This window comes from Lutra lutra, chromosome 16, assembly GCF_902655055.1.
Source record: "Lutra lutra chromosome 16, mLutLut1.2, whole genome shotgun sequence".
Taxonomy (NCBI): Eukaryota; Metazoa; Chordata; class Mammalia; order Carnivora; family Mustelidae; genus Lutra; species Lutra lutra.
The window spans coordinates 11,336,185-11,391,293 of record NC_062293.1 but is presented as its reverse complement, the minus strand read 5'-3'; the positions used below and the strand labels follow the sequence as shown (position 1 = coordinate 11,391,293).

General features: G+C 45.7%; 1 protein-coding gene across 2 annotated transcripts; it reads right to left on the bottom strand.

Annotated features, from left to right (window-relative positions):
• Positions 1–19,001: 19,001 nt before the first annotated feature.
• Positions 19,002–41,138, bottom strand: LOC125087621 (uncharacterized). 2 transcript variants are annotated; one of them, XM_047708106.1, is made up of 5 exons: positions 40,925–41,138; positions 32,322–32,518; positions 22,419–22,546; positions 20,264–20,437; positions 19,002–19,248 (listed from the first exon to the last, which is right to left on the bottom strand). In XM_047708106.1, the coding sequence occupies exons 1-5, from the start codon at positions 40,990–40,992 to the stop codon at positions 19,018–19,020; spliced, it is 798 nt and encodes a 265-aa protein (XP_047564062.1). In that variant the 5' UTR covers positions 40,993–41,138; the 3' UTR covers positions 19,002–19,017. The 2 variants fall into 2 exon arrangements, with proteins under 2 accessions (XP_047564062.1, XP_047564063.1); XM_047708107.1 differs by having other exon boundaries at positions 20,264–20,410.
• Positions 41,139–55,109: the final 13,971 nt, after the last annotated feature.

Below are 55,109 nucleotides of genomic sequence, written 5' to 3'. Positions count from 1 at the left end.
AATTTCCAGCAGGTCACCAGAGGCTAAGAGGGAGGCATAGAATGGATTCTCCTTCTCAGCCCTCAGAAGAAACCAACCCTTCCAACCTTGATCTTAGTCTTCTGTCTTCCAGAACTGTGAAAGAATACATTTTCTTTATTTTAAGCCCCCCAGTGTTTGGTGCTTTCTCATGGCAACCCCAGGAAACTAATACAGGCTTACATTTACTTTCTTGGAAAGTAGTTGATTTTTCAGGTATGGATGGTTGAACCAGAGGAATCAGCTTTGAGTCCTGGTCATTGGAGACAAGTGATAAAGACTGATTTACAAACTGATTTAATTAAAAGCAAACTTTTATTCAACACTTCCTCTGGAAGCATCCATACTGGATGCTCAAGGGGGCTTTAAAGGTAAGACACAGATCACCTCCTTAAGAAACAGTCTAAGAGGGGCACCTGGGTGGCTCAGTGGGTTGAGCCTCTGCCTTTGGCTCAGGTCATGGTCTCAGGATCCTGGGATCAAGCCCCACATCGGGCTCTCTGCTCAGCGGGGGGCCTGCTTCCCCCTCTCTCTCTGCCTGCCTCTCTGCCTACTTGTGATCTCTCTCTCTGTCAAATAAACAAATAAAAAAATCTTAAAAATATATTAAAAAAAAAAAAAGAAACAGTCTAAGAAGGGATAGGAAAGCATAAGAAAAGCAGACATAGCTCCATAAAATAGTCCTGTAAGATAGGTCCAAACGCTCCTGGACTTAAGCATAACAAATTATGTTGGGACAATTAAGACAAGTTTTTCTTTTCTTTTCTTTTCTTTTTTTTTTTTTTTAGAAGAGACCATATTTGAACTAGTCCTTAAACACTGGTAAAATTTTGACGGGTAGAAATTGTTGTGAGAAGAAGGAGAGAAAGTAGAGGGAGAAAATTTCAAAGTTGTTTTATTCTGTTGTGAACCCGAATTGTGGGGATTTGAAAATATGATGTTTATAAAGTCCCATTTATGGCACAAAATTTGGAATTATTCTTATTCCTCAAGTTACAAACACAGCTTGTTGTATAATTTCTAAATGGGTAGGACTGAATGGATAGTAAACTGTGTTCAAATTGTTACTAAATGTAGATGCCTCTTTTACCGGTAAAGCCAATTATTCACTCTTCCATGTCATTACTGTAATTATTCCAGAAACCAATCTGTTGTTTGTACAGTTTGGAAATTCTATGATTGTAGCAATTATTATGCTATTATTTTAACACTTACAATTATTAATAATGTACGATCTTTTTGTGTTATGTAACAATATTATCTAAACTTTTATTATGTACTGGTGCTAAGCCCAATACGGAAAAATGTGCCTAAAAAAAGATCGATAACTTTGCAGCTATGTCAGATGTGGGAAAATGCTCCAAAGGCAACGGCACAGGGGTTATCATACACAATAAGGGTAATTTAGAAGAATTCTTTCTGCAAAACATGAGAGCTAATGTTGAAAAAAAAAAAAAAACAAAACAAGTGGGTACACCTTAGGTTCACAAAAACTTTGTAATTGGACAAAATAATGAGGGAACATGGAACAATGGATAGCTACCCATCTGAAAGAACAGTTTTGCTTGTAGCTTTATGTGCTCAGAGAATATATACTACAAACTTTGTAGATGTTCCCACAGGATAATTGCTCCTGAGATATACAAATTGAAGAAACACACTCCTTGTGCAAAATAGGACTGCCTCTAGCCGAGAAGGTCCACCAGGGTGGGAGGCAGTAAGGGTGGAAAAGCTCAACGAGCTAGAGAAAAGATGAGTGGTTTAGCTTGGTGGGAGCATGGAGGAGCAGGAATTGGACTGGAAAAGGGTCTGAGGAGTACCCACGGACTGTCTCCATCTCCCAGGTAAAGCAGGAAGTAGGGCAACGACTGAAGGTTTTGAACAGGGCAGTTGTGTTGTATCCGAGAAGGTAGATGCTCACCAAAGCTGAACATTAAGTTAATGATTCCTCAGAGCCATCCTGTAGATCATTATCACTACCTACACAGGGCAGACAGCATGTGAGATGTACCCAGGTCCAGAGATCCAACACAGGTGTGCTCATCACATTCCTCTCCCGCCAAGATAGAGTATGTCATATCCCCCACCCCTGCCTTTGGCAGAAGGAGACATGATAGGTACTTGCTCCTCATTCCTGGAGTCTCCGAATTCTAGGGAATCAGGGAAAGCAGCTCTGTAATGCTTTGGTTTCATATAAATGGCAGCTCTTTTTCTTTCCTTTTTTTAGGGTACGTTGCTGGCAGAATCACACAGCTGTTCCCTGAATCAAAGATCAACTTGTGAGATTAGTTTTTACTGGTGGTGTAGGGTTAATTGCTTCTGTAAAACATCTGTTCCATAATTAGAAAACAAAGATTCCTTTGCCCCGACTGAGTGTAATTACTTTCGGCTACCAGAGGGAAAGTTTCGGGATCATCATCAAAATGCAATGAGGATTGTTTGCAGGGGGATTTTTCTTCTCTATTTTATTCTTTCTAGAAAAGTAGCGAGGAGACTGTAGGAAGATCTGTGTTTATTACTGCTTTATAGGCTGTAAAAGAATAAAATAAAACTCCCCAATTGGCATGGGCTTGTTAATACAGTTGAAGCAGACCCCAGTGAATTAAATTCAGTCAATTCAAAGGAATTTCATTTTGGAAGGAAGTGAGAGCATATCAGAGTTAGGGGTTGTTCCAGCCAAGTCCATAAATAGTGGCAATTCTAGGGCATCATTCACCCCTTTGAGTTTAAGATCTGTTCTGGCAAAACATGACTATTTTGGGTGCCCTAGGCTTGCTCTCATCTGCAGTTCAGGTCCCTATCCTATGGTTGCAGTCTGGCTATGATTCCATCTCCCTAACAGAGGGCTACTGTCATGTTTGATTGTCTGCTGTCTCTCTCTCCTTCTCCATGTGTCACTTCCGCCATACTCACCACCTCTAGGCCTCTGCCCCCTGAACTCTCCATTCTTCCTACAGTTCTCCCTACATCATAAACAGGCCCTGACCTGACTCTCTTCCTTCAGTCTTGTGAGCTTCTCAGGCTCAACCCTACTCTGCTTTCCCTAGTTTTCTAAATGCATCCCTCTCAGATTTTTCATTTCTGCCTTGCAAGTTTCCCAAACCAGATTCCCCCCTGGAACTAGTGTAATAAGTTGAAGGACATTTGTTCCTCTCTTTTTACTCTTCCAAAGTCCTTGTCCTATGCAGGCCACTCTTCCCCTGACCAGGAATGCTGGTCAATACTTATTCCTTCCCAGGGGACTTCATCCTTTTCCTTCCATTACCTTCTATTTGTGGGAATTTGCAGGGCATATCCTAGTCTTCTGAGGTCCAGATCCATGTAGTTAACCAACTGAATAGCTCCTCTTTGATGCTGTATTTTTTCTTAGGGCTTCTATACAAATTCAAGTCAAATGGCTAAAAAACAATAGAATTTGCTAGATAACATAGTGATGTTAGAATTACTTTTATTGGTAAAAACAATAGCTTTTCAGTTAGCATGAGGATTGCTATGAATGAGCGCTTACTGGAGGAAGGAAATTATTTGGGTTGTGTGTGTTGGCAAACATGATTTGGAGGCACCCCTTATCATGAGCAAGGTATGAGAAGCTTGCAAGGTGGTAGCCTATTCTCCTAGAGTGAGCATCTGAGGCTGGGTCCTTGAATGATCTTGTGTTCAGCCTCTGACTCCTGGATGGTTCTGGGTTCCTGAGTCCAACTGAGAGTAGCCGAGTGGTGCTTCTGGAAGGTTGTGGTGATTGTCTTGGCCAAAACTTTTCTAATTAAGGTGGTGTTCATAGCTCCCAAAAGGCAGAGATCTGGGACTTCATTTAAATCTACAACGCAGATTGCATGACCTGTTTTGTCTCTGCTTGCCAGTAAGTGTTGGATAAATGTCCATGCAGGAGGGAGAATTTGGTCTGACATTTTCTTTCCTTATGACCCAATAGGAATGTTGGAAAAGAATAGCTAAACCTTCCCCACCCTAAATTTTAGCATCTCTCATTACCTACAGAAGGAACTTAGAAGTGTGCAAAACCCTTAGGTCAGCTCACAACATAAGTACATGTAAAAATAATAGACAACTTCAGCCATCAAATTATGAATTGAAATAGACTTCAAACAGAAAGTATGAAGTTCTTTATTTGGACAACTTAGAGTTGTTTCTCTAAAGGAAAATGTCTTTTAAGCTCCAGGAAATATCTAGTGGAAGGTGGAAAAGGAGGAATTCAAAGATTAGCTGATGGCCACATTAAAAGCCAAGAGGGCAAGGATACAGACGTCCACTCTGGGGAGACAGCTGTGGTTGAGCTGGAGTCCTTTTGAATCCAAAGGTCATGATGAGAAGACTGGTTGGGAAAAACTTGTTCCATTGCAATTATCTTTGCCCATAAGGATTTGTGGCTTATTTGCTTCCCTCTCTTTAAAAAATTTTATGTAAATTCAGTTTAGTTAACATGTAGTGTATTATTAGGTTCAAGGTAGAGTTTAGTGATTCATCAGTTGCATATAACAGCCGGTGGTCATTACATCTAGTGCTCTCCTTAATGCCCATCACCCAGTTATCCCATTCCCCACCCACCTCCCCTCCAGCAATTCTTGGTTTGTTTCCTATGATTAAGTCTCTTATGGTTTGCCTCCCTCTCTGTTTTTTTTTTTTTTTTAAAGATTTTCATTTATTTGAGAGAGAAAGAGAGAGCACAAGGTGGTTGGGGGAGAGGTATAGGCAGAGTGAAAGGAAGAAGCAAACTCCTCACTGGGCAGGGAGCCTGACATGGGGCTTGATCCCAGGACCTTGGGATCACGACTTGAGCTGAAGGCAGCCACTTAACCAAATGAGCCACCCGGGTGACCCTCCCTCTCTATTTTTATCTTATTTAGTTTTTCTTTCCCTTTCTATGTTCATCTGTCTTGTTTCTTAAGTTCCACATATAAGTGAAATCATATGATATTTGTCTTTCTCTGATTGACTTATTTCACTTAGTGTATTACCCTCTAGTTCTATCCATGTCATCGCAAATGGCAAGATTTCTTTCTTTTTGATGGCTGTGTAATATTCTACATATATGGAATATAATATATATATAATATTTGCTTCTCTTAAATCAAGACCAGATAAGAGCCAGATACCAGCAAGGCCATGACAGCAGTGACCTACCAAATAGTAGGACAGTGTAGTTAAGGACAGACCCATCTGGTGTGAGGAAACAGCAGTTAGGGTTCAAGCCCTGCCTTGTCATTGTCTTCTTACTCTGTGTTTCCTCTGGTTTGAGATGCAAGGTTGGCATCTTGGGGACCAAAAAGCAAACAGCAAACAACTCCCAAGAAGAGATTTTATTCTAGGGTGAACATTGTCTCAACTAACAAAATATTTCACTGTGTATTTTAATCTCTGGACAGGACAGTGGTAAGAATGAAAAGTGGATCAATGAGGGAAGGATATGCCTTCCACTCCTCCTTCCCTACTTTCATTTTTTAATGTTGTTCAATGGATCCCACATTGACTTCCTTTCACGCCAAGGCAAACTGCTTTATTTCTTATTCAGTCATCACAGCATACTGGTCTGTTCCTTGGATTCTGGATGGATGTTGTTTGCAACCTCAGCAGGGACATGAAGAAAGAGAAAGAAAGAAAGAAAAAAAGACTGATTGGCTACTCCAGAAAGGAAAGGGCTAGGGACAATATGGTTTTGAAAAACTGAAAGGAACAGCTGGTAAACCTTCCTGAAGGCTATGGCTCTTTGTTTTCCAGATGCTAACTTCTCTACCTTAAAAAGAGGCACAGAGAGAATCATCCCAGCTGGGAGGTAAACCAGCTGGCTGATGGAATAGCAATGATGTATGCATTGGTTCATTTCCTTTCCTGCTCTGTGGCAAGGCCTGACATCTTTATACATGGTGTGATGGATCTGGAAACCCACAGCACCTTTCTGTGCAACACTCCCAAGCCATCCCAATATTTCCAGAGTTTGGAGATCCAGGACTACTTTTTAAAAATTAATTAATTCTCCACTTCCTTATTTATTTTATTGAGGTATAGTGGCCATAGAACATGACTTTCAAGTGCACAACATATGTTCAATATTTGTACACATTATGAAGGGATCACCACAATAAGTCTAGCTAACATCGGTCAACATACAGAGTTACAATTTTTTTCTTGTGATGATGACTTTTGAGATCTACTCTCTTAGCAACTTTAAAATATGCAATATGGTATTAACTATGGTCATTATGCTGTATGTTAGATCCCCATGACTTAATTATTTTATAACTGGAAGCTTGTGTGTTTTTACTTCCTTCGTCTATTTCTTCCATCCCTCATCCCTTGCCTCTGGCAACCACCAATCTGTTCTCTATATCTACAGACTTGCGTTTTTTTTGTTGTTGGTTTTTTTAAAATTCCACATGTAAGTGAGATCATACGGTATTTTTCTCTGTGTGACATTTCCCTTAGCCAAGTGTGGTGGATAGGAAGAGAGGGAGAGAATCTCAAGCAGACTCCACGCACAGCACAAAGCCCAATGTGGGGCTCATCTCACAACCCTGAGATCATGACCTGAGCTGAAATCAAGAGTCAGATGCTTAACTCACTGAAGCACCCAGGTGCCCCAAGATTTCATTCATTTTTGTGGCTAAATAGTATTCCATTATGTGTATATCTTTATCCATTTGTCCATCAATGGACACTTAGGTTGTTTCCATAGCTTGGCTATCGTGAATAACTGGAACGAACATAGAGGTACATATGTCTTCTTAAATTAGTGTTTTCATTTTATTAGATAAATACCCAGAAGTGAAATTGATGTCTTATCTGGTAGTTCTAATTTTTTTAAATTAAAGTATAATTAACATAGAGTGTTATATTAGTTTCAGGTGTACAATATAACAATTCATCTCAGTGCTCACCATGGTATGCATGCTCTTAACCCCCTTTGTCTGTTTCACTCATTGTTAGTTCTATTTTTAATTTGTTGAAGAACCCCCTTACTGTTTCCACAGTGGCTGGATCATTGTACATTCCTTCCAAAATGCACGAAATTTCCAGTTTCTTTACATCCTCATCCACACCCCTTGCTATCTTCTGGGTTCTGTTTTTTTTTTTTTCTTTTTTTCTTTCTTTCTTATTTTTTAATAGTAGCTGAACTAATGGGTGTGAAGTGGAGAGAGAATGCGTTTGAAAGTAGTTTTGTTCTCTACTGGACACCCTGATGATGATTTTTTTTTTTTACCCGTGTGAGTATGAATAAGGATACTTCTCCAAACTACCCTTTCGTGTCTGACTCTGGTGCTGGTGTTACATGAAGACTAGGCAGGCAGATCCAAGCAGAAAGACACCGTCAGGTGCCTTTGGTATGAGAATATAGGAAAGAATCAAGCAGAGCACATCCTATGGGAGCAAGGGAAGTTCAGTGCAAGTGTGGACAGGGCCCAGCTGAGCCGGTGAATGCTTCGTGGTAGACTGGCCAAATTATATCCCTTGGACTGAGATCCTCATTAAAGGCCTACACCTCAGAGACATTTTGGCCGACCGAGGTGCATCATTATGAAGACCGGGCATGATAACAGTAATTTAAATGAAGTTAAAAGAGCGGTCTAGATGAGAACGGGTACTCATGTTTCAACCACTCTCAAGAAGTCTCCATGGGATGAAGAAAATTCACTGGAGGAATAATGAGCAAAATCATCTTTTGAAGGTGACCTTTACCAGCCGTGGTGAGCAAGGTTGAGAAACAGGGAGCTCATTCCACATCTTGAAGGGTTCTGTTGTTTTCTTTCATGTCATGCCAGTACAGAACAATTTTTGGCAGCATCTGGGTCTACCCTGTGACTCAGTCATGTTCTGTCAGAGCTTTGCATCCAACGCTTACCTTGTCTTTGCTAGTGTAGCTAAGTGGCCACCTAGTCCCCCATGAGGGGAGCTGCAGAACCACTCTCTCGGGGAATCCTCGATGGAGAATGTGGCATATTTCCCTGCACCTGTCCCTAGCTGTGCCTCGCTGCTATCTTTCATACCCTTTGTACCCAGCAGGGTGACAGTAAGCTTCTTGGGAGAAAGGGAGGGGTCATTTTCTTGCTGCACTTTATGACACCCAACAGAGGAAATGCACAGCATAGGTGTGGGAGTTTGGCTGACTTGTGGTAAAAAATAAACATGGTTTCCTGTTTGCCTCTTATTTTCATTCCTAAGTGATGAGGAGCTGCTGATACTTCCTGCCAGGATGAGCACTTTATGCAAGCAAAGGTGTCATTTGGGGACCAAAAAGTATCCATAGGAGCAACCTTGCAAAAATCTTCACCTCTCACTCACCAGTATCATTGCTTAGAGTAATACTGAGCATCTTAAACTGGGCTAAATCATTGTGTTACTCGGAGGGTTGACACCTGGGAGCATTATAATTTTCTCATGCATAGGATTAGCTTGAAGCTCTTCCAAGCCAAGAAAATAATCAGCTGTCCGTTTGTCCATCTCCATCCATCCATCCACCCAACTTCCATCCATTTTTCAGTTGCCTTTTTACTCCCAACTAATTTTACACAATCTATGATTGATCTCACACAGTCTTGTGACTTTTTAATAATTCCAGGTGGACATACTAGCTTTCACAGTGAGATTGCAAGCTCCTGAGTGAAGGGAGACCATCTAATACTTGAAAATGTTCTCATCAGCATGTAAAGCAAAAGGCCAGGTGCCTAACAGCTGTACAACATATCGTGTTAAAACTGAACGAGACCCGGGAGCTGATTGCCCCCCACCTCCCCTGGCAGGAGAAAGACCTCCAAACCAAGCCCTCCTCCTCTTTCTCCGAAAGACTGCTGCGGCATGGCTGTTTTCAGACTGATTTACAAGATGGGCAAGACGACCTCAATTACTCCAAACACACAATGCTACCTCAGGGAAACGCCTGCCAATTGCAGGAGAGCCTGCTGACATGCACTTTTCGTTTTTGGAGCTTTCAAACCTCCTGTCTGCCTTCTGCCATGAATACATTCGCCTCTGAGTCACCTGGAGGGCTCGCTAGCATCATCAGTGGTCCCTGGTAACAGCTGCCGCATTGGTGCAAAACCCTGCTTGGTGTCCAAAGCCTGGGTGCCATGTTTCATTTTCATTCCTCCAGTTCTTAGCCATTCAGTGAGTAGCCTTTGAGTACCAGGCATTGGACGGGGCATGGGGGAATACAGAGGGACATTAACCCGTAATCACCACTTTTTAGGAGAGTAGAACCTTCAAGATGGACAGCAGATGACCACAATTCATTATGATAAACATCGTAATAGTGGAGCAAAATAGAAAGGAGGTAATTCCACTGGCAAGCCAGGTGGAGGCTTCGCCAAGAAGGTGACCTTCCAGTTGAGTCCTGACGATAAGTGGGAGGCCCCCAGGGGAGAAGGAGAGGCAGGGCAGTGGTGGCTGAGGGAATCTGTGCGCATAGCAGCAGATGAGTGGAAGAGTCCAGGATACCCGGCGGGAAGACGCAGTTGGGCATGAGTCGAGGAGTGTGGGTGTGAGGAGGTGGAGCTCAAAGGAGGTGGAGGCGGGGAGCCATGGGAGGGGAGGCTGGAACAGGTACAGAAGGGCTGTGAGTGGGTGGCATGCTGAGCATCTGGGATCTTGTTGATAGACAATGGGGAGTCATTGATGGAGTGGGGAGACAGAATCACATTTGTGCCCAGAAAAATCTAATGAGAGAATGGCTTGAGAGCTATTGTAAGTGTAGAGGAGTGATGAGCGTAAATTTAAGATAGAAGAGGGAGGCTGGAGATGAGGGACATACTTAGTCTGAAAGATGCTTAGGAGGTTGGAGCCATCGGTGGGACACACACACACACACACACGTTAAGATCGACTCCAAGATCCCAGTTCCAACAGCTTGGCAGCTTTATTAAATGAGATGGGGGGATGTGGGAAGATTGAAGATGTTGGAGGGAGTGTGATGTTTTGGGCTGGACGTGCTGAACTAAACACACCCAGGCAAGACTGGAACTCATAGAGGGAGGGACAAACGTACAAAGGGTGTCCTTTTGGGGCCATAGAGCTCTGCACTTGGCTCACAGATCACAACTTTAAGGCACCATGGGAAGCTTTTTCTTCTTGGGCATTGGATCGGCTTGGGTATGAGTGTGTCACTGAAATGTTCTAACAGCCTGACCTTATGCAAGCTGAATGAACCACAGGTCCCAGGCTGCTCGCACATCCGAAAGATGGAGGATTTTTACACCCATCCGTGGTGTTGATGTATGCATCCACAGTGTTGTGGTGATGTGCTGAGACCCAGGAGACCCTCTGCAAACACTGTAATCAGCATGGGGCAGAGTTCTGAAAAGACTGTACTAAGCACTCAAGTGGGCTCGGTGCAAATCTAGTTATACCCAAATTCTCAATAATTAAAACAAAAAAAAATCCAGAAGATCCTTTTGGCTCCTCAGCTAGGTGCAGGGTTTCATTATGCTTCCCCAAGCCCTATATCCTCACCTTAAATTATTCCTTGAGAAAGGCCGCTGCTTCTGAAGGACACCGGGCCCTGACATTCAGCTCGCGGGTTCCCTTTCCTGGCATTCCAGAAAAACAAGTGTTGGGAAAAAAAAAAAAAAAAAAAACCCAAAGCCTACCGTCCACACAGCAATCCTCAGTGACTTCTGCAACTGCTTGGTTACATGGCTATTCACGACACGCAGATTATAGGGTTATTTAGCTAAAGGCTCTGTGGCTCGACCAGATAAAACTAAATAAAAAAGAAACATGCAAACGTTGGACGTTTTCGGAGCATATGGTAGCAGTTAACTTCTAGTCAGCAAGAAATAGGAACAAAACAAAACAAAACAAAACGTGAGGGTTTCTTTTTTTTTTTTTCCTGTTTTGTTTTGCTTCTCAAGGATGTAGATTATCGGGGACCCAGGAGTGCTTAGAAGGAACAGCCTTGTTTGGAAATACCTTGTATGAATAAGAAGGATGGAAGGGCGGGATTCTTGCAGTGTTTACGTGGGCCTTGTCTGGGTGGCTGTTGTCAGGCCTGTGTTCCGGAACTTATGTCGGGTGGTGGTCTAAATAAAGATCTTGAGGCCAACCTGGGCAAGTAAACCTATTCCAACAAATGGCCACCATGTACTCGGTTGCCAAAGCCAGAAACCTACAGGCTATTTTGGAAACCTTTTTCTCCCTCACCGGTGGCATCTACTCAAACATCAAGTGTTGCGAGGGTACCCCAGACCGGGCTTCTGACCCATGGCTGTCTCTCTACATCTTCTGCCTCCCCCCCTGGGCCGGGACATCATATCCCTAGCCTGGACCATGGCACTGGTCCCCCAGTTAGGGTCTCTTGTCTCTAATTCTCTGGTTCTCTCCATATGGTAACTGGGGTCATCCTTTTAATAGGCAAAAACCACATGGCTCTCTTGTGGTTGAAACCTTCACTGGATTCCCACTGCCCTGGAGGTGTGGTTGAGCCTTTGTGGTGGCTTCTGAGTCCCCTCCCAACACCTGATCCCTCTTCCCCCTCGCCTGGCCCCATGCTTCCCCCTTTGCTGTCTCCCACTCCAGAACATGGATCCTTGTCTCAGTTTCCTGAAAGCATTGTGCTCACTCACCATCAGGACTCCGTAAGAACCGTTCCCATGCCTGGAAGATGCCTCTGTTGTGGCTGACTCATCTTGACCTCAGTTTAAAGGTCACTTCTTCAGAGAAGCCTTCCCTGATTTTCCCAGGAAAGTCTAGTCCCCCTGCCAGTATGCCACAGAGAATCCTGCATTTCCTGGTGGCGATTCCTCATGGAGCATACTAGATTGCCACTCCTTGCTGGTCTGTCCTTCCCACTACCTGTCAGGCCCTTTTGTGTCAGGAAAGGAGACCACATCTGTCTCGTTCCCTGGGGTAGCCCTGGACAGTGCCTGGGACACTGTAGGGACTCACTCAAACATTTGCCAAGTGAATGAATGGGCCAGAGATACAGGTACTTGCCAGCGGATGTGAGGGCATCCCTGGGGAAAAGGCTCTTGGAACTCCCTCCCCACGTGCCCCAGGGAGGGCCCATCCCCACAGCCAGCTTGAGCAGGGGACAGTCAGAGTAGAGACTGCATCAGACCTAGCACAGTGATGACTGCCATGTTCTGGACCTCGTCGGTGGGGTGGGATGTGCAGACAATGGGTGCTGCAGGGGCGATAGGGAGGTAGACTGAGGGCTCCATGCAAACAAGGGATTGTCATGCTCACGGTCAATGCCCAGGGTCCGAGCTCAGAGGGCCCCGTCTCTGCTCTTCCTCACTCCCTATCCCCCTGCCTCCCTCCCCTATCTGTCACCCTTAGGATCCAGAATCCCGTGCAAATGTAAACCCCCAGGGATGGGAAAGGACCTCTCTCCGGATTACCAACTGTGACCACACATTCTCCCCAGCCCAGGCAAGCCCGGTCCTTCCTACGAGCTTCGCAGATTTCCTCTTCTTCCTGCCACCTCGAAGCACGCGGGAGGGTTTTTGAAGGCACCCATCTCTTATTCTATCCAGTGGCATCGTGGAGGTCAGGATGACAAAGCAGATGGAGAAGTTTAATTAACAGACAATAAAAAACGACAGTGGCTGGAGTCTCAAATGAAAGGTGCCCCTGAAACGCAAAACTGGAATGAATCCCATTTATTTGAGATTTCCAGGCTGGCTTCCTGCTTGTAAATTGCCAACTGTAGCAGCTTTCCTCCACCGGGCAGTGCCTCCCAGACAAGGCTCCGGACACCTGATGGTGCTGTGGTGTGGCTTAGGGGCACTGCTCCTCATAGCAGAAGACTTTTTTTTTTTTTCACTTCCAGGGAGAAAAGTAAGGTGTCTGAGAGAAAGGCAGCGTTTCCAGGTGGCTGTGAGGATGCATTTGTTGGCTAAGGGGTTGCTATGGTGGAGTTTGCTGCCCCAGTCCTATCCCTCATCCTTCCTCTCGAATTCACTGCACATGAGCACGTGCACATGTCTGTGCACACGCAGAACCCCCCACCCATGAGCACCTGCACACACACTCACACACACCTGTGGGCACATGAACTCACCCACACACACGGGTACACACACATGCACACGAGCCTGGATTTGAGACTTAGCGTCAAGCTTCGGAGAAGATAAGGAAAAAACAGACGGCTCCCACCTCGTTCTCACTATGTGCCAGACACTTCCACCACCTGGCCTTGGTGAGAGGCTCACCCTTGTCTCCCTTCCTCACCTGAGAAGGGCCGAGGGCACGTCGGGTGGGGAGCTCAGCAAGCTGTGGGGCTCCAGCACCCCATTCTATAACACGGCAAAAAACGAGCGAGTAAGCATTTCCTGGCTTTGATGGTAGAAGCAGGAGTCAGTCCCAAACCAGAGAAAACGCTGACCCCCAATTCTCCTCCCCCCAGGGAACAGAGATGGGCAGGCAGGCTCACTGCGGAGGGAACCCCAACAAAAGGCCCCTCGGTTTTATGGACCCTGAGTCAGAGGGGAGGGGAGGGGGGCTGCAAGTGGGAAAGTACTGGGGACTGAGGCTGGTGGGAAAGTGTCAGTTTTACCCCTCGCTCTGCCCGGCAGAGGCTCTAAGGAAGGGCCCCGTCTCTGCAAGATTCCTGGCAGAGAGACCCAGGAATGAAGGCGGCCGGCTAGGGCCCCAACTGTGAGACAAGCATGGGGCCACAGGGTCCTGAGTCTAACTGCGATTCCCTGTCTGTGGTCAGGCCTGAAAAGTCACAGGTTCCAGACTGCTCAGCGTCCCATGCATCTTGCCCCAGGTCCCACTGGTGAGGGGCTGAGTTTGTCCTTAAACCGACCTTAAGCTTCTCACCATCCCAGGAGCCTGCTCCCCATCCCCCTGCCTTTCTCCTAATTTCCTCACTTCTGGAACCTCCGGCCACCAAAGGTCCAACAGCTCCTTGCGGGGTTTTCCCCGTGGAACCTCCCCCACCCACCCCCCTCACCTGCCGGGAGGTGGGGGCCCTCACTTGTACGTCAGAGCCTCAGAAGGCAGCAGTCAAAATGGAAAGACGTTATCTCCAAGCAGTGGCAGATGAATCCACTGGCGTTTGTCAGAGAGGCCTGGGTGACGTTATCAAGAGAGCTCAGAAAAGAGTAAAGATCCCAGAAACTGCAGGGCAGAATGGATAAGAACGCGTGTGCTGCTCTGAGCAAGTGTGGAATGGAGATGGCTGCTCCTTCTGGCTGTTGGGCAGAGGACAAGCCTGGGAGGGCATGTCCAGGCCCTAGAGGGTGCTGGTCTCTGCCTGTACAGAGAGAAGGCAGGTATGTGATGGCACTGTTAGACTTTCCTGGACCTTAATAATAGGGGTTTATCCGAGTGGAACAATAGTGTGGATTAAATGAGCTAACTCCACAAAAGCTTTGAACACAGGGCCTGGAACAAAGTGATTACACAGCATATGCTGGCCAGTGCGATCATTATTACTTCTCACTTATGAATCTTGCCTTGCTCGAAGCTGAGAGTGGAAGAAAGCTTTGTCTACGTAAATCTTGCTTTGTGTATTAATGGGTTCCTGCAAAGCTGTATGTGAATCGGATATATTGCTGGTTGTGAATTAAGTTGATGGTTCTTCCTTTTAATGCTGGAACACATGGCTCAGAGTTGGATATGCTCTCTCTGGGTCTCAAGCTTTCAGTGGCTTCCACTGTGATTGTATAGAGCTTTTCTCTGCTTCAGTCTGGGTGGAAGGCTACACCTTGTTTAAAAGAAAGCATGCCCAGGTTGGATAGTGCTGATGTTAAGCCCTCACTGGCACCCCTACAGAGCTTGGCCTTCTGGACAGAATCCTCTCCCTGAAAGCAGCAGCAGGTGGGAAGGAGTGGCTCACAGAATAAAAGGAGGGAAAGCCAGAAATTTAGACACAAACTACCAGGTTAGGCACAAGATATGCAGGAGGGTTTCTTTTTCTTTTATAATATTAACTTTTTTTAAAAAAAGAGATTTTATTTATTTATTTGAGAGAGAGAGAGAGACAGTGAGAGAGAGCATGAGAGGGGAGAAGGTCAGAGGGAGAAGCAGACTCCCCATGGAGCTGGGAGCCCGATGTGGGACTCCATCCCTGCACTCCAGGATCATGACCCGAGCTGAAGGCAGTCGCTTAAGCAACTGAAACACCCAGGCACCCCTGCAGGAGGGTTTCTTTTTTTCTTTTTCTTTTTTTTTTAAGATTTTATTTATTTATTTGACAGAGAGAGATCACAAGTAGACAGAGAGGCAGGCAGAGAGAGAGAGGGAAGCAGGCTTCTTGCTGAGCAGAGAGCCCGATGCGGGACTTGATCCCAGGACCCTGAGATCATGACCTGAGCCGAAGGCAGCGGCTTAACCCACTGAGCCACCCAGGCGCCCCTGCAGGAGGGTTTCTTAACACAGATGGCCAATTAGCCTGCAGGCAGGTAGTGATGGGGACAGCCTTAGACAGCCCTCTACCATAGATCCTTCTAGAAAAGGAACTGGATAAGTTCCTGACTCCATGTATAGCCCAAGGACTGTGCTAAGGACTTTGCATTTTCTCATTTCATCCCCCTGATGAGAGCCAGTACTTTCAACATTAAGGCTGTTTTACAGAAGAGGAAGTCAAGGCTCAGGGAAGTTAAGCCCCAGATCCCTTGGCCAATGGATAATGGAACCAGGACTCAAACGCTACAGGATTCCAAAACCCACATCCCTATCACGAGATCCCCAGAACCCTGTCTGTGCGGAGGAGGCAGAACAAGGACCCTGCCCCACCGGACTTCCTTTGCTGGTAATTTCATCTCGAAGAAGGTAGATGAAGCCCACTGAGAGATTTTCCACTTGCGACTTAAACCAGAAGACTGGCTGGGAACACAAGGGTGAGGGCAGCTTTGGGGGACAGTGACCACTGGGTAAGAAGGATACCACAATGGTGAGAGCGTAGGTTCTGGAGCACCATCTCCTGGGTCCAAATTCTGCTTCTGTGACTTAGTAGCTCTGTTCCTTTACCTCGCCTTGGCTCTGTTTTCCTCTTTGGAAGATGGGGATAATAGTACCCACTTCGTAGTGAGCTCTCAGAAAGCTGATGAATCGATACACTTAGTACTGATGTTAAGTATTAGTATGCAAAAAATTTTGACTGTTAGTGTTATTATTACTTGAGTTCCTTTTTGTAATGGAAGATTTAGATGGACATAATCATAGACTCAGGACCTTAGGGAAAAAAATTTAAAAGCCTGAGGTCAGCAAAGCAGGTACCTTTGCCAGAAATTATAAAGGGGAATCTGGATTAAGACAGCTCAGCAAACTTTTCCTGTAAAGGGCCAGATAGTAAATATTTTCAGCTTTGGGTCTCTGTTATAATCAGTCAACTCTGCTATTGTAGCAATAAAGCAGCAGTAGACAATATGTAAACAAATGGGCATGTCTGTTTTCCAATAAAACTTTATTTATAGACACATGAGGAAAGCCAGATTTGGTCAGAGAACCACAATTTGTGGATCCCTGGCTCAAGCAAAATGGGAAACACTAAAATATAAAATTCTGCCTGTGTGATTGTAAATAATGTCAGTAAAATGGAAAGCAAGCAGGCAATTAATCAATATAGCTACAAAGGGAGTTGTTTGCCTCAGATTGAAAGAGGACATGTTCGCAAATGACATATCTGAGGGTTAGTATCCAAAGTATATAAAGAACTTATACAACTCAACACCCCCCAAAAATAATCCAATTAAAAATGGGCAGAAGAAATGAACAGACATTTCTCCAAAGAAGACATCCAGATGGCCAACAGACAAGAAAAGATGCTTAGCATCACTCGTTATCAGGGAAAAAGCAAATCAAAACTACAAGGAGATGTCCTCTCACACCTGTCAGAATGGCTAAAATCAAAAACACAAGAAACAAATGTTGGTGAGGATGTGGGAAAAAGGAACCCTCATGTACTGTTGGTGGGAATGCAAACTGGCACAGCCACTGTGGAAAACAGGGTGGAGGTTCCTCAAAAAATTAAGAATAGAACTATCCTATTATCCAGTAATCACACTACTGGGTATTTACCCCCAAAATACAAAAACATTCATTCAAAGGGATACACGAACCACTACGTTTATAGTATTAGATACAATAGCCAAATTAGGAAAGCAGTCCAAGTGTCCATCCATAGATGAATGGATAAAGAAGAGATAAATGTACATATCCACCTGGATGTTGTCTTTGGAGAAATGGAATATTACACAGCCATCAAAAAGAATGAAATCTTGCCATTTGTAATGGCATGGATGGAGCTAGAGAGTATAACACTAAGCAAAATAAGTTAGAGAAAAACAAGTACCATATGACTTCACTTGTATATGGATTTTAAGTAGCAAAAAAAAAATTGAGCAAAGGTGGGGGAAAAAGAAAGAGAGAGAAAAACTGAGAAGCAGACTGTTAACTATAGCAAAGAAACTGATGGTTACCAGAGGGGAGTGTGGGGGGGGGGAATGGGTGAAACAGGTGATGGGGGTGAAGGAGGGAGGACCCGGTGTTGAACAGAAGTGTTGAATCACTCTATTGTACACCAGAAATGAACATAACCTCATGTATTAACTATACTAGAATTTAAAATGAAATTAAATTTAAAAAGAAACTCCAAGAAAAAAAAAAGGCAAAAGAAAGAGGACCTGTGCCCCAAGGTGGAGGAAATGCAGTGTCTTCTGAAAGGCATACACTCAGAAATATATGAAGGTCTATAGCTATACAGTGGTATCAACAGAAGAATGAAGCCCTCCATGAATTTGTGCAAAATGTTAAAGATTTTTTTTTTAAGAAAGAATAAGTTTTGTTTCTGTTTTGGGAGTCGTTTAGTATGTTTAAGAGATGGAAACAAGGGAAGGATGGGGCACCTTCCTGGGAACAGCACTGTAATGAAGCAGAAGCCGAGGCTTCTATAACTTTGGCTACATGGAAAGGGACCCAGAAGTGGACCAGGGGTCCTATCAAGAGACGTCAGGCAATGATGGCAAAAGACAACCCAGTGAAAACTAGGGAAAGAGATCGAGGCCCAGAGGAAACCCGGCATTACCAAAAATGGCAAGAGAATGAAAAATAATCTAACAGTGCCAGATGCAAACACTAGCTGTCTCTAAACGGTGTGATTTGGGTCATTGTTATTTTCCTGATTATTCAACTTTTGAGTAGTTTTTATTATAAACACCCATTGCTTTTAAAATCAAATGAAAATGAAAGCCGGTTAAGGTGGCAGAGGCTTCTTGGAGGAGCAGCCTTAGGATGGATGCTTAAAAATCATGAGAAGATGATTTTCACCCAGAGAAAATAGAAATTTCTCACTGTAAGTCTGACCTGCCAACTAGTAATATGTCCACAATGTCCACAGACATTGACTGATCCATCAGTCATCTTGTACTTTCTTTTAGTGATGGCAGAACATGCTTCCTGGTAAACACCCGATACATGCCTTACCAGCTTCCCTTGGGGTTATGGCATGGGCAAGCTGCACCAGCTTCCCTTGGGGTTATGGCATGGGCAAGCTGCACCATCCTGGTCAAGAATTGCTGAAAAATCTACTGAGTGGCTCCCAGGAGAGGTTCTCCTTGTGTGTGCACATGTACATGCACATATATGTGTGAGTGTGTGTACACATGTGCATGTATTTGTAGCACGAGGAGAACCTTTGGCCTTCCAGTGTTTGATGTGTTCATGTGAGGATGTGGTGTTTGGTGCAGTGGCAACCACTTGGTCACCACATGGAGTAAATCCCAAGGTTGCCATCCAAAACTCTAGTGATGACAGACCAGGAAATGGAAAGAGTGGGGTTCTCGATTCATTGTACTGTAGCCAACCTTTCCCCCCATCTTTAGACTTCTGAGAAAAACCTATTGGATATCCAGTTCTAGTTAAGTACTGCAGTTCCTAATTGTCTCACTCTCAGAATATTCACACAGAGGCATGTTGGTGGCTCTCAAGCTATCTAAAGGTTAAGCCAGGTTTGAGAACGTCTCAGCATTCCGGAGTCTCTGGGCTCTCACTGTTGTAATGCAAAGCCTTGCAGTAAGGTGCCAGAATGCAGTTTTAAAATTTTTATTATTTCATGTCATTAGATTTTGTTGCTTTAACTATTGGGGGGAATAAAGGGATCTTAATGTGACTTGCTGGCTTCTCTTTCTCATGGTTGCTGTCATCTTTTTTCATACCCAACTCTCTGGAAGACAAGGATAAATCCTGGAGATTCGCTTCAGTGGTGCATGAAATGCCCATTTTCTGTAGGTGTGGACTCATGGGCAGGTCTTGGGGAAATACCAGTCTTCGCATTTCCTACAAGGTAGAGAATAATGGCAATGGCATATAGCTTAGCAGGTTCATATCCTGGCTCTGCCCTGAGCATTGATAATCTTGGGCAAGTTACTTAACATGTCTCAGCTTTTCTTGCTTCATCACTAACATGAGGGTGTTGATGTGGCAGAGGTCATGAAGATTAAGGTTTGGTAAAATCTTTAGCACTATACCTGGTACATGGTACAAACCCAGCACATGGATGCTGTTCCCAATCCATGGGAAAACAAGGGTGAGTTTGTCATCCTGCCAACTGGTGAAGGGAGCAAAGTTGGGAAGAAGTGATGATGAATGAAGGTGGTAGACGGAGAATTTGTTAACAAAGGAGATTCCAAGACCCGACCCAAACTCTCTGAACTGAAATCACTATAAGCCTGGGAATTTACATTTTAATTAGGCTTCCCAAGTGATTCATATGCACACTCAAATGTTAAAAATCATAAGAGTGTATATTTAGAAAGGCATTACAGTAATGGTTTTAAGGAAATGCATTTTGGAATGGTCCCACTTGAACTGACCTGAGTCCAGAAGGTCACAGGTAGGACAGAAGGATAGGAGCGAGAACCATCTTCCCTTATTACAAAAACTTCCCTTTCCCCCAGAGCTCTGTCTTCTCTTGAAATGGTCTTATTTCAGAACACCAAGCTGCAAACATTTGCCTTCAGATCTCCCCCTAAACTTAAGGTAACCATCCATTAGGTACTAGGCTACCTTTAGTCTCTTGTGGTAGATGGGATTATTGTTCTCAGTTCTTCATTCCCTCCTACCTACGAACTTGCAGTCAACAGAAATGGAACGAGTGTATTTCTCTGCAGGCTAGCAAGTGAGAAACATGGGTGGTTGCAATGGTAAGTCAGTAAATTTGGGGCATGTTTGTTACACAGCATTCTTGTGGCCAGAATTGACTAATACCTTTCTTAAAAGGGGAAATAACTGGGGTTTGCTAGTGTTCTCACTGAAAGACTTAACAACTCTTTTCATGGGGAAGCTTGCTCACCGTTGTGGCGAGGGCCTGGAAAGGGGAGAAGATTTGTCCAAACTGATAGCACTTGTGCACGTTGATGTCTCCAAAGCGACTGCGGCGCTCCTTCCGGCCAGCCAATCTCTTCTCTGCCTTCATGTCCATGAAGTGCCGGAAGGGGCCCTGCTGGGGCAGACGGGCCACATGCACCTGTAGCGAGGAGCTGAGGTAGCACGTGGTTCCCAAGTTCCACATGCTCACACTGAGACAAGGCGTGTTTTTGACAACAGCCAGCTCTTGTCCCTGCCTCTTGACTATCAGTTAGATTTCCACTGATCTTTCTAAATTTTCTGTGACCTTGGGAAACTGATCAAAGGGGCATCCTTTCTGTTTGTTGCTGGGAGTCCGGCATGCTAGGTTGGGGGTCAGGGCACTGAGCTCTAGTTATGAGCCTGCCAATCGCTATAGGACCTTGGGTCAACACCCACCCATATGGTAGATTCTTTACAAGGTCTTTTTCCAGCCTGGAAATGGCACGGATTATATGAAACTGGAATGTCAAGAATGCCATGGGTTGAAAGCTATCCTCCTTGGGGGCAAGGAGCAGGAGGCAGGGTGTGATGTGTGTTGAAGGGTCCTAACTTGCGATTCTAATCTCGCTTCTATTAGAAACTGAGAAGCAGAGGAGCCCTGCCGGCATTCCACTAGGAGAAACACCACCATAAGGTGCACAGTGAATTTCCCCAGACAGAGAGTTCCCCTTCACCGCACCCTCTGCCCAGACCCAGCTCTCTACTGGAGGTGGTCCTGCTGGGGGCCCACTGCTGGGCAGGGCCAATCCTGCCTTCTGACTGCCATGATGCTTGTTTTCACGGGGTCATCCCAGTTCCTGACGATCTCACCCTCACTCAGCTCCCTCTCCTGCCCCCGCCTCTTTGTGTGGACAAGAGAGATTCAGATTCTTCCTGCACATTGGTTTCTTCAAGGAGCTGCTACCCCTCTTGCTTGGTCCATGTGTGGCCAGTGGGAGAGTGGTGCCCAGTTTCAATTCTGACCAGGGGGGCCACCCTACGCACGCCCTGCCTTCCCTGTCTGCAGAGGAGGCTCAGCAAACACTATCCCTATTCACATTGTAATACTTTTACACCCCACAGGGCAGGGGTACGGCTGGGAACATGGGCAGGGGACGCACTCCTGTGGCTGATGGCCCAACATGCCCTCTTCCTGGCCGACACACCTGCACGGGTAGGGGTTACTTAGGAGTGGGCGGCCGGACACGTTGTAGGGACTTCATCCCAGTTAGGGGTTGGGCCATTTCCTGCCTCCCACACAACAGGAAACACGGAGGTCTGTTGTTTCACTTCTTTCTAGGATTGCCCATAAGGAGCCCAGAGGACACAGCACTAGCAGCTCTGGGGGCGGGCAGAGGGGCTGACCAAAACCCGGGGCCATGAGGGATGCCAGAGATCCAGCATCCCACTTCCTGGATGGAGAAACTGGGACCCAGCCAGTGGGAGGGCTTTGCTGAGGTCTCTCTGTGACCTTCTCTTGCATCAAGTATAAATTCACTGCATTGCTTCGGGCTTGGTGACTCTGTTCTGAGGATGGTGCTATTCAGAGCTCACCTTGGAGAGCGAGGGCATGAAGCAAGCCGCGGGAGAGTAGATGGGGCCTGGGGTGCCCTGAGCATTCTGGACGGGGCCAGAGCCCCCTGGGAGGGTCCCAATGAGAGGCCTCCCGTTGGGGATCCTCCCACCCTCCTCCTTTCCCTGGTTTGCCACGTTGCCTTTCTCGGGCAGAGCCAGCATCTCCAGCAGCATCATCACCTCCTTAACACAATTAACACGTGCCTCCGTTTCTGCCTGGGTCTCCTCCCCCTCCACCCCTGCCCTGTCTTACTGCCCCCCCCACGCATCTCCCTCCTATTCCTCTTTTAGGGCTCTGATTTTGGCTTCCAATGAAGGGCCTCCCCCAGCCAGAACAGGCTCCTTCTCCTCTGGGCTTCCAGACCATTGACCCCAGGGGGGTCTGTGTGCCCCACTTGACCTCCTGTGAGTGTCTCACTCCACTGACTCCTGCTCCTGTGGTCTTTGTCAGGGCTTCGCTTGCTGAGTGTGCTCCGTGGGGGGGCACACCCTCAGTCCTCAGCATGCAAAAGATAGGGGGAAAGAGGGATTTTTGGAAGACTCACGTCATGTATTTGTAAGCTCTTTGCTATTGGAAGAGAAAAATCCCAGCTTCGTCCTACAGCTTTGGTGGTGTTCAGACTCGACATTAATGGTGGATAAACAGGTCCCAGCGGGATCGGCAGCTTCCAGTCTGTTCCAGGGAAGTGAGGAGAGAAATGCCACGCTCTTAGGATCCATGCACAGCGCTAGACCTAGCGTTCGTGTTTTTGGGTTTGACCCCCACCTGCGGAATAACAAGGGAGGTTCGCGCCCCAGAGAAGGAAGCAGACCCTCAACCCAGAGCCAAGAAGGAAAGCCCTCATTAGGAAAGACACATGGAACCTGTAGGACATTCTGATTTGCTTTCTGGAATATGATGAGCATGGTGGGCAGTTCTCTTTGCTAGGTGGATTATTGGCAAATTGTTTTGCTGATGCCCCATGAGTTGATTGCTACTCTGGGGAGTTAACTGAGTAGAGAAGCTCATTACGGGGTCCAAGTCGGTCATCTAATCAGGTTAATTAAATAACGAATTAGGGGACTCTCTCGCTTTCTTGGATTTGCGAAGAATTATTTTTTCATATTCACGCAGAAGTCTGCAAACTTTCTCGGGCAGGGCTAGATGGTGAATAGGCTGGGCTTGGTGGCCATACCCGCTCTGTTGCAGCCATAGGACATGGTTGTCGTGAAACAAAAATAGCCACAGATGACACGTAAATAAGGAGCTGTAGCTGTGGTTCAATAAAACTTTATCGATGGGCACCTAAAGTCATGTTCATAGGATTTTCATGTATCACAAAAGATCATTCTTTTGATTTCTTTTTCCCCAGCCATTTAAAAATGGCAAAACCGTTCTTAGTTTGCAAGTCATCGAAGACAGATGGCAGGACAAATTTGGCCTAATGGGCTGCAGTTTGCCAACCCCTGCATTAGTGGATGCTTCAATACACCCCCTGTCACAAGGAGACAAGTGCTAATTTCCAAAATAGAAATGAGGATTCTGAAGTTTTCTCAGCAGTTTCAAAATCGCTTGTGCAAGATAGACAACTGGCCTGTCACCAAGCCTTAAGCAAACCAAGCCAAGGCTGGCTGGCCTAATTCAAAGACAAAATCTAGGGTTCCCAGGGACCTTGAAGCCAGACAGTTCATCTTCTTGACATGATGCGTGACCACATTTAAACCAGTTAGGGACACAAGGCTCATTTAGAGATACAAGGCTCTGGAGTCCTGGAGTAAATGATCTCATCACCGCGACCCTCAACCCCTGATTTTCACCCTGGTGACATTGAAGCATGTGATGCAGTTCTGCTTCATGCAACCCAGCTTCGTAAGGATGTCGGACAGAATTGCTACCCCCGCCCCACCCCACCCCACCTCCATGCACCAGACACGTAACTGAAGGCAGACTCCACCTCTAGGCTTTCCTCTACCAAGCCAGCCGTGACCTTTGGAGTTGCTCACCAGACCTGGGTCTGGGTGGTACTTGCTCGTGTGGCTCCTTAAAACGTTTAGCAACCCCCGACTGAAGCATTGCACTTGAACAGAATTTCAAACTAGAGAATGAAGTAGGCTTGACAGCAATTTCCCCAGGATGCCAGAGTAGGTAGAAAAAAAAACCAACTCAGAGTGATTCTTTCTGGTGTCTGCCAGGATACTTAAGTTTTGAGTCCATAGTAAGGTACTGATATTTTCCAAAACCTTCGTGGGTGGAAGTAAGGTGTTGGAGGGCTAGCAGAGCCGAGTCCAGGGTCTTGTACACAGTGGACTCTCAGGAAGTGTTTATAAGACAAATGGAAGGGGGAAGGCATTTGGGGGGCGGGGGGGCACTGGACTGCCAGTTGAACTCCCTCTCGGGGCTCTACGGACATGTGTCACTCTGGGGGGAAGGTCCCCTCTAGAGCCAGACAGACCAAATCCTGTCCTAATTTTACACCTCCAGCTCTGTCTCAAACAGCTGTCTCTGGCTCAGTGTTATCTTCAAAGAGGAATCCAAGGGCGCTTGGGGGGCTCAGGCGGTGGAGCGTCTCACTCTTGATTTTGGCTAGGGTCATGATCTCAGGGTCGTTGGATGGAGCCCCGCCTTCGGCTCTGAGCTGGGCCTGGAGCCTGTTTAAGATACTCTTTCTTCCTCTGTCCCTCTCTCTCTCCCTCTTAAAAAAAAAAAAAAAAGAGGAATGCAGCTTCTCTGAGCTTTGCCAAAGTCTCCTCGGTCAGTAAGTGTCTGCTTTCGGTTGCACTGGCAGCCGGTCTTGCTGGAAGCCAGCGCTGTTCAGCAAGTGGAAGGAGGCAGCCCCCCGCCCCCACCCACCCCAGCTCAGGATGTGGTCCTGGGTTGTGGAGTATGCCCCTCTGTATGGGAGAAAAACTCCAGAGGATTAGAAGGGAGGGGAGGGGAGGAGGCTAGGGCTTCATGTGGTTCTTCTTCCTTACAGAATAATTATGACATTTCGGCAGCTTTTATGTTCTTCTCTTTGGTAATTTTTTCCTGGGGTGGGATGGGGGAAAAGAATGGTTGCCAGGGAGATGGAAGGGAAGTTGGAAAGAGGCTGCCCTCTGGGACTGTTTAAAACCGGAGAGAGATACACGTAGTCCTAGAAGACAGAGAAGGTTTTTAAAAAGATTATTTACAGCCGAAAAACTAGCTTCCTGTCCTCCGTCCAGAAAGCACTTCTCGTCTGGTCCAGGAAGGGCATCTTTGCCTCTTGGCAGTAGACTCTGAGCTCTTGAAGGCACAGTTTGGGTCCTGTTGGTCTTTGAAACCCCAGCACCCATGCTGAAGTCTGGCATATAGTAGGTGCTCAATACATGCAGGTGACAGAGTAAATAAAGACCGAATGAGCGAGCGGAAGACATGCTGAGCACCAGCAGCTTTCTGGGCAATGGATTCTGTGCTCAGCATGATCCCAGCTACTCCCCACCCAGAGGCAGGCTGTCTGCACAAAGGAGCAGCGGTCCAGACCTGGGAGAGCAGCTTGAAAAGGTGTGAAATGTGTTGAATTTCAGTCTCTTTGCTGCAAATATATGGAAAAATCCTTTATTGCTGCTCACGTGTCTGGCCCATCTTATCTTCAACAGTTTCTCTTTAAGGGGAATTTGGCTTTCGGAATGTGGGAAACTATCAGACTTTGGCTCCAGCAGAAATTCTCTTCCCTGGTGGTGTGTTGGAGCATTCGGGGGTGGGGGGTGTGGAGGATGGGGCTTTAAAAATTCCAAAGCAAGCCTGCACCCCAGGCCAAAAGCACCTGCATTTCAGCAGGTGGGACCCTGGACAAGCCCGCCAGGGGATTCGACCGAGAGCAGCTGAGGCTAAGAACACCCAGGGAGAGTTGAGTTCACCTGTGTCAACACGATATTACTAGACAGCTGCTCCTCTGACTGCAAGTTCGTGGCCAAACCGGGGTGGGGGGTGGTGGGGGGACGTTTAAGGGTGGAAATAATAATCCTATAGATGATAGTCTTTGATTGGAGTCAACACTTTTTATTTTTGACAGTGATTCCAATAAGTGAAAAAATAAAACTTTGAGACTTTGTATCAAAAAATCATTTAGTTGGATTTTAAAGCTTTATTGCTTTTTGGCAGATTTTGAACAGGGTTGGGGTGACGAGGAACATTTAGTGTTAAGAGAAATGTCATGATTTTTTAAGAGCGAGGTTGACATTATTATTTCCTGAATCCCCAGCTCCTAACGTGGGGCCTGCCATGCAGCAGATACTTAGAAATGCTGGAATGATTACAGCAGTTACTGCGTGCTGGATGCTTCCTGCTATCATCACCGTCTCAGTTCATCTTTAGAGTAACCATGTACAATAGGTCTTATTTGAATCTTCATTTTACAGGGTGTGGTGGCCGACTTCTAAGATGGCCTGAGATTCTGCCCCCTTTTATGGATGCCCTCTATAGTCCCCCTCCCCTTGAGTGTGGGAATATGATGGGATATAGCTCATAAGTATGTTACATTGTGGCAAAGGTGAAGGGATTTTACAGATGTGATTAGGGCCCCTGATCAGTTGACTATATAAATTAATTAAAAGGGAGTTTATCTTGGGTGGGCCTGACCTAATCAGGTGAGCCCTTTAAAAGAAATTCAAGGGGCTTGAGACTCAAGTCATGCTGGGCATGCAGAAGGATGCCACCATGATTTTCTTTCTTTTTCTTTTTCTTTCTTTCTTACTTTTTTTTAAAAGATTGATTTATTTATTTGGTGAGGGGAGAGAAAGGGCACACATGAGCAGGAAAGGCAGAAGGAGAAGGAGAGAATTCCAAGCAGACTCTGCACTGAGCAGGGAGCCTAGCATGGGGTGCAATATCATGACCTCAAGATCATGACCCTGTGATCATGACCCCAGTTGAAACCAAGAGTCTGATCCTTAACCGACTGTGTCACCCAAGCACCCCAATATGCCACCAAGATTTCTAAAGCTGCAAGCAAATGGACTCTGGTGACAATCCTGAGTCTCAGATAAGAGCTGAGCAGAGGACCCAACTAAGCTGTGCCTGGACTAACCCACAGAAACTGAGATAATGAGCAGGTGTTGCTGTGACCTTCTAAGCTCGTGATAATTTGTTACACGGCAATAGAAAACAAATACACTAGTGAAGGAATAATGATGCAGAGAAGTCACAGGACTTGGCCAAGGTTGCACATTAGGAATGGTGGAGCTGTGAGTGGAACCCTGCCATTTCTGACCCCTTACTGTTTGACACTGACACCAGCGTCGGTTTGTGAAATAAGGCTCATCTGCTTCAGCTCACTGATGTTCCATAAATATAAATGGAACAAAACCAAGGCTGATACCAAACCCTGCTGCTTGGTGGAACAAAGTGGAATCAGAAGCAGGATGTGTCAGCATACGTCACACGTGGTTTCTACACACGGCGGGTGTCAGAGCTAGGGTGTCTTTTCAGACAGACTCTTGCTCCCAGCTGTCCCCACATGTGAACACATTTGGAAGTCATTCACAGGAGAAGGGCTGAGGAAAACCCTTCTAAGAAGGACCAGGAGCACAAAAGCCAATTTACGGAGCATCAAAGAAACCTCAAGGAGAAAAGAGACATGGCCAGTGGTCACGTAGTGACACCCATCTGTTTTGCTCCCGATGAGAAGATGCCAACCGACTTTTCTGATTTCCAGAGTTTAGATCATCGTGATTATTAGAGTTGCCCTTCCTTAAAGAAAAGCTAATCTTTTTTTTTTTTTTGACAGAGAGAGAGAGATCACAAGCAGGCAGAGAGGCAGGCAGAGAGAGAGAGAGAGGAGGAAGCAGGCTCCCCGCAGAGCAGAGAGCCCGACGCGGGGTTCGATCCCAGGACCCTAGGGTCATGACCTGAGCCGAAGGCAGAGGCTTTAACCCACTGAGCCACCCAGGTGCATGGGGTGCAATATCATGAAAAGCTAATCTTTACTGCTAGTAGTGGTAATGTACATTTTAATCTAGCGTTTCCTGTGTGTGTGTGTGTGTGTGTGTGTGTGTGTAAAAGTTTATTGGTGGGGAAGGGGGGAAGGGGTGTCTTGGAAAGTTACTGTTTTCTTCCAGCTAGCTTGAATGTATCTTTCTCTTTTCTCCTCACTCACCTGTCCTCTTTCTGCCTGGGAAGTAGATGTGATGCATAGAGGTGAGCAGCAATTTGGGGAGCATGAGGACTTATCCTCATGATAAGAAGAAGGCGGCTATGAATGGCTTGGGTCTCTGATGTCATCATAGAGCCCCCGCCAGCCTTGCACTGCCTTCCTCTGGACATCTTGTCGTATGGGGGACATACACTCCTTTCTGTTGATGGAACTTTTTTTTTCTTCTCCCTTCAGGGCACATGTAATTCTGTCTGATATGAAAATCTAAAAAATAATGTACACTCCCCAAGTATTTGAAACATACTTGGTAAACTGTCCAGTGTTAATGTGTGCAAGGAATAATCATTATAATTTAAGGATCCTTTTCTAGTATAATGAGGGTGAGGGGGGAACTCAGGGACGCCTCTCTCCTTCATTACTGACTCATGGGAAGGATGCATAATGGTGTGAGAGGAGGAATAGGGTGGCTGAAATAGATTTTAACCACAATAATGAATCACTCATTGGCCCTGATGTGTTTAATTTTGTCTAAGGCACAGAAGACCCAAGAAGGAGCTGTTCTTTGTCTTTGAGCAACTCTGAAGTGAGCATCTGTTTGCGATCTGAAAAGTACATTCAGATTTGGGGTGAGATGAGTGGGGTTGCCCACTGCGCACATCATTGAGGTGATTGCCTGCATCATTGGATACAGGATCTGTAACAAGAAGGGGACAGACCCATTTTCCCCTCCCTGGTCCAATCACAGTTGAATCACTGAATTCAGCTCGGGGCATCAAGGTATATTGTCCCTCATTCATTGTGATTTGGGGCATGGCTGAAGGAGGTGGGAACAATTAGACCAAAGGAGAGAGAAGCCAACGGGAGACACAGCAGCTAGGAAAGACTGCTTCATAGCAGAGTGATCAAACCCATCTCACCCCACCATCTCACCCTGGTGGAATGGGAACCAGTGATGGAAGCTTCCAGGAGGCAGTTCTGGATGGGGATTTGGATTTGTTTAGGATGCTAACAGCTGCAGCTACCAAAGACAGAGTGGCCCAGCTCAGTAGATGGTCCTGTCGTTGCTGGCACTTTAGATGGAACGACTGTTTGCAGAGATGGCGTATAGGGAGCCCCGCGGGTCATGTGTTTGCTCCTTCGCTCAAGGGTTAGAATTACTTAGTGTCTACTATGTGTCAGGCTCTTAATGGTCAGACTAGGACCTTGAAGATCTCTCCTATCTTGGTGATTCTCTGATGCTCTGAGCGCAGTGAGCTCGGTTTTGCACAAGGCAGAACTGAAGCACCCAAATCCGGGACCAGTTGCACCAAGTCACATGGCCTGTCAGTGGTGGACCCATCCCTGTCTCTGAGCTTTTGCTCTGTCTCCTCTCCTTTCTCTTTCAATCATCTGCTGTTTTCAGAGAAAACCAAGTCATGCTTTGCTAAGCCATCAAGGCTTGGGGAGCTGTTTAGACAGGATGTGCAGTTACCCAATCCTGGGCTGAGTGATGTGTTTTCCTGACTCCGACAAATTGAAGCAAGCTCTCCTTTTGATCTACAATCTTCCAAGTCGCCCCAGATTCCCCCGCCCCCCCCCACCGCCGCCCCCCCCCACCGCCGCCCCCCCACCACCGCCGCCCCCGAGTGGAGGCGGGTCACCGGCAAGGGATGTGGTTCCGATTTCATACAACACATGGCTTTCTGACTAGGGAGTGGCTGAAGATTCCTGGTGCACTCACCCCTGCTCAGCTCAGCCTTGAGATTCCAAAGATTGCTGTGCAAACCGCACGCTTCCCAGGGAGCCCATTTCCCCCAATCCTTAAACGTGTATGAACCTCCCTCCCTCCCTTTTTCTATTGTTCTCTCTCTTTCTGTCTCCCTCTCCCATGCACACATGCACACACACACACACACACACACACATACACACACTCTACCACTCCACTGTTGATCTGTACATCCTACACCCCCTATGGACGTTTCCAGCCAGGATCTCTTGCCTGGCAGGCCCTCTGTGGGGTTGGGAGTGCCTCTCAGGCAGCGAAAGGCAGCCTCGCCTTTGCAGCCGGTCATTCCACAAGCAAGGGGTCCTTCAGCGGAGGCCTCTCTGAGCTTCTGAATGCATCAGGCTTGCAAGACGGAGGGAGAGCAAATTGGGAGCTGTGTTGGACTGCCTGATGCTGGGAAAAACATCTGTTGGAAAACTTGCTTTGTAATTTCCTGAGCCGTTCGGGGTCAGAAGTGGGTAGAAACCCCCAAATGGAAGAAAAGCCTAATTACTTTCAAGTGGGAGGAAAATAAGAACCAGAAGGGCTCACATGGGGGCAGTCTGTGGATTCCCAACCTCAGGCTCCCAGGATAAATGCTTCCAAAGCTTCCTCAGGCACTACTTTCTTCTGGAGCGAGCACTGGCATTCTCCTGGGATAACTGACTTGGCCCAGACTGGACCATAGCCCAGACCCATAGATGGGAACACCGCTCACATTCACCCTCCACCAATATTGCTCTGCAAGGCTGGGGGTGAGCTGGAGAACAGCTCGGGGCCCCTTCATGCCTTCATTGCAGGCGAGTCTTTGATGGCCAGGCTCATTCACCAAGGTCGTTTCAGCGCTGGAGTGGAGCCTGATGCAGAGTGGGTGCTCCCCGGAGATGGATGGAGTGAGGGAATGCATCGGTCTTTGCATCCCACGCGCTCCCCAAAGTTCTCGTTGCTTACATGACTTGTGTGAATGGCTGCTCTGGGAAGCTAAGGTCAAAAAACAAGGCGGCTCTGATTACTGAACAGAACTGGAAAGGAATACAAATCGGGCACGTCGGAAGAGTGGGGGAAGGGCATACTGCTCTGGGGAGGTATCTGGAAAAGCCCTGGGCTTCCGGGCGTGCCCTCAGCAAGCCTCTGAGCTTGGAGACAGGAGCCGACCAGAGATGTTCCCCTACAGGCCTTCAAAGTTTATAGGTCATCTTCAACTGGGTCTGCAACAAAGATTTTGCACTTGCTTGGCTTCAAGGCTGAGGTCTTTATCCCACAATAAAGGGTCTCCCCTCTCTCTCCTACACTGCTTGGCTACATCTCTTCTCTCTTCTTACCCTGCAATTCTCCTTAAATACTAGTTTCAGTCCCAGGGAATAAGACCGAGATTTGCAAAAAAACAAAACAAGACAAAAATCAAACAAACAACCTCCCCCCCCCCCCCCCCACTTTTCAAGCTCTCCTTTATCTGGTTCGGTCATCGTGGTTTTCCTTGGCCCGAATATGCCTAAAGCTGAAAAGGTTTTTAGGGAAGCAAAACTCTGATTTTCAAGAAATGAGCTCTGGTTGCATAATGAAAGCCCTTTCTGATTCCCCGCACATAGGTCTCTGGGGGTAATTAGGAGAATTTATGTACCCCTTCTGGCAACTATCTTTTGTCACTGTGTTCAGCATGTGGAGTAAGTGATAGGTCCATGTTAATGATCGGAAAAGGTTGTATCTTCCAGGTAGCAAATGAGGCTTAAAGGTAACTTTTCATCTTAAAAATACCCCCTTGCTCTTCCCTCCACTGTCCCGAGGGGCCCACTTAGTGGAAATGCCATGTAGATGTATTTGCAAAAGGTCTGACTTCTTTAGCTGGAGGAAGGTGGAGATGCAGAGAGGACTTGCCCCAGCCCTCTGGGCACAGACAGGATAATTTACAAAAGGAGAAACAAGAAGACATGCTTCCAGCTGGCTTAGCTGCCCTCCCGTGGATCAGCTCTGTGGCCACTGCCTCCTACTCTGAAGACACCAGCCACCAACACTAAGCGATTCGTTCCACAAACTAGAAGGGAGACAGCATTGGCAAGGCTGTTTCCTGCCTTGATGGCACATGGATGGGGCTCAGGTCTGTGCTTTGCTGGGCTAACAGGCAGTCCAGCATGGAAGAACCCAACTCAGCAGAAACAAGGGTGATTGATGGGGAGAGGGGTTGGGGTCCCTTGACCAGAACAAAACCACCTCCCCCCACCCCCCTCACCCCTGGAATGGTGCACTCTGCTTTTCCTCCCAAGTATCAGTTTCCCTCACTGAGAAGATGAGACCTACTCTGGGACCCATGGCACAGAATGTGGCCACTGAGCTAATGGGCTTGCACGACCTTTCTTTCCACTGCTCTGGGCCTTTCTGGCCCAGCCCCAGATAATACCTAAGTATGGAAACTAGAGCTCTGGAGCCAGAAGCTCGGTCATGAACAGCAGGAGCTCTGCGGACTTGCTGGTTTGCAACCACAGTGTTTTCCTACCCCAGCAGCTCTCCGCCTGCATGAGAAGCTCCTGCTCCAGGACACCATTGTATAAACCCAAAGGGAGCCTGCAAATGCACGGGAGTGGGGTCTGTCTCCAGCCCCGGGCTGGCCTTACCCTTGGCGTCTCTTCGCGGTTCTGTTTTGCCAATATATGGGCCTTCCTTAGTAGCCTTGTCCCCTCCTTTGTCTTTGGCTTTGTCCATAGAGATCTGGGTACCTTGCCCCTTCTGCAGCATCTGCCCATCGGGCAAGGGCTGGCCTTCAGGCAGATCCTCTTGCTTCTTGTTCTCTTTCTTCCTCTCATGGGGAGCTCTAAAGGATACAAAATCCACCATCAGCTGTGATGTTCTGAGGGACTCAACAGCCCCCAAGTGATTGGCCTGAAGAGGAAGTTGCGGGACCGGAACTTCCAACTTCGTGAAATATTATTTAATCTGGGAAGAAAATAAATGGATGCTGTCAGCTTCTTCTTGTGTATTTGCACAGCGCAGTCATGAGAAAAGGGTGGGACGATCCCCCAAGTAGCAGAACAATTGGAGAACAGTTGTCCCACAGCTAATGCTTCCACCGGTGCCACCAAGGAATTCCACGCATACATGCACTGATATATTACAAAGAAAACAGGTCTTACCGGGACGAGACACAGGAGGTCAGGAAACATCTAAGAGCTGGTGTGTGTGTATATATAGAAATATATATATTTACATAAAATATGTATATGTATATTAAAGATTTTATTTCTTTATTTGAGAGTGAGTGAGAGAGAGAGAGCACGAGTGAGGGGAGAAGCAGAGAGAGAAGCAGACTCCCTGCTGAGCAGGGAGCCCTATGTGGGGGCTCGATCTGGGGACCCTGAGCTGAAGGCAGACGCTTAACCCACTGAGCCACCCAGGCACCCCCTGCTGTGTATATTTTTACTATCAAGCAATTTTCTTTTTAATTATTTTTAAATTTGAGTATAGTTGACACACCGTGTTACTTTAGTTTCAGGTTTATACAGCACAGTGATTTGACTTCTCTACACTTCAGGCTGTGCTCTGCACGATGTAGCCACCATCTGTCTCTGTGGTATTTCTTTTTTCAGGGTAGGGTTAATATACTGCTCATCCAACTGTGTTTTCTGTTTCTTTTTCCTCCCCATTTCCCATTATATCAATTATTTGTGTTTGGGGAGAATATTAAGCCGTTCTTCAGTGATTTTCTTTTCTTTCTTTCTTTCTTTTTTTTTTTTTAAAGATTTTATTTTAGAAGGGGAGAGAGAGAAAAGGCATGAGCAGGAAGGGCAGAGGGAGAGGAAAAGAGAATCGCAAGCAGACTCCATGTTTAGCACAGAGCCCAAGGTGGGCTCGATCCCAGGACCCTGAGATCATGGCCGGAATTGAAACCAAGAATGAGACGTTTAACCGACTGTGCCACCCAGCATCCCCTTCAGTGATTTTCCAACATCCAAGTCACTGCGCTGGACAAGACCCACAAAGGAAGAGGACCCCTCCTGATCTGACCTGTTCTGCTCCTTTCTCCATCTTCTCTTCTACTTGACCTCCCTGCCCCCCAACCCAGTGCTCCTTCAACAGGAGAACCATCCCAGTGCCCAGGAAATGCTGCTGGCTCTCGGGCTTCTGGGATCGGCTTGTCTCTCTCCCTCTGCCTGGAATGCAACACTTTCCTCCCTTCCCTTCCCTAAATGCTCATCCACCTGGGGAACGCCTACTCATTACTTCCTCTATGGTGCTGTTCATGACATCCCCCAGTTCTCACCCTGGGATATAGACCTGTCCTCCCTCTGTTCTCCATTATCTTTTTTTTCAAAGATTTTATTTATTTATTTGAGAGTGAGAGAATGTACACTTGAGAGTACGATCGGGGGGAGGGGCAGGGAGAGAGGGAGAAGCAGGCTCCCCATTGAGCCAGAGTCCGACGTGGGGCTTCATCCCAGGACCCTGGGATCATGACCTGAGCCAAAGGCAGACGCTTGACCAACTGAGCGACCCAGGCGCCTCTCTGACATCTTTCAAGTATCTCCATTTTAGTAATGACGAATTATGCAATAAATGGTCTGTTTTCGTACCTGCTTCCACTGCTAGATTTTATGTTCTATGAAGTCACAGGCTCTATCTCATCCTCCTTAACACATAGCACTATATCTAGCAAGAGGCAGATCCTCAATCCGTATTGGATGGGTGGATGGATGGATGGATGGATGGACAGGAGGATGGATGGATGGACAGATGACGAAGTATTGGGTAAAGGTAGAGAAGGACAAAAGACAGTAGATTCAAAATATGAACTATGTGGAAGGGAATGTCAGAGGGGCACGTGTAATCAACCTTGGATCTGCAATGATGACCAGAGTTAGGTGGGAGCAGAAAGTCAAGGCTGGGACTTTTGGCCCTGTGAAGGTTGCATCTGGGATTCATCTAGAATGTCCAACTACAGTAAGATGCTCAGAAAGTAGGACGTAATTTTTGCTTTGGAATTCTGTGGTTAGCGCTAAGTGGCAGCATCTCTGGTGGATTTAACTTTTTCCCCTGAAACCCAAAGAAATGTAATCTGAAAACTGGCATCCTAGAGGTGATAATTAGAAGAGAATGGTGAAGGATATAGAAACATCAGAGTCTCTGTGTGGAGCCTCAGGTTAGGACCTGTCATTGAAATACCTTCACTGATATTGGACAGAAACCTGAACATTTCTCCATGCCATGCAAATCTTTGAAAAGTGCATCATTTTTCTTTTATGAGTCTAAACTTGGTTTCTGAAGTTGTTGTTCCTGAAACTTCGCTTCCCTTAGGATCCCTCTCTTGCTCCTCTCGAAAGATCCACTAAGCAGTTTGTAAGCTGCATAGTTGCAAGTAGGTGGGAAGTTTTTTAAGGGAAACAAAATTTTTTAGCTTAAAAGAACATCTGCTCTGTGTCTGATCACTAGATGCCTCCAGCTTTTCTAGCAAGTTGTAACATTTGTACTGACAACCCTAAAGCATATTTTGGCACATTATGAAAATCTACACTCAATAGATATGTTATTATACATGCCTCCAGTGCCCTATTCGAGGACCCTAACGTGCCTCCCTCACTTTGGATTGCTTGTTTATAAAGTTGTAGCTGTGCTTTACTGTCGACCAGACCCAGGCAGAAAATGCCAATGAACGTGGGTCAACAGGACTCAATTAAGCCTTGCCTTGCCATCTGGGGACCTTCGGGGAGCTGGGGATGTCCTCCATGAGAGCACATTCTGGCACTTCAAAAATTATACTCACACAGTGTTGAAGGGAAGAGAATACTTTTTCAAGGGGCCCAAGTCAAGCAACCAGTGACCAGATTGCCATCTGTTTCAAATTAAATGTGTTTATTATCTTTGCATCTCGTTCCGCAGCTCCACATCGTCAGTTAGAAAATATCTTTTGGGATCTTCACTTATGCTCCAAGGCATGTGTTTATAAGTTTAACTGACTGTTTGCTTTCACACACAGGCATCGATCTCCTCCTTCACTTTGACTCCGGGCTTTGTCGAGGCTGTGGGAGAGGGCCTGTGGGTTCTGGTCATTCGGTACTTAGGTCTTGTTGTCCTCATTCTGTTTCTGTTTTTCTTTGTTTCATGAAGTCCCAAACTCTACGTTAATTGTTCAAAGTAGAATGGACATCAGATAAAGCCAAAGCTTCTCTGGCCAAAAGGATTAGGAGCTGAGACCTGAAGGTAAGAAGAAGCTGTACAAAGAGACACTAAGGAATGAGCACCTGGACAGAGAAGACGGTCCCAGGAAAGGCTTTGAGACAGTCCAGGACTAGAATATTTGAGGAAGAGAAAGCAAACCATTGTGGCTGGAGAGGGCAGGGAGAGGGAAAGTGGTGTGAGATGCAGCTGCAGGGAGGCCAGCGTCGGGTCAGGCAGGGCCCCATGGGAAATGTTCAGGATTTTAGATTTATTCCAGAAGCAAGCAGAAAGCCAGGAGCACAGGGCATGTTTGGATTTGCATTTCATGAGGATGAGGCTGGCCAATCTGTGAAGAAGAGATTGGAAGGAGGAAGACGGGTGGGGAGACTGGGGGTGGGGAGGGGGTTGTATCAGTCTTGGTGGAGGTGGTGGGGGGAGGGGGAGTAGACTTGGCAAGCCTTCCTCACCCCCCCTCCCCCGCCCCCAGCTAGAGGCAACAAGGGAAAGGAAGACCCAGAGACCTGCTGGTCTTCTGACCTGAGCAACAGGTTGAAGCTGGTGCTACTTAGAGAGAAGGGGCAGTCCTAGGGGCACAATGATGTGGAAAGGCGGGGGACCGGAAATCCGTTCTGAAGGACTGGGGACTTGAACTGGGGACACCTGATTCTCAGCTCTAGGTAGAAATGAAGAAGTCTCTTGGTACTAAGTCTCTTGAAAGGGTAAAGTTTATCATTTATTGGTGTAACTTTAGAAGTAATGACAAAAAACTCTGGAAGCCCATGTCATGGAGCTTGTGACAACTCAGGTTGGGGAAATCAGGGATGGCTCAAGGGTCAGCAATAAATCTGGTGAGCGGCATAGCAGGTGGAAATACGTAACACTGGATTTTCTCCTCTGCAACTTCTCGTTTGATTAGACTTTATTCCTGCACCGGAATAAATATGTTGGGTGAGGAGTAGGTGCGGGGAGTCCGGGAGCTGCTGGGGCTGAGAGGGATGGGAGAAACATCCAGAAAGGAGGATGAGAAACATGACATGGAGAGAGAAAGAAGGACTCGGGGCTGGGAAGGCATGCCTAGGGGATGATACAATGTATTGACTTAATATTGTCCTTTGAGTTTCAGTGAGTGGAACTCATTTGTTTTTAAGCACCCTTACAAACAACATTTTGCTCTGTAAAGCAAGTGTGGAAAAGCATGCACTGAGGGACCTCGTAGCATTTCTTCAGCCGCGTCCCTGTCTTTCTATTCACTCTCAGCAGATTCTGTTTGTTTTTCCACCCGCCTACCCACTTCCGAGTACATGCTGTCCCACTCTTTACTTTGCTTATCTCCTTTTCTGCTTGCTTATCTCCTTTTCTTTTCTGGATGGTGCTTTTAGAAAGCACAATATTTGGACGGCGGAGGGGCAGCCTGCAATGCAAAATGCATTATCTGGGGTTCTCACTGGCACCTGACTTGGAAGAATAAGATGGTCCCTCTCGATTTCTGATTGCCAATCTACGATCTCAGAGTTGTGCAGGGGAAAGTCTTTGACTTAGTGTAGAAGAAGCCTAAGTTTGGGCGACAGAGAGGCCTGAATTGGTCCCTTAGCTCTGCCATTTTCTATTTCGTGACTGCACGCTTGTGACCTCATGTCTCCAAACCCAATGTTTTCATCTGTAAAATGGGTATAATGATATATATGCAAATTGTGGGGTTGGTGTGGAGTTTAAGTGATATGACACAGGTGAAGGTCTTAGCATGCATGGTACCTAATTCATGCTGGTAATCACAAGTAGCCCATCATATCATTCCTATAAAACTTACCAACATAATGGCTGTCAGTTGGACCAGAAACAAACACTGTTGGTGGTCTATAAGGTCTTTGGCAACATTACGGTGTGGGTGGAGGGGTGCTGGGGTGCTGGGTGGGGTTTCTCTGTCACAGTCTAGCAAAGTCTGCGAACTCGAAGCTTACGGTGTGTTTAACTCACCCATTTGAGAAATCAGATGAAAAAGTGTAATTGAACAATTAAATGAAAAAATGGGGGCCTTTCCCACACAGGGTGGATTGCAAACTTCTCTTGAGAACACAGAGCTGGTGACATGGGTCCCTACTCTTCCCTATGGTGACTGTTAGCCGTGACTTAGAAACATCTGATGTTATGGTTGGAGGTGCCCTTTCCCAGCTCCCCACTGTCCCTTCCCAGCTCCCTGCCCTTCTTAGACAGCATGGTCTTAGATCTTGTACATACTCTCAACAAGCTTATATGACCTTGGACAAATTATTTTTTTAAGATTTATTTATTTGAGGGAGAAAGAGAGAGAGAGAAGAGTGAAAGCATGAGCAGGAGGGAAAAAGGGAGAGAAAATCTCAAGCAGACTCCATGCTGAGCACAGAGCCCTACACTGGGCTCCATCTCATGACCCTGAGATCACGACCTGAGCTGAAACCAAGAGTCAGACCCTTAACTGACCGTACCAACCAGACACTCCTTGGACAAATTATTTAACTCTTTTAGTCTCAGTTTCCCCATCTGTACACTGGACATGATAGTAATGCTTATCCCAGAAGGTTCCTTTAAGCATTAAATCACATCAACAAAAAGCTTCCCACAGTGCTGGGCTTACAGAAAGCCCTGGGGGCTAGCTATTGTTATCTTCAGAACACTTCACGAATTTGTGGGCATCTAATGGAAATACAAACTTAGATGATACTGGCAGAAGTCAAGACAGATGTATGTTACAGGGATATAATATTTTTTAAAAATATCAATGAGATTTTCTTTTTCATACACCCTTGTACTTGATTTTTCCCCACTCTCCTTTCAGGGAAAAGGTTTGGGGGTAGCTATCCTCCGTTGCCTGTCATATGCACCTTTTGCTTATTCCCATCCTGGAGCTCACCGGCTGGGTTATATCAATGAACTGTCTTGCCTCTGCTGTCCAGTTAGGTGTGACCAATGGGATGTTCCAATAGGGGATCGAAAGAGGGGAGGAAAACGATGCCAATATTTATTCCTCTGGCTGACTCCTTCCCTGAGGATTTTCCTTGACCTGCTAGGACCCTTCCTGAAGGCTACAGGTTCTCTCTCCACACTCTATCCTTCTGGGTTTGGTGGCCCTTCCCCTCAGGCCATCAGGTCTTGGGTCCAGAGATCCACTGTTCCCTGCAGTTCCCTTGTACCTCTTCCATATCTTTGCAAAACTACTTTGATCTATTCTACACTCTGAGTCATTGGTTGATGGAGTGTCCACTATCTTGGAGAAAATCAGAATTCTTACAGCAGAGAAAACGGAGTCAATGCTAAGATCCAGATTTTGAGGTGGCATTTTGAGCCCACAGCAATAGAGAAATCAAGCTTTGTGAAGAAAGAGTTTTTTGCATTGCTCGTGGTTTCCCTTAACAGGGAAAGAATGAGGCTAGATCAAAAGAAAGCCATAGTGCAGAACGGCAGAGGAAATGACTTAGGGACAATTTCCACCAGACAGAAAGAGGAAGTAGAAAGCGTTGCCATGAGAGGTGGGAAGGCAGCTCTGAGAGGGTAAAACCTGGATGTGCACCACAGCTTGGTCACTGAGAAGTGGTTGCCTTTCCCCTCCCAGGCTTCCCCTTGCCCCAGCCCACTAGGCTTCAGCAAAATTGGGGTGATGAGGTGTTAGAAACTCTCACAGAAACCCCAAATGGTTTGAGGGAGCCTGAGCACATCTTGGCTCACCCACCACAACCCCCTGGCTCTGCACTTTCCTACCGTGTCCACCGTGGTCTGGGGGCAGTGGAATAGCCAGGGTGGAGGGGTCCTTGAGGCCCGGGGTTTCTGTCTGCCCTGGTGAGAGGATGCCCAGGAGTGAGAGTGGCTGTATCCTGGCATCAGCCTATCATCAGAGCAAGGAAGTGAGAGGCCATAAAGCACCCACACCTGGTGATCTGAGGGACCCGCAGGGACCTGCGGGTCAGCAGCAGGTGCAAGATGGACACCCACGAAGGACAGCAAGATGAGCCACACCTAACTAAACACCAGACCAGGACATCCAGGGACAAGACCAACTGGTAGTTGAGAACATCAAGGATCCCTACAAGGCTGTATCAGCTTCCTTCTGCACCCAGATGACATGTTGGAGGGAGGAGGAGTGGGACAATTGACTTCTAGAGAAAGGGAAGAAACCACATTTAAATTGATGTAGTATTTACCTATAGGAGGCTGAGTTCATCTCAAAGCAAAATGTTTCAAACTGGGGCGCCTGGGTGGCTCAGTGGGTTAAAGCCTCTTCCTTCGGCTCAGGTCATGATCCCAGGGTCCTGGGATCAAGGCCCGCATCGGGCTCTCTGCTCCATGGAGAGCCTGCTTCCTCCTCTTTCTGCCTGCCTCCCGGCCTACTTGTGATCTCTCTCTCTGTCAAATAAACAAATAAAATCTTTAAAAAAATGTTTCAGGGACGCCTGGGTGGCTCAGTGGGTTAAGCCGCTGCCTTCGGCTCAGGTCATGATCCCAGGGTCCTGGGATCGAGTCCCGAGTCGGGCTCCTTGCTCAGCAGGGAGCCTGCCTCTCTCTCCGCCTCTGCCTGCCTCTCTGCCTGCTTGTGTGCTTTCTCTCTCTCTCTTTAAAAAAAAAAATGTTTCAAACTTATTCAAACAGAATAAGTTATCCACATCAGCGATTTGCCCCCCTCTGCCATCAAGGAGGCTTGGCGGCTCCAGAGTGAGAGAGAGTGATGACTGACAACGAGCTTCATTTGCTCAATACCTCTGAGTGTTCTGTGTCAATGTTGATTTCCTCATGAGACTGACCCTTTACAGTGGACCTTTGCCCCAGAGCCATTGAGTCATGTTAGGCGTGGTGAAAGCGTTTACTTTAACACGGTCATTACCTTTACTTATTAAATCATCTTAATATAATAACATTGAAGGAAATTCATACAGAAAAATATCCATATCCCCTCTACCTTATCAAAAAATCATTCACTTTTTTTTTAAAATGGCTTCTTGTTAAAATACTGGGTGACAGACGGGCCAAACCCTGGGCTTAAGGAAGGCTGTGCTCCCAGTCGCAGAACTTGCCCTAAGGGAGAGAGAGAGGAGCTGGTTACCTGACATTGTCACGAGGCGTCAAGCATTTGCTTACTCGGGAGACCTTCCAATTAGTGAAGTGGGACATTCTTAGGATGGTGTCCAGAGTCAACGGTGTTGATAGGATTTCACACTTTATTTCCTACTTCTTAGCCTTTGCCCTTATACAAAATCCCAGGATTCATGGGGATCCCTCTCCATCCTTTCTCTGGCATCCTAGACCCTGATTCTGGGGGTTCTAGCTTCCTTTGGAATGTTGACATTATGATGTTCCTAGAAGAATTTTGCAGATGGAATTCGTGGGCCTGTTTTAGAGGGGGGTGGTGCTGAGGAAGAGAATTTAACTTTGCTTTCCTCTGCATGTTTTCTCCCCTTTTCGTTCTAATGATCGTGATGTTTTTAAGGAAGGGTTTTACTTGGGATGGAAATTGTGTTCTGAAGGGAAAAAAAAAAAGCATTCTGAAACCTCCCCCTGCTCTTATGGGCATCACTCTGATTTGGAAGCCTACGCTGTCCTAAGCAGTTTCCTGTTCATGTACCTCCCTGTGCTTGGATCACTAAAGAAACACGATCAGATCTGCCCACATCCACGAGTAGGGGAGGTGTGTACTGATTTCAACAAGATGGCTGACGGGGAGAATCCAGAAGTGACATTAGGGACTGGGAAGTCTATCTGTGATGGGTGAAAGCAGCTGGTATTTTGAGATGTCCTTTGGTGGTCTGTATAAATAGTCCCAAGGGTGTTTTCTCAGCAATCCCTAAAGTTCTTAGAAGGGCCTTGGGCGATGACAGCCTTGGGGTCCTGTGACAACCACTGGACACCTGTGGGCTTTTCAATTGTGAACATGGAAGGAGGTGGGCGGTTCTTAGAGAAATCCTAGGGAAGAAAATGGGGGGGAAACACGAGGTAAAACCTAGATACAAAATCTATAGAAAAATGAGTGAAATAAGCCATTTAAGACTTTATAGTTTTTCCCACTAAAAACCAGGGTCTTGGTACTAGAGGCCTACTGTATTAGTTTTACTGGCATCACCAGGTATTAAATCACACCAGCTTAATAAAATGGGAAAAATCAGGATGCCTGGATGGCTTAGTTGGTTAAGCATCTGCCTTTGGCTCAGGTCATGATCCCGGGGTCCTGAGATCGAGTCCCACATAGGGATCCATTTTCAGTGGGGAGTCGGCTTCTCCCTCTGCCGCTTCCCTTCTGCTTGTACTCTCTCTCTCCTTCTCTCTCTCCCTCTCTTTCACAAAAATAAATAAATAAAATCTTAAAATAAAACAAAATGGGAAAAGTCAGACCATGATAAACCAGCCTGGCACTAGTCCTAGCTTCTGTCAGGATTTCCTTCTTGACCCATGAAGAACTGAGAATCACTATTTAGTTTCCAAACATACCGGGGTAGTTTGAGCTGGGTTTATTTTCTTATTTTTGTATTTTATTTTGGGGGGGGAGGAAAAAATATTTTATTATTTTATTATTTTTGATCACTTGATTCATTTGGAACAGATGATGTTCAAAACATATGTTAAGAAGTTCAAATTTTCCTAATTCTGTTTTCTTTTATGACATCACTGCTTTTATAGGTCTGTCAAATATAGACAGTTTCATGTGGCTCTCCTGTATATTTTGAGGCTGTGTTACTGATATTCACTGTCCCTGCTTTCTTATATTTTTCTGGTTTATTATGTGATAACCTTCCTTGTCCTCAAGTACTATCTTTTCAAGGCTATTCCAAGTGACATTTCTGTGGTTAGAGCATCTTTATTTTGACCAGTACTTCTCTAGGGTAATCATTGTGTCTTTATTCTGATTAAACTCTATTTGACCTAATGTCTGGTATACCGTTTTTTTTTTCTATCTATTATACTTTTTATTTGATCTCTGCCCTTTTCCCCTGCCTTATTTTTGACCCTTTAGTTCAGCAAATTTTCATTAATCTGTTTATTCCCTGCCTTGAAGTCTTTGGAAGTTATATTTTCTGTTTCTATGATAATCTTACCAACAGACTCAACTCTGATGACTTCATTTTTTTATTTTTCTAGGTCAATCCTTGAACTCCAAGGCATGTTCAGGGTTAAAATACACCACATGTGGATAAATCCGCCAGTTTCTCCAGAAACCGGGATGCTTTTATCTGTTCACTTATCAGCCTAACAGATATAACCAATGGAAAGGAACATAACATATCCCTGAGTTTAGGGGAGAACCAAGAGCCCTAAGGCACATCTCCTCTGGTGATGGAATTTAATAAACTGAGTTCCATGAAATTGCCAGTGTTCATTTGGTTTTGACTCACAAAAATGGCAATTTAACGGAGTCCAGTTCAATATTTTATTTTGCCACCTTGTTATTTATTAATTATTATTATTATTATTATTATTGCCTTTCTTACATTGCTTCTTCTTTGCACCCTTTTTCTGTTTCCCACTACAAATCTCTGCATCTCTCTCTCATACCCTCCTCCTTGGCTCTTGCTTTGTCTCTCTTCTGTGTCTCCAAAACTCTGGGGGAGGAAAGGGGAGACCTTGAGTCCTGAGTCAGGTACAACGTGCGGTTGCAGGCATGGTTCTGTTGCTGGATGGAATGGCGTTAACGTTCTCCCTCTGAGTGACTCTGTGTAATTTACTTACCCTTTCTGTGCCTTGGTTTCTCATCTATGAAATCAGGCTCCTTATGGTCCCTGCCTCGTGTTGTTGTGAAGTTTAAATCGGCTGATGTAGCTAAAGGATATAGAAAAACACGAGTGGGATTCTCAGTAACTCTGAGCTAACATCCCTGGATTAAAGTCTCCTTTTCTTTAGTTTGATAGGATGATACCTTGAAAGATGCTCATCATATGTTATTGAGTGAAAAGAGGTCAAGAAACAATAATTGCAATTTCATGCTGTAAGAACAGTATCTATATTTATACATGCAAAAGAGATACAGAGAATTTCCTAGATTGTGGCTTATGTATCTCTTTGTGCCTTCTAATTTTTCTAAAGTGAATATGTATTTTGTGTAATAAACTATACTTAAAAAATGCCTTGACTCTGGCTTATTTATATTTTTGTTGTATGCAGCGTTTTAATTAGTGAGTTAGGACGCAGAGACTGTGTCTATAAGCCAGAGGACCGTAGGTTGATGTGGCCATTTTGATGGGGTTCAGACTGTTGGCAGACAGCTCAATTCGATGGGTAAACTCAGAGAGATTGAGAACTTGGAAACAGAAGCACAGAACCTAAAGCCATGAGCCATGGTGTGGTCACGTGCTGTAGCTCCTAGGTCAGTCACGGGTGCCCCGAGTGAATGAATGAGCTTAGAAGTTGGAGCCAGCATCGAACACAGACAATGAGAGGGACACGCAGCAGAGATAAGAAAACCTGCGACCCCAGAGAGAGGGGTGCGGAGAGAAGCTGCCTGAGCTCCTGATGACACCCCAGCCTATAGTTCCAGGGCCCCCAAGAGTGGGGGCTTATGTGTAACTCGTTGCAAGCAATGTTTTCCATGCAACCTCAAAATCCATTTCTCTGCTTGGGAAGTGAGCTGGAGTGTTTTTGTTTCTTGCCCACAGATGCCCAGGGAATTTCTACTGGCTGCTTACTGTGACCCTGCAGCACCCATTCTTACTAGTCACCCCTCAAATGTATCCGATTGCTTCTGTCTGCTGGATTTTGTTCTTTTTACAGTTGCAGAATGGGGGAGAAGAGCCTTGCTTGCGGTGGTAGCTGGAGGGTCAGCTCAGGCTTCCCACCGTTACCAAGAACCATTGGCTCCCGTCCATCAACATAATTACCGAATTTTAAAGCACTGGAGATGGGAGCAAACGTCTCACTGGGAATCGCAGTTTTGCAGAAAGAAGCAAAGTCAGGACAGTCCCTCCGAGGCAGGGCGCGAGGGCTCCGACCAGTGAAATAATGAGGCCAGGCCTGGCTCATGTCATCTTCCTTCATCTCTAACTGTCAGTGTCAGAGGAGTTTTCAACCCAAGAAACCTAAGCCGATTGCACGAGGCTGTGGTGATTCCCTCTGAGTCAGACAGGATGACACTTGAGGTCACTGAAAACCCTGAGGTTAGAAGATTTTCTTTTCTTTTCTTTTCTTTTTTTAAATATAGAGGATGAAGATTTTGCCTAATGATAGAACCAGACCTAGCATAATTCCAAATTCACCATTCCAGCTACAAACTGGCTACCCACGTAGCCATGGGTAAAGGCTACCCATGTCCTCTTCCCGCCATCCCAGGGCACTCTTGTGACTTGAGGTCGTGCTTATCTTGAACCGTACCCCTTTTCCCTGCCAAAGGTATTCCAGCATTGGGGAGACCCTGAATTGGAGCTTTGTAGGACTGACTGCGGTGTTCTTCAGGCAGACAGATACTGGTGAAGCGTCGCTTTTCCACGGGACACCATGAGAGACTACAGAAGGATGCCCGGGAAAAGGTTTAAGAAGCACGCGTTGTTCAATGAGGAACGCAGTTGAGAGCTCGATGTATGGGAGCCTGCATGTCATTCTGCAAGGTGATGCACTTTGCCCGTGACCTGGCCTTCTAAGTGAAAGCTGGAGATCATCTGCTCTTCTTATCTTGGCTTCTTATCTGGATACGGAAATGGGTTCCAGTTTAAACACAAAGCATTAGACACAGCACAGCTTTATGTCATTCACTAACCCAGAGTTATAATTATGTACATGGAGAAAGGCTGATGTTTGCCTTCATACCCTTTATTTTTAAAAAGAGAGAACAAGAGTCACTAAAACAGTAGATTTTTCTTCTACTTAAAAAATGCCTACTTTAGGGGCACCTGACTGGTTCAGTCAGTTAAGTGTCTGCCTTCAGCTCAGGTCATGATCTCAGTGTCCTGGGATCGAGCCCCATGTTGGGCTCTCTGCTCAGCGGGGAGCCTGCTTCCTCCTCTCTCTCTCTCTCTCTCTGCTTCCCTCTCTGCCTACTTGTGATCTCTATCTGTCAAATGAATAAATAAAATCTTTTTAAAAAAATGCCTACTTTTTAAGGTGATGAATGTGCGGATTCACTATTATTACTCTCTGTGCATTAAAATGGGTTTCCAAAGTATTAGTACTTGAAAAAACTATTAGCTCCAGTAGAAATGACTTCACATATGTATGGAAAAGAATCCTCATGAATTTCTTGAAAATGTAATAATTCTTCGCTAGATGCTTAGAATATCTTATTTACTCATTTAACCATGCATCAAAGATACATTGAATGCAAGCTCAATACCAGGCATTGTGCCAGGTCCAAAGTAGGGAAGTTTTATTATGTAATGGAACAAGTTTAGAACATTCTCCGTATGAGGGGGGCATGGAGAACCAGAGAAGTAAATAATTTGGGGGAAGAATAAAAGCGCCCAGGGACTCTGGTGAGTGTTTTCATGCTGGAAAGGTCTGGGGAGATGTGAAAGTCCTGCAGGCGACTCCTGAGTAATCAGGGGACTCTTTGTTCTGATCCCTCCTATTTAGGAGGGGCAAGGGGTACTTACATTTAATGGGCACATGCTATGGAATAGTCACAGTATTGGATCACACACACACACACACACACACACACACATACATGCACACACACTTCCATATGTGTATATATTGGTTACATGCAAACATACTAGATGACATACATTATGTATATATTTATAATATTTTGAATAATATAATAATTAACAGTGTAATCATTTTATTTTTTATTTTTTTTTAAGATTTTATTTATTTGACAGAGAGAGATCACAAGCAGATGGAGAGGCAGGCAGAGAGAGAGAGAGAGGGAAGCAGGATCTCTGCCGAGCAGAGAACCCGATGCGGGACTCGATCCCAGGACCCTGAGATCATGACCTGAGCCAAAGGCAGCGGCTTAACCCACTGAGCCACCCAGGCGCCCCAGTGTAATCATTTTAAATGTAATTAATAATGTAATTACTTAAAATGTGATTATTGCAATCAGCCTGCGATGGAAGTCTTACTCACCCATTTGAAGGAGGAGGGATTGAACCTCAGAGTCCCCTGTGTAAGGTCATACATAAGAGGAAGAATGAAGATGTGTACTGAAATCTACCGAATTCCAGAATCGTTTTTCCACTTATGTTGATATCCAGAGAATAAATCAATCAAAAATCTTAAAACTCAAATTTTATTTTGATATATGACATCACTTACAAGGTGTGTAAACTTGGGCAGGTTCTTTAAGTTCTCTGGGCTTCGTCGGACCATCTTTAAGATGGGATCATTGCACTCTCACTGCCTGTCTTAAAAGGTTGCTGAAAAATTCAATGAAGTAAGTCCAGGTACTCAACTGTACCGAGTAATACACACAATGGTGTCATGAAAGTACAGTGCAAAAACAAGGACCCACCATCTTATCTTTTTGATGGTGCAAGAAAACCAAAAACAATTACTTAAATTCAGCAAACAAGGTAAACAAGATCAAGAAGAAAGACAATTTTTTTAATTACAACTTCAGGAAAATAGAAATTAAGAAGTCTTTTTGTTTGGAACAGTGGAATGTTGATAATTGTTTAAGCTGAGTGTTTGGGTACAAGGGATTCTTACTACTTTTATGGATAAAATTTCCATTTTAGCAGAAGTGCAACAAATAGTTTCTTTCTTGACCACTATAGATTAGATAGGATGGTGGTTAAGAACAAAGATTCAGTAACCAGAATGCCTAGCTTCGAATCCTGTCTCTGCTGCTAGCTAGCTGTGTGACCTTGAACAACTTACTTGACCTCTCTGTGCCGTGATGGCCTTATCTATAAAATGAAGTGAATATAGTACCAACATCATGGATTTTTTCAGAGAATTAAATAAGTTGATATTTGTTAAGTACTTAGTAAAGTACGTACAAGTACCTGATAAAATAAAAATATTTTGGGTTCTGAATAACAAGGAAAATGAGGCTCAGAGAGGTCAAGGAACTTACTCAGAGTCCCAGAGTTAGTAAGTGGCTGTGCCTGGGTTTGATTCTGGGTCAGTCTGACTCCAAACCTTGAGTCTGTGTGCCATGCTGTCTCCCAGCGGGGACCTCCTGTAATTCACCCAGGTCCTACTTTGGCAAATGATACTGTATTTACTGTAGTATTGGAGGACTTTTCTGAAGTCTGGAGGGCTGCTGGATGAGTCAGTTTGAAGGAAGCCTGAGAAACATGCCCTTCAGAGGCCAAGAGACTTACCAGGCGTGCAACAGGAAACACTCTCTGAGGAGCCCTAGGCTTTCTGGAAGGCTTTGCAAGTCAGATTCCTGGGGTGCTGGTTTTGTGTCCCTCCCTCCACACAGATCACATAAAATCTACCCATGTCCACGATGCTTCCTCTGTTCCAGATATTGTTCTAAGTGCTTCAGACATCGTGCAATCAGTGCACAGTTATTAATCTGGATTCTCTTGGACGACCCCTGCAAGCTCTAGAAGACTGAGTGTTCCTGCAGATTGACTACCATTATTTGCCATTGAACTGATTGTGTTAGCTCTGGTGTGAAATGAAAAACAGAATGAGGCAGATTGTGTGGGCTGCTCAGTCCTGTATAAGGGTGAGAACATGACAGTGTTACCGTCTTCTCTTCAGAGTGATGTTCTCATTCTTTCTGAATCAAGTCCGCTGAGCCCATCCTACCTGTGTGAAGAAGTGCCGATCTCTCATGATACCGGAAGGAGAAATAGACGCGGAAGGGGATGACAACTTGGCCTTATTTCTTAAGGAAGAATTCGTTTTTAAAAGCTTAGCTACTTCGATACAGAGGAAAATACTCATAAAAAGTACTGGTGGCACGTGTATTATCCAAGAAGCTTTTGTCCTTATTGGTTTGACTAAAGTATATTTCTGAGGTCAAAGCTCCGTGGTCAAATGCCACACTCAGATGTTTTGGTGTCAGTGGTGGGATTTTTTATAAAGCCTAGATCTGGATTTTATGACCCTCTCTAATCTGGTGGCCAGTCCCCTGTGATCACAGGGAGGGTAGAAACACGAGCAGCAGTGCTTTGCTGAACATTGATATATTGCTTTCATCACAAGAGTCGTGGGCATTTTCCAGTTCGACCTCTTCAATGATTCTGTGTGGGAACTGTATTTACCTCCCTTCAAAAGTGGGAGAAACTGAAATCCGGGAGCTGATGAAACTCGTGTCCCACTGCATACCCCGCTAGTGGTGGGTCCAGGATCTCTATGTAAATTATTGGCAATACTTCTATTGTTGCTGATCAAACTGTAACAAATCTCTGCTGGAAAAGTTTGATGATCTTAGGTCATTGGGCTGCTCTAACAGAATACCTGAGACTGAGTGGCTTATAAACAAAAAACTATTTCTTCCAGTGCTGGAAGCTGGCAAGTCCAAGATCAAGGATGGCACTGGCAGATTCAGTAACGAATCATAGACAGTTGTCTTTTTGCTGTGTCCTCGCATGACAGAGGGGGCAAGAGAACTCTCTGGGGTCTTTTTTTTTTTTTTTTTTAACAGAGTACTAATCTCATTCACGAGGCCTCTATCCTCATGTCCTCATCACCTCCCAAAAGCCCCACTTCCTAATACCATTATACTGAGCCTTAGGATCTAACGTGTGAATTTGGGCATGGGGCTCCAACATTCACTCTATAGACCTGATATTCATAAAAACAGACATAGCATGATACTGAAAATATGAACTTACATGTCAATGCCCCCCAACACTTTAATTCATGAAAGTAATTTAAAAACAGCCACCCTAGATCCTTAGGGAATTATACATAGCTTTTGCAAAGCTGCTCAGTGGAATGGTTTAATGCTTTAAGAACAGATTTTCCAGTTTTGGGGGGCCATGATGAAACATTACCAAATTGCATCATCTGCGAATTCTTGGGATACTCAAATATAGAAGGGGAAGCTGCTGATATGCCCAGTCCATTAGGATGACATTGCAAGAAGAAATTAATAAGAATCTTATATATAAAATGACATTTCCTGAGATTTATGTAAAAATAGTGAATATAAATGATTATGGGGAAGACAGCTTATTAGCAGAAAGGTTCCTTTTTCACCTAATCACCAATTATTGTAACTTGGGGGGAAGCCAGTATGGCAACTGCTAACCTTCCTTTGTCATCGAGTGTCTCTCTCTGAGAGGGACACCCACCGACTTTGTGAGGTAGCAACCGGCCAGCTGGGTCTCTGTGTTCCACACACAGGAAAGAGTTCAAGAGATGGACAGTCATCCACACCTAAGATGTATTCTGTGTGGAACTGTCCTTCCGAGAAGAACAGGCAACCATGTGAATATTCTAGAAAGAACCATAGAGGGCGCCCTGCGTGGGTTCCCAGAGAGGCTAGACTACCTTCGTGTGGTAGACTGGCGGCTATGGACATCCCCACATTCCAGAGTGAGCTCTAACAAGTCCGGAGCCTGGCTCTGCTGACCCCAGCCCTTCCCAACAGCAGGCAATGTTGCTTCGAGGTCCACTCCAGACTGTTCGCTGAGGTTTTCTTCTCCAGGTACTAATAACTAGGTGAAGCAGAGACCCAACAACCATGTCTTCTCTCCCAGTGATCTTGTGGCTCGTTTCTCCCACCTAACCCATTCATTCCTCCCCCTCAACATACTCTGGGAATTACTGTATTTTTCTCTGCGTGTTTGGGCTGATTACATATTTGTTGGTCTTGTCTCTTGTACACCCTCTTTAAAGGGTGGGGATGGGGCCCTTCTCCACTATCCATTATCTGGAGTGTCTACTCTCAGGACTTCATGCCTGGTGGTGGGTTGGGGGGCAGGGACGGGGTAAAGGCTTGTTTACCAGCTGTTAGTGTCTCCCTGGGCTCTGTTTTCTACCCTGGGAGCTAGTCCAAGCAAACCTTTGTGGAGTCTGGTCAAGGCAGTCCAGGTCAATGCCATTCACAGATAACAAGTTTCTCCTGTGAGTGGAGCACAGGGCAAGGCTCTTTCTGTCAATAAGACGTAGTCTGTGCCTCCCAGAGCCTTCCAGAGCCTTCTGCAGCCTTTTAAGCCAGAAGAGGCATTAGTGCAACACTTTGCATCTTTGTTCTTAACAAGCTCTGCCGGGTCTGATTCGTTGTAAAAGGAGTCATCAGTGAGCTGTTACCACTGATGAAGTATTGAATGGGGAAGAGTTATTTTTAAAAGTAAATTTCAGTGGATTCAGACTTATTTTTCTCATAATCCTTCACAATTTTTCTAACATTAGTGATGAATGTGAAACTTTGGGATTTACGTCTCCCCCCGCCCCCCCACCGAGGAACATGCCTTACTCATCCCAATGGACCAATAGAAGGATTGGCTGCTTCTGGCAGAAACATAAGGAAGACGGGTGGTGAAGCCTGTACAGCAAGCAGCTTACCAGCTCTAACTGCCCCCCCCAACCCCCATGCCTTTCTCACCCGTCCAAGAAAGCTCATCTGAATGCAAGTTGTGATGGTCATGTTATCACAGATGCCATCCGATGACAGGGAGAGGGATGTCAATTCTGATGGGGAAGGAAAGACAGTAGGTGAAGTTCTTGGAGAGGACAGACCGCAGTTGGGTCTTATAAGGCAGTCCCAAATTAGACAAAGAGCTCTGGGGTGTGGGGGCTGCCCAGCAGTAAGATTTAGGCAAAGTTGCCAGAGGGGAAAGTTTGGCAAGCGTTCAGGGTCCTATGACTAAGCTGGGGAAAATCTTGAAGGGTTCTCTGTGGAAGACAGAGGTGTCTAGACTTTACATGGTATGTAGTAAGTACCATTCACATTTTTCAAATGTGGCCCATTAGCGTGTATATTTCTGTGTGCTGGGCACATAGAATAGTTCTTAAGTTGTCCTGGAAGGGTTTAGACACGTGTGTCTGCTTTGGGGGGCTAGGCTTTTTTCTAAACAGAGCATAGTGGTTAAGAGTCCTGGCTCTAGAGCCAGCTAATTTGGGTTCAAAAACTGGCTCTATCACATATGAACCTCGGTTGGCCATGCCTCAGATTCTTTATCTGTAAAATGAGGAGAATAAAACTGCTTATTTCATGGATTTGTTACAAAGTAAGTATTACTAATACTAACTCATTAGTATTTGTTACTAATGTATTAAAATGTAAGTGCTTGGTATTAAGTGGGTTAAAATAGATCCTAGCCTAGAATAAGGGGTGAGTACCTGCTAACTGCTAAGATGATTGTTATTACTATTATCTCTCCTGAGGGGCACCTGGGTGGCTCAGTCAGTTAAGCATCTGCCTTTGGCTTAGATCGTGATCCCAGGATCCCTGGGATGGAGTCCAGCATTGGGATCCCTGCTCAGTGGGAAGACTGCTTCTCCCTCTCTCTTCTCTGCTCATGCTCTCTCTCTATCTCTGTCTCTCTCTCTCAAATTAAAAAAAAAAAATCTTTAAAAAAAACCCTGAACTATTATCTTTCCTGAGTAAGTAGGTGGGTGTTCTCTGGTTATTTCCTGATGATGTGGGCGAAATAAGACACACCCGTCTTAAGGATTGAGGAGGAATCTGATCTGGGGATTTTAAGTTTGAGTAGGAATTAGATACCCGGGCAAGAGGAGGAGGTGTGTCTGGCGCATTCTTGGGTGTTTATTTGCCACTTTTCACACTCTTTCAGTCATACATTGGTTGGTGGGTTAAGGTGTTCTTTAAATTTTCTCAAGTTCCACGTGTCTATGCTCCTCATGCCTTCTTTAGGGCATCTTCCCAGTCCGTACTATTTAATACTGTATAATAATGCCTTTAAGAAATGATCCTTCTCCAGTTTTAGAAACTGTAATTGTGGCCATAAGATTTATCTCTTAGAGAGCAATTAGTCTGCACAGACAGATCTTTGCATGTTTTCTAGTTTTGAGAAACACTTTTCCCTCTGCCCCAAATCCCTTTTTCCTGTTAATTGGTCAGTAGCTGCTGGTGAGCAAATCCCCATTTACTCCACCATCTGCTTTAAAAAAATGCCTGAAAATCTTTGCATAAGAGGCTTCCCTGACTTGGCCAAAAGAGGGGGAGGAGAAGGGGGAAAGCAACCAAGAGGGATACCATTGTTCAATTTTCTTGGTAACAGAGACCAGGAAACCATATATAAGAGAAATGGAACTCAGGAATATTTGAAATGGGTGATGGTCAAGAAAATGGTACATTCAGTCTTTGCTATTTGTTGCTTATGAATATTCTTATTTGTACTTATTTGGGCTAAACGTTGTGGACAGAGGGACTGTACGTAATGTGAAACAGATGCCCTTAAAATGGGCATAAATGTCTGTGGGGTTCCTAGGCCAGCAGAAGCAGGAGGGACAGAGCTCAGTGAAGTACAGAGGATCATTGGGACATGATGAGCGAGCATCTCTGGGAGATGCTCTTCATTCAGCAGTGCAGTGTCTTTCAATGACGAAAGGGCCCTGGCAGAGAAAAAGGAGGGAGGTATTTGGGAGAAATAAGAGTAACAGGTTCAAGAATCAGGGAAATGAGTGGAGAGAACTCTGAATAAAGCAGGTTGCCCTCCATAATGCGGGTGGGCCTTGTCTAATCAGGTGAATGGCAGAAGGGAGGCAGAAGGGAATCAAAGGCTGACCTCCTTGGAGCAAGAGGGAACTCTGCCAACAGATGGCCTTTGGACTTCACCTGTAACACTGGCTCCTCGTGGTTCACCAGCAACTGCCTTTGGATGTGAATGAGACTCACCAAGCATCGTACAGATGTGGGAACCCATTCTTTAAAATAAATAAGTCTGTGTTGGGAGACTCCTGATGAGTTCAGTGGTGCAATAGGTATTTCATGTATCTAATTTCATTCTCTTCTCCCCCTCACCACTTTGTTCTTAACACTATTCAACTTAATTATTCAAGGTCACATAGCTACTTGGTGGCAGAGACAATATTCAAATCAACTTCTGTCTGACTTCATTCTTTTTTTTTTTCTCTCTCCAAATATATTCTTTTTTTTTTTTTTTTTAAGTTTCTGTCTGACTTCTGTCTGACTTCAAATCCTATATTCTGCTCACCAAAATATACTCTTTAAGACCCAGGGAGGGGCTTTAAAAAAAAAACAAAAACTAAAACTTGAATCCCTGCCTTTTGGTTGGTGTGAGGATTCAAATAGAACCTAACAGGAGACTTAACTGAGGCTCAATTAATGGGCTCCCTGACTCACTGCATTGGGGTGGGCTGGACAAAACACAGCCTCGGGTCCTTGCCAGCTTGGGTTGGCTGGAATCAGGGTGACCCGATCCTTCTGAGCCTTTCAGCTTCAGTGCAAGGAGAGGTGATGTTTCTTTCCATCCCAGGTGCCTGGAAGTTCAGCTGGGAAGTCCATTATCCCACCAACAACCTGCCAAGGAGATGCTCTGCTTTTCAGGTCCTTCTTAATATTTCCTGGCGGCAGACTCCTCCTTTATCCCTGCCCCTCTCCTTTAAAATGGGGGACCTGGACCGCACAGGGGGGAAGGAAGTGAATTCAGGGTTCGAGGTCTAGGAGAGGGGCTATTGGACAGAGGCATGACAAATTCTCTCCCTTATTAGTCTTCCCTACTTAGGACCGAGAAGCCGAAGTCCTGAGATAAGGAGGCATTTTTCCCATGATTACTTTCTGACTGTTGGCAGCTTGAGTGGCAGGGACTGTAAAACCAGAGGAGGTTTTTCCAATTGCTTTGGGCAGCAGAGTGAGTCCCCCGTTGTCACATGACTGAATTCTCCACTTCTGGAAAGTGAAGTGGATTTCTCAGCAGCTGAGAAATATGGGGGCGCCTCTTGGCATATGGGAAGCATGCAATCCCACCACTCTTACTGGCTCTGGGCTCCTTTGAATGTTGGGAAAAGAAAGGAGGAAGGAAGCATAATTTTTTTTTTCTCCCGTGGTTTTCCTTAAGCGGATTCTGTGATGTACCTGCAAATAAATATTCAGTATTCTTTTGTTTTGCTTTTGTTTCATTTTATTTCATTTTTTCAGTGTTCCAAGATTCATTGTTTATGCACCACACCCAGTGCTGCATGAAAGTTATACACTCCAAGGAGTGTTACATACATTAAACCCTACCAATGCAGCCATCTTGACATCTTGGCTATGTGCTCGTTCTACATCTCTGCGGGAGTGTGTGTTTCTTCTGTAGGTGAGTCCTTGTCTCCAGAAACTCAGACTTTGATCATCACCGAGGAAGCAGATTAATTATATCTCACACTGTCGAGAACCGTAAACGGGCTACCTCTCAAGATGATAAGAAGACGGCTGAATCACAAAGTCAAACCCAACTAGAAGCTGAGAAAAGGGACAGGTTTAAAATAAA

Coding starts and splice junctions, on each gene's coding strand:
- LOC125087621 (XM_047708106.1), bottom strand. CDS start 40,992: ATGTCCCACTTCACTAATTGGAAGGTCTCCCGAGTAAGCAAATGCTTG. Junction 22,547..32,321: donor ACCGCGAAGAGACGCCAAGG/GTAAGGCCAGCC, acceptor TCCCTGGAACAG/ACTGGAAGCTGCCGATCCCG. Junction 19,249..20,263: donor TCCAGGCCCTCGCCACAACG/GTGAGCAAGCTT, acceptor TCTACCTTGTAG/GAAATGCGAAGACTGGTATT.